This window comes from Kryptolebias marmoratus, linkage group LG14 (genome assembly GCF_001649575.2).
Source record: "Kryptolebias marmoratus isolate JLee-2015 linkage group LG14, ASM164957v2, whole genome shotgun sequence".
Lineage (NCBI taxonomy): Eukaryota > Metazoa > Chordata > Actinopteri > Cyprinodontiformes > Rivulidae > Kryptolebias > Kryptolebias marmoratus.
The window spans coordinates 432,532-502,885 of record NC_051443.1 but is presented as its reverse complement, the minus strand read 5'-3'; the positions used below and the strand labels follow the sequence as shown (position 1 = coordinate 502,885).

The 70,354-nt window shown below is 40.8% G+C and overlaps 4 protein-coding genes, 2 long non-coding RNA genes and 1 pseudogene across 11 annotated transcripts in view; 6 read left to right on the top strand and 1 right to left on the bottom strand.

The window, feature by feature from the left end:
- lin54 (lin-54 DREAM MuvB core complex component) overlaps positions 1-9,407 on the top strand; it is a 28,413-nt gene extending 19,006 nt beyond the window's left edge. Inside the window, exons 9-14 of the mRNA XM_017439499.3 lie at positions 1-16; positions 3,537-3,608; positions 3,772-3,874; positions 3,965-4,102; positions 4,210-4,412; positions 7,223-9,407. The exon at positions 1-16 is cut by the window's left edge and continues 76 nt beyond it. Of these exons, the coding sequence (XP_017294988.1) occupies positions 1-16; positions 3,537-3,608; positions 3,772-3,874; positions 3,965-4,102; positions 4,210-4,412; positions 7,223-7,424 (734 nt within the window). The 3' untranslated portion in view covers positions 7,425-9,407. The remainder of the gene's footprint in view (positions 17-3,536; positions 3,609-3,771; positions 3,875-3,964; positions 4,103-4,209; positions 4,413-7,222) is intronic.
- Positions 9,408-11,732: 2,325 nt separating this feature from the next.
- LOC112449825 lies at positions 11,733-12,629 on the top strand. Its single transcript, XR_003038366.1, has 3 exons — positions 11,733-11,822; positions 11,930-12,153; positions 12,232-12,629. It is a non-coding gene; the product is annotated as an uncharacterized LOC112449825 (long non-coding RNA).
- Positions 12,630-14,219: 1,590 nt separating this feature from the next.
- Positions 14,220-14,951, top strand: LOC108249871. The gene is made up of 3 exons (XR_001809243.2): positions 14,220-14,334; positions 14,620-14,662; positions 14,858-14,951. It is a non-coding gene; the product is annotated as an uncharacterized LOC108249871 (long non-coding RNA).
- Positions 14,952-15,777: 826 nt separating this feature from the next.
- On the top strand, positions 15,778-47,373 carry sec31a (SEC31 homolog A, COPII coat complex component). 5 transcript variants are annotated; one of them, XM_017439508.3, is made up of 29 exons: positions 15,778-15,992; positions 16,152-16,244; positions 17,307-17,386; positions 18,209-18,332; positions 20,072-20,270; positions 20,343-20,438; positions 22,515-22,655; positions 22,740-22,882; positions 23,269-23,368; positions 23,453-23,614; positions 26,163-26,315; positions 26,399-26,614; positions 26,694-26,768; positions 26,851-26,892; positions 28,366-28,602; positions 30,137-30,236; positions 32,086-32,264; positions 32,345-32,471; positions 32,549-32,694; positions 34,386-34,559; positions 34,765-34,935; positions 36,445-36,549; positions 37,133-37,235; positions 37,699-38,034; positions 40,082-40,137; positions 41,426-41,671; positions 41,754-41,873; positions 43,180-43,251; positions 45,946-47,373. In XM_017439508.3, the coding sequence occupies exons 3-29, from the start codon at positions 17,308-17,310 to the stop codon at positions 46,123-46,125; spliced, it is 3,882 nt and encodes a 1,293-aa protein (XP_017294997.1). In that variant the 5' UTR covers positions 15,778-15,992; positions 16,152-16,244; position 17,307; the 3' UTR covers positions 46,126-47,373. The 5 variants fall into 5 exon arrangements, with proteins under 5 accessions (XP_017294997.1, XP_017294996.1, XP_017294998.1 ...); XM_017439507.3 differs by lacking the exon at positions 16,152-16,244; XM_017439509.3 differs by lacking the exons at positions 16,152-16,244; positions 36,445-36,549.
- A 1,910-nt stretch (positions 47,374-49,283) lies between these two features.
- Positions 49,284-51,346, top strand: tmem150c (transmembrane protein 150C). The gene is made up of 3 exons (XM_017439505.2): positions 49,284-49,671; positions 49,738-49,921; positions 50,812-51,346. Exons 1-3 carry the CDS (start codon positions 49,648-49,650, stop codon positions 51,006-51,008), a joined length of 405 nt encoding a protein of 134 aa, XP_017294994.1. The 5' UTR covers positions 49,284-49,647; the 3' UTR covers positions 51,009-51,346.
- A 2,465-nt stretch (positions 51,347-53,811) lies between these two features.
- On the bottom strand, positions 53,812-59,658 carry enoph1 (enolase-phosphatase 1). Its single transcript, XM_017439500.2, has 6 exons — positions 59,275-59,658; positions 58,902-59,003; positions 58,214-58,416; positions 55,652-55,784; positions 55,371-55,494; positions 53,812-54,590 (listed from the first exon to the last, which is right to left on the bottom strand). Exons 1-6 carry the CDS (start codon positions 59,356-59,358, stop codon positions 54,451-54,453), a joined length of 786 nt encoding a protein of 261 aa, XP_017294989.1. The 5' UTR covers positions 59,359-59,658; the 3' UTR covers positions 53,812-54,450.
- Positions 59,659-64,650: 4,992 nt separating this feature from the next.
- LOC108249874 lies at positions 64,651-69,883 on the top strand (annotated as a pseudogene). Its single transcript, XR_005234043.1, has 4 exons — positions 64,651-64,828; positions 65,906-68,408; positions 68,486-68,607; positions 68,683-69,883. The product of XR_005234043.1 is annotated as an acetylcholine receptor subunit delta-like (transcript).
- Positions 69,884-70,354: the final 471 nt, after the last annotated feature.

Sequence of the window (70,354 nt, the reverse complement as noted above, 5' to 3'; positions counted from 1 at the left end):
AACTGCCTCTCAATGGGTAAGAATGGATAAAAAGGAAAAAAAATCTGAAAGACCGAACAATTTTCTGTTTAGAACAGTCTTTTTTAATATTCTGTTTATTAAATAGTTAATGTGTTAAATCAACAATTATTAACAACAAACAACACCTCCCCTCCACCCAGGCACCTACCCCTGACAAACAAATAGAAGAACAAAATTAAAGACATTTCAAACAGTAATGAACTAAATAATGTAAGAAATAAAAGTTCTGTAAATACACACATGTCAGAACACTTTTGTGTCGTGCTCAGTTCAGAATAATCTGTACTTTTAACATAGGACAGAAAGGTTATTTTAAATGATACAGTCTGATTCCCCCCCTCTCTAATCCAGCTTCTATAGGTGGGTGTAGTTGTAGAATTCCAGTTTAGCAGTGTTGCTATTAAGTTGTTTTTAGGAGGAGAGATACCAAGTGAAGTAGGTCATACTCTTGACAAAGCAGTTAAGGCATTAGGAGTAATAATCTTTTCAGATTACATTAGACAATGTAAGAATTTCAGACCTGAATCTCTTCATGGAGGAACAGTTCCAAAACATGTGAGTAATTTGCTGTGGCCTGCTGGTATTGTTCACACAGATGAAATACTTGTATCATATATTTCTGTGAGCCTGACTTTCGTATAGTTAGCCTTCCATAGAATCTGACACTGCATGAAGTTGAGCCCAGCACAGATCCAAGGTCTGTGTACCCTCTGTTAAACCTCCCCACAATCATGTAAATTGAGCAATCTAATATCTCTCCCATGCAGTTTTTAAGACTGTTGAATTATTGAAAGGTTAAAATATTTAAATATACAGAAGAAATTGTCCCTCTCGTTGAGGGAAGAGGTTGTAGAAACACTTTAAAATCAGAGGGACGAAGGAGGACAGGGAATTCTGGGGATGAGCTATGGACATAATATCGAGCTTGAAGGTATCTGAAAAATTGTCTTTAGGGAGAGAAAGTTTATTTGCCAGCTGTTGAAAAGAAGCGTTTGTAGAATCAACATGCATATCTTTGCAGGTTTTTATACCCAACCTAACCCCATACTGGGAAAGTGGCATTAATTCAAGCAGCTATAGAAAGATTTAAAGAGACCATCGCTCAAAATCATATTTGATCTGTATAAAAAAAGAACGTTTTTCTTACAAAGATTAACCACCAGCTGTGTACATTCCAAGACAGTCAAAACTCAAATTAGATATCTCGATCAGTACATTATTGAGTGGGTACTCATTTGCCTCTCTGTTAACATCACTTTTGCCAAGATTAGATTTATATCCAGAAATGTACCAAATGCACCGAGGACTGAAAGGGCTGTGGGAATCTCTCCCATACAGTTTTTAACACTATTGAAAGATTTGAAAGGTTAAAAATGTTAAATATACATATTGAGGGGAGAGGTTGCAGAAACACTGAATATATCAGGAGGAAACAAAGAAATGGACAGAGGCTTCATTACAATGTAAAATAAAAGTTATCAATTAAAAACATTATTCAGGTGTTTCAGTACTTTGTAATGTGATGCTGTTGACTGTCCGCACATTCTCACCGCACACTAGCTCTAATAGCCTTGCTCAAAGACAACAAAAAACATTGTAGAATTGGCTGATCAAAGTCATTTTTTAGCATATAATGAATTTCAGCCTCTAATCACTCACATCAAATGTGCACAGAATGGAACATCTCCAAACAAGTTAGGATAAGAACCTAATAGCTGTCTCAGCTCAGACTGTTGTGATTCTTAAAAGTGACATAGTACACTAATGCCCCTTTTACACTGGCTCTACTTGAGCAGCTCCACTCTAGCTGAGGAGAGTGGAGCCGGGACCTTTAGAGCCGGTGGAAAAGGGGCATAAGTTTTCAAGAATTATTCCTAAGTTGACCACTCAATAAAGGATCTAAACTGGACAAACAGTCATCACGAAAATGTTTCCTAACAGATGCCAACATGTACTGGATGGACCACATCCAGTTTCTTCAGATGCACGTATATGATATGGTGTTAACAGGTTCACATGACATAACTGTTGCTGTTTGTAATGATCTGGAGTACCAGTCAGATAGTTTTGTTCTGACAGTTGTTTTAGAGCAGTGTATGGACTAAAGAAAAAAACACATGATATTTAATGTTTTCTTTGTTTTCGCCAGCTGTGTAGCTATATAAAGTCTTTGCCTTAAACCCCTTAGTGATAAGTAATAAGGTTTTGCGGTTACTTGGCTTTATTTGTTCCTTCTTATTAAATTTAAGCACCAAAAATAAATCATTTAAAATATTGAAAGATTTGCATTTAGACTCCACATTTCATCCAACTCCAGACAATTTACCTTCTTTTACTAAATGTAACCTCTGACTTTCTCAATTAATTTTAGCCATTTTAGTTTGATGTCTAAGTTTTTCCAGGGCTAAAGCTTTATCAAAGTCTGTTTGGTGACGCAAACACTCCAATGCCAATTCCTTCTCTTTTTCCAGTTCCATCTGTAACCATAACATTTCTTTTTGTCACTCCAATTTCAAAACTATGTCAGATGGTTCAAATTTTTTCAGATGGAAATTCATAAACTCTTCTACAGGCATGATTAACAAATTAGCCATGTACCAAAGTGTGGATTAAACAAGTTAAAGAACTAAAGCGTTGACAATATGGGCAGCTGTGGATCAGTGGTTAAAGCAGTCTTCCTCCAATGAGAGTTGGAGGTTCGATTCCTGGCAGTAGTCTCAGGTCAAAGTGTCCCTGGGCAAGACACTGAACACCTCACTGCCTCCGATGTGTGCCCCATTGATTACTGCCAGTCTCTCGGTAACAGGCAGATCTTAAATGGAACTCCACTGAAGATGCTGGCCAGCGCTTCCAGTTACCAATCCCCTTGAAACCTGACACACAAACAGGAACCTAGGGAACAGAGTTGTAACACCTGTAGATGCATTTGAACGCACACCTCAAAAACACTACTTCTTTGTGACATTTTGAGAAAATTAAAAGAAATCAGCCAAGATAGAAACAAAATTGTCTGCCTCAAAATCTCTGGATCATCCTTTCATACAATTTTCAGATTCCTAAAGGTACCACTTTCATCTGTTTAAACAATTACATGCAAGTGTAAACATATGCTTTCAAATACCAAGTAGTGAAAATTCTCTGTTGTTATTCCTGCATTTTACAAATATAAATAATGTTGGGAATGCTAACTGACGTAAAACAGCAAAGGTTTAGTTTAGTCAGACAGTGAGGAGAACAAAAAAGATTTTAATACTGTGAATGGAAACATCTGGTTTCAATTGTATTTATTAAGGTTTTTTTTATGTTGTTCTTTCTCAAATTATCACGAATAACTGACGTGTCATTTTGTGCCCTTGTCTCCATTGACATATACAAATACTGTGAATGAACTAACCGGCATAAGAACCACCAGGCCTAATGAATTTTAGGTGAAACATGTAATAACTGAGTGTGGCTTTTATTTATAGTTTATTTCCAGGTAATCCAAATATGTCATATGATTAATTGCTTCACAGTGTGTCAGCTGCAGAAACAACCTCAAGACCAAGAAAACCATGCAACTGCACCAAATCACAGTGTCTCAAACTGTAAGTATATTTGTCATTAAAGGCAGAAGATAACACTGGGCAGTCATTAAAGCAAAATGTTAACCTAACTATTATCGTAGGGAGATCATTTTTTCTTTGCTTTTTGTATTTGGAAAACCTGAAAGTCACAAAGCAATCCCTAAGTTGTACTGTTCTCCTTCAGATACTGTGACTGCTTTGCAAATGGAGAGTTTTGCAATAACTGTAACTGCAATAACTGCTTCAATAATCTGGAACATGAAACCGAGCGTCTCAAAGCCATCAAGGTGGGTTGGAGGTTCAGTTTGAGTTATGTGATCCCACGGAGCAGATCTTTTGTCTGACAGATTATTTAAGGTGAAAATGTGTTTCTGCAGACATGTCTGGACAGAAATCCAGAAGCCTTCAAACCTAAAATTGGAAAAGGCAAAGAAGGAGAGTCGGACCGCCGTCACAGCAAAGGCTGTAACTGCAAACGCTCAGGCTGCCTGAAGAACTACTGCGAGTGCTACGAGGTGGGTTAACGTTCTGCCAGGTGCTCCTTTTAAGAGTGACCATTCGGGGTTTTTTTTTGCTTATTTAGCTTTTTCATCTGTTCTTTTTTTCTCATTTTATCTTGAAGGCAAAGATCATGTGCTCGTCCATTTGTAAGTGCATCGGCTGCAAAAACTTTGAGGAGAGCCCTGAGAGGAAAACACTGATGCATCTGGCTGATGCAGCAGAAGTGAGGGTACAGCAACAGACCGCAGCCAAGACCAAACTGTCCTCCCAGATATCAGACCTACTAATGCGGACAACACCTGTTATTTCCAGTGGAGGCGGGAGGTACTGCAAACACTTCTACACAACATGCAGTCTTAATGGAAGTACATAAAGTGGATTTGGAAATAATTACAGTGAAATAAAATGGTGCATTTAATACACCCATGGCCAAAAGTTCTGAGAATGACACAGGACTCATGCCATGAGATCTCACAAGACTGAAAGGTGGTTTATAATTCATAAGACGTAAGACATCCAGTCTTGCTGATCTGGTTGTGAGACTTTCTTTTTGCAGGGAAGAAGTTCTGGGAAACCCCTACCTTCCCCCACCTTCTCCCACAGCACCGAACTGGATCTCTTTCTGCTGGTTTCTCCTCCTCTGTCCTTGTACAGATCTTTGCTTCACTTACCGCAACCAAACCGTTTTATTAAACGGCTTGAGACAGTAATAGTGTTTGGCGTTTGCAAATTTGTCACAAAGAGCCCCCCGTCATTTCCAACAGACTGTGCAGTATAATGAGTGAATGTAGGAACCATGTCTCTTCACTACCCTGGCGAGGTGATCTGCCTCCTGGTCAGCACTACAGCTATGGAGAGCTGTCTCCAGGCAGTCCCCTCCAAATGATTCTGCATAAGCAAACATGCCCAGAAAGTTCTGAACAATCACACGAGACTTGGTGCAACAGCGTGATGGTAGTTCGACCTGGTGGCGGAGCACAGAACCGGTTCCAACAGGGAGGATCGGATAAAAAAACAAGCAAACATTTAATGAAAACCAGCTTAAAACACAACAAGATTTTGTTTATTATTAGCAATAATAATAATAGACATTATTTGCAGAATATGCTTAAAAAGAAAACAACAATCCTGGTCCCTAAGCAATTCTGTTAGTGACCTTTGCTTTCCATAGTTAGAGCTTTAAAAACGCTAAAAACAGAGAGATTGTCTTTAATATATAAAGAAGCAGTAACAACTGGTCCGAACACATTGAAAAACTTTCTTAGTGTTGTTTCAGGCCACTGGCTTTTGTCAGACTATCTCCTAATAGAGAGTTGCCATCTTTAAATACAGATGCAGACACATTTGTTTGGACCCTTTCATTAAAGATAAAACCCCCGCAGTAGTCCCCGAAGTAACTTGAACCTGACAAAAGCTATAAAAAGAAAACAATTACCAAAAATCAACTAATGAAAATCATTCATTGATTTTCTATTTTGGTTCAACGGAATTATTTTAAGGAACAAACTAATAAAAAGGATGGTACCCTAAACTTAATATTCTTTCACAACATTTTGAGCCAATCACTGTAATCAAGAGATTTCTGTATTTCTCTCAGGTCTGAAGGCTTCCTCCTCCAGACTGCAGGTTTCAGCTCCTTCCACAGATTCAGCAGGATTTAGATCAGGGCTCAGAAAGCTACTTTAGAATGGTCCAATGTTTTGGGTGTTTTTAGCTGTGTGTTCTGGATCATTATCCTGATGGAGAACCATGACCTGCAACTGAGACCAAGCTTTCTGACACTGGGCAGCACATTTAGCTCCAGAATGCCTTGATAGTCTTGAGATTTTATTGTACTGTGAACAGACTCAAGACATCCTGTTCCAGATGCAGCAGCGCAGCCTCAGAACAGAACCGAGCCTCCTCCGTGTTTCACTGTAGGTACGGTGCTCTTTTCTTTGTAGGCTTCATTGTTAGGTCTGTGAACATGGAGCTGATGGGACTTGTTGCCACAAAGCTCCAGTTTTATCTCATCTGTCCAAAGGGCATTCTCCCAGAAGCTTTGTGGCTTGTCAGCATGCATTTCAGCAAATTCCAGTCTCATCTTTTTATGATTTGTCGTCCTCCACTTTGGCTCAAACAGTGACCGATGGTTTGAGCTGACACTTGAAGTTCATCTCTAATCTCTTTGGAAGTTATTCTGGGCGCTATGGTTATCGTTCGAGTTATCCGTCTCTTTAATTTGTCATCTTTTGCTTAAGGGCTCATCCAGGGAGGCTGTCTCCAGTCCTGTGGACAGGCTGCTTGGAGACGGTCTTATAGTCTTTACCTTAAATGTGCTGCTCAATCATTTTCTTTCTAAGCTCCTGAGACATCTCTGTCCTCAGCTTTCTGTGCTCCATGTTCAGTGTGTTACACACCATGATACCAAACAGCCCTGTGACTACTCTTCACCCTTTAAACAGACAGACTGACTGATTCCAGGACTGAAGACACCAGTGATGCTGATTACAGGACACACCTGAGTTTAACACGTCCCTGTGGGCAGATTAGTTTCAATCTTTTCTAAGGATAACATTGTTTTTGGAAAGGCCAGTTTCATTGGTTTCTTCTTTTAAAACATTTCTGTTGAACCAAAATTCAACAGCAATGACTGATTTTCATTAGTTGATTTTTAGTTGTTTCTTTCAAGTTCAGTGACTTTTGTGGGTTTTTCTTTCTTTACCAAAAGGAAATTTATCAACATCCTGAATGCACCCACAGTTAATCCCCATGACACCACCGGTTTAGAAATGTTTAAAAAGATGTTGGAAATATTCTAGCATAGAAAAAGTACATATAAAAAATGAAATTATTCACCAAGCTTAAACATGTAAAAGAAGAAATGCAGTGTATAACAGAATGTGTCTACCAGAGTGTCAGGCTATTAATAATCATTATAAAAAGTAGTGGGAAGATTTTGTCCATTCATACATGACATTGCTATAAAATACTGAGAAGCAATGGACAAAAACCAAAGGTAAATAAATAATTCTGCCCATCTTCATTTCTGAAGTGTACTCCAGCAGGGAGAGAAAAATACGCCCTGATGGTCCTGATGGCATAAGGATGACATTCTAAGGTCTTGTGTTGTTCTGTTTTTTCCTCCACTGCAGGCTGCCGTACACATTTGTTACGAAGGAGGTGCTTGAAGCAACCTGTGAGTGTTTGCTTGAACAGGCCAAAAAGGCCGAACAGACTCGTCAACCCCAGGCCGACGCAGAGAGGGTGATCCTGGAGGAGTTCGGACACTGCCTCATGAGTATAATCAGCTCTGCAGGGAAAGCTAAAGTAGACTGTGCTTCCATCAACTGCTAGTTGTCTCCAAACACAACCCCCCTCCCCAGCTCGGCTGCAGGGGCCTGAAAGACAGCACTCAGCCCCCCCTGGGTTGGTTCTGCTGGAAGAACGGTCTGAACATCTTGCACTTGAAGGAAGGTGTGTTCAGCTGGAGAAAGAAATGTGTGGAAGCTGAAATGGACCGAGCACACTGCCCTGAAGAACCTGCCTTCAAAAGTGTCGCCACAGTCGACCAACTTTCTGCTCTGCACAGAAATAAATGAGCAAGTTCGTGTGGAAGGTTTCCTTTAAAGGGATATGTTGTTGATCTTCAGAGGGATGTTCTATCAAAGAGTTATCAGTAGCTGGTACCTTATCAACCGTGACATCAGCCATCGAGTGTGGCACCTGGGCGAAGAGGCAGAAGTCTTTGTCCAGGCTAGGCTAATGGCTAATCAAACAAGGGCCTTTTTAGAAATCAACTCCTTCTCAAACCCAACATACCTCTGTGACAGAACACTACATTATCTCTTACAAAAACCACAACACCGTTTGTTGAGTTTGGAGCTGTTTTCTCAGCCAAACATCTGTGTTTTTATGCAAATGTTGGTTTCCTGAGGCTGCTCGATGTATCAGGAAACAAAACAAGGCAAACCTGGTTCAGCTGAGAAAACGGCTACGAGCTAAATAAACTGTGTTGTGAAAAGGTAGAATTTTATTATTAGCTAATGTAATGTTCTTTAATGCTGGAATGTAGTTTTGAGAAAAAGTTGGACTTTTTAAATTTATTTATTTATTAAAAGCCTGAAAAATTATTAAAGAAGACAGCCATTTTGTATAGCCATTAGCCTACCCTGGATTAAGACTTTTGCCCTTTTCTCCATACTGATGTCTGGGCTGATGATGTAACTACTGATAACTATCTGACAGAACAGCACTTCTATCCCTTTATCCTGTCAGATGTTTTCCTCTGTTTAACTTTATTTTTTCTATTCTTTGTCATATGAGGTTTTTAAAAAATGGCTGTAATTTTAATGTAATCAAATTATTTGTGCTTAAAGTAGACAAACAACATGTATCTTTTGATATTTATTTTGACAACTATTTGTAATCAGTGTGAGCTCTAATATTTTAAAGCTTCTAGCTCTACAATCTGGTAATTATTAACCAAGGCTAGGCTATCTTATTTAAATGAAAGTAAATTGATCTTTGGTTTTATACTAAAAATAAATGTAACATAAATGCACACACGCAGAGCACTCCACAGAACCACTGAACATTGGACATTTCTCCTGGTGCTGTTTTATGCTTATTTTCTTAACTGTACATTAAAAACAGCATGAACTGGAAAAAGAGCTGACCCGTTTCACTTGTTAGGTGATGTCCTCAACAATAGATAGCATTAAAATAAATCTCTAAATTAGATGTGCTCAGTGGGTGGATGTTCTGTTTGTCCCACAGAGTCAAAGAGTCGACGTGCACACTGAGTGGATCAGTGTTTTATTATGTCCATGTCTGCAAACCTGTTCAAAAATGTCTGAAGATTTGGTGTAGGAATGTGGAGAAGCTGAAAATCAGCACTTATTCTCTTTACATATTAGTTTATCATGTTGTGGAGCTTATTTGTTTCTGATTGGTGCATCTTTACTGTCCAGGTTCCCTTTCCAAGTTTAAAATGTCGGTAATTCACCCAAAACTTGTAACGTTTTTCAGTATGAGTTAATCTCTGCTGCTCTCCTCACTGAGGCTGAATCAAGCTTTCCTCTCTACTCTTCTCATGCTTCACTCTAACTTGTTTGTTGCTTCTCATTATGTTTGACATTTTCCACAGAAGTAGAAAATAAAGTCTGATACACGGCTCGTAACAACTAAAATCCACCACCTGCTCTAATTAAACAGTGGAGATAATGTTATACAATGTATGTCATACCTGGAGATCCTGAATGCAAATGCTACTTCACTTCAACTCAACTGCCTATTTTCACTTCCTCTTTAATGAAAATCCTCTTTCCACTTGTTTAACTTGATGTCTGAGTTTTTTTTCTGACAGTCATCTGTCATATATAATTTAAGTTTTAAAATGTAAGAATCCATCCTTCATTTTTGATGCAGTACATTATGTTAATAGAAAAACAGTAGGGCATTCTTGGATTTTTTTACCCTTAATGCTGATCAAATGATTGTCAGCATGCCTTGAATGTTGCCCACTGCCTTTCATAGCAGAGTTTTAGATTAAGATCATTTTATGATGAGAAATGATGGAGGTGGAGCTATTTTGCTCAGTGTATGTTTTAGTATTCACTCTCATCTACTAAGACACCAAATTTTAGCTAAATATTTGTAATATTGACTGAGGAATTGCTATTTAGTGTTTGCTAATTTGACTTAACTGTTGCTTAATTACAAATGTTAATCAGTTTAGATGTACATTCAGTAATTATTCCCTTAAAGTTTTGATGAATTTGTCTGAGACTTGTCTCCAAATAGTTGATTGGTTGAGGTGATTTGGGCATCTGGTAAGGATGCCTCCCTAGGAAGGGCATGGAAGACACCCTGGGGAAGACCCAGGACATGCTGGAGAGACCATGTCTCTCTGCTGGCCTGGGAACGCCTTGGAAGCCTCCCAGAAGAGCTGGAAGATGTGGAAAGACATGTCTGGGCTTCCCTGCTCAAGCTGCTGATGGATGGATGGATGGATGGATGGATGGATGGATGGATGGATGGATGGATGGATGGATGGACAGATGGATGGATGGATGGATGGGTGGGTGGATGGACGGATGGATGGATGGATGGGTGGATGGACTGGATGGATGGATGGATGGACGGATGGATGGATGGATGGATGGAAGGGTGGATGGATGGGTGGGTGGATGGATGGATGGATGGATGGGTGGATGGACGGATGGATGGATGGACGGATGGATGGATGGATGGATGGATGGATGGATGGATGGATGGATGGGATTTTTCTGAGGGCCTATGAACTGATGACAGTATACAGCACGCTCAAGATATGAACTTGCGACTTCCTCAAGTAAAATAACACTTCAAGATGGATCTTGCCAGCATCATCAGTAACCCTTCAGTGGATCTGCCATCCTGTAGCCTTAACATAAGACAGTTATTTCAAACGATCCACCCTTACCAGCCAAAGTCAGCAGGATTATGTTCAGTTTAAGAAAATAAAGGTCCTCTCTAATCCAGCTTGTATATGTAGGTGGACAAGGCCGGAGTAAGACCCTCAGGGGCCCCTGAGCACAATTACATTTTGATTTTCTGCTCAGTTCTTTTTGATGAAATATAACTGATCCAAGATCAGATAACAGAAGTTGCAGTTTTACGTTTTATTGGACTAAAAGTGAAACTGATCCTAAATAAATTAAAACAATTAACCTTTGCACACGCCCATCTTTATCATCAGTGAATCAGGATAAGACATTTTGTTTGATCACAAGTCAACACTTCATCGGCCAATGAGATTCACTGTTCCACGTGTTTAACAGCTTTTTATTTAACTATGACTGGACTATCTTTAAGATAGGGCTGCTTCATTATGGGAAAAAAAGATCATAATTGTTTTGGTCAATCCTGTAATCACAATTAATAAAAAAAATTACTTGTTGAGTCTGGAAACATTGCATTTTTTGCACTTAAAAACAGTAAACTGCCTTTAATGTGAAATTTGCCTTCATACCCTCTGTTCAATGTTCACTTAAAGTAACAAAATATTCATTTGAATGCTACTAGATAAAAAAAAATACTTTAAATAAAATTGGTAATATAACACTTCCATTATATTGTAGAATCCGGTGAAATTAGTTTTTATCTTATTTTATTTTAAATTTTGTGTTTTAGGATATAACTACATTTTGTCACTGTAATGGCAGAATTTATGATAAAGTAACACCTTTTGTTGATAAATCCTGATTATGTTATGACTTCTGTTCCAAGTCCCATGGGTTCTCACAGAATTAACTTGTTTATAGGAGTGATGTTGAATTTTCTCCTCATGGGAACCAGTCTGACTTGCTTTTCCCTAACTCCTCCTTCTGGTCCAGTATTTCAATATCTTTAATAAAAGCTCCTGTGTGGACTTGGGGGGCAGAGCTTTGATTCAGAGCTTCCCCATTCGGACCTGGGACTCTGATATTGATTGCTGATTGTCTTTAATGCTCTCTATAATTTGTGCACAACGTATCAATAAACCTGTTTGAGTGATTTCATCTAACAGTGTGGCAATCTGCCACCTGGTCTCTCCACCAATCACTCACAGCTTTTCCTGATTCTCATCACCCTCACCTGGTTACTTAAGGCAGTCTGGTGGAGCAACTCTTTGCTGTTTGCCAACCGCCAAAAAACCCGACAACAACAACAACAACAACAACAACAACAACAACAACAAGAACTCTTTGCTGGTGCATCGTTTGGCTACTGGTAAACTACCTGGCTCTGTATAAGTCTTTCTCCTGAGAAACCCGTTGTGCCTTGTTCTTTGTAAAATCTGATTGCTAAGAAACTCACCTTGATCTCCTCTCTTCAAGCTGGCTGCTCGACCTGGACCTGTTCACAGAAACCCGACTTACCCACTGTCGTCATCCTCCAAGTCCTGCGAGGCTGAGGCCCAACACGCCGCCTTCAACAGAGAGCCCTGAGACAGAAACCACGAATCTATCTGTTACCAGGAGGACTGGACACTGGGACCACACTTGTAAATACTCACCTGCACCCCAAAAGCTGGCTCAGGCGTCGGCTTCACTCACAGACTGTAAGCTAACCAGTAATTGCATTGAGTCTATCACCTCCAGCAGACCAACACTAACCTCGAACCTTCCCCCTCTTCCAGGTCCAGTCTTGTCACTGCACTTTTTGTAAAAAACCTCTTACCGTTACGCATCCGTGTCTGTCCGTTCCTGGTCTCCCTCCTTCTGGCAGTAAACCTTAGAATCGTGATAACCAGCGCCTGGAAATTCATTTATTGCTGCCACAACACTCACCTAAAGGTTTTATCATATGGTGGCTTAATGAAGTTTTATTAAACAAATGGGGAAAATAGCCCAAATTTCATGAATATTAACAATGACGACAAAAAACGTGTTCAACGTAACATTCAGAGATTTGTGAAATGCTTAACCTTCCCGTGGCCTTTGGGTGAAATTGACTCTAAGTTACAGTGCTCCTTTATCACTCTCTCTTTTAAAAATCTGTTTAAAATATCCCTGTATGTCATTTATGAATAAATCCTTCCAGTTTTTTCTAAAATAAAACTTTCTCACATGTTTGCTTCATATGAAAATAAGAAAACAGTCATTCCCTTTGTAAAATAATACTGGTTCACATATGAACCTAAAATTCAGTTTAGATTTCAATACTGCTAGCATCTGTATCCTGTTTGACTGTATTTAACTGTCTGATGAAGATGATGACCAAAGAAAAAGAAGCCACTGACATCAAGACATGAAAGCTCCTCACAATGAACAGAGGGTTTCACCCTGAGACTGCACACTAAGAGAAAGGAGGGAGGCTGAGGACTAGTGAGCATCAGAGCCACTACACAGGATGAAACAACCAAGAGATCCTGGAGTACATCAGGAAGAAAGACCCAATGACAATCTCCTAAGTGAATGTCTTAGGCAGCATAAAGCCAATGTGGAAGAGGAAAGACAAGCCCCTGCACAACATATACCACTGGCAGATTGAGGAAATTTCTGATATCAACAAATCCTACCAGTGCCTACAAAGGGCTGGACTAAAGGACAGCACAGAGACGCTAATCATAACAGCACAAGAACATGCCCTCAGCACAAGAGCAATAGAGCCCGAGGTCTATCATACCAGACAGGACCCAAGATGCAGGCTGTGTAAAGACAGTCCAGCTGGCAGTAAGAAGCAGGCAGGCAAAGCGTACATGGAACACCATAACCAAGTGGCTGTCCCGAGTATGGACAGGAAGTCCCACAGTCAAAGTGAGAGACTCCACCAAGGATGGTGGAAAATGGCAGGGCTAAGATCCTGTGGGACTTCTAGATACAGACTGACAGACAGGTGATGGCTGACCAACTGGACATCATGGTGATAGATAAGATACAGAAGAGAGCAGTGGTGATAGATGTAGCAGTCCTAAACAACTGTAACATCAGGAAGAAGGAGCACAAATAGCTGGAGAAATACCAAGGGCGGGGTTGCAAAACTGAATGAATGTTAAAACAGCAAAATAAAAATTGCAATACAGTTGTAACTACTATTCTACTATAAAGTAACTGTGACTTAATATTTTACTATATCAAAGCACACATGTAAAATACCGAGCATGTTAGGAGGCTCATAAAAGAATATTTATGCCTTGTTTTGACAATATGCATAAAATGTGTTTATTTAAGTAAAATAAGGACTTTTCTGAGCCATTATGGTGGTACAGCATGACGCAGCTGTGATACAAGATGTTAACAACCTGCAGCTTCTACATGTACATACAAAATTTAAAAAATGTCCTGGGTGACTGAGAAACTACACCAGCATTCCATATGTCCAGTAAACAGTACAGTGATTCACAAAGGTCTTCTCAAGATGGCTGCAAATTCTCGTCAAGCACTGTCAGTGCCCATTCCATTGTTTCTCTACTGCGGAGGTCGAAGCTCAAGGTCGAAGCTATTCTATCTATAATATCTAAATATAAAAATATAATATAAATATAATATTATTAATAAAACAATCTACATATATTCTATCTATATATACGTCATTGTCGACGATTCTATTTTTATGATGTAACCTACATTACCCACAATTCTGACTTAAAAACGCATGCGCAATCTCAACCAATCAAATAATTTGCTGGTCCTTCCCTGCAGCAGGGGGCAGTAGAGTGCCGACAGGGGAAAATTCAACTAAAAGACATTCAGCTACGTGTCTAGAGGATCCTAAATATTTCAAATGTTTATCAACACAGGTACAAAGTATTTTAACTATATGTTTTTTACATTTTGAATAAGTTCAGTCACCGTGCGAAGTTGTCTAGCTCTTTCTTTTAAGCGTACTTGAAGTTTTAGCGGTAATGTCTGAAATGTTTCAGCACGTGGAAGACCTTGTTCCTTGTCAGCTTTATTTCGTTTTTATTTTAAATTTTGGTCAGCCTATAACCATTTTATTGCATTTTTACCTTCCAAATCACCTAATTCTTTATGTAATTTAGAAGCATTTCTCTGAATTCTTATAATTTATTCGTGTTTTCCAGCGTACTGAAGACAAAGTGGTCCAGTCGAACAAATGAAGCTGATGTACGTATTTCTGTTTTTCTGTACAAACATTCACATTACTCCCAATGATTATACCAATCACTACCCATCTGACCCACTCATATGTCTGGGAAAGATTATCCATTAAGGTTATCTGAGGGTTTTTTTTACAGTCCGACTTCCTGTTTGTTAATCCCATCGGTTTATTTTTTATTAATCATATCTTTGTTGTTTCAGGCTGGCCTGATCCTGTGAACACAACTATAACATTCAACACTGGCTCAACTTGGTTTGGTTTCTGTTTGTTCGAATAAATAAACTGTGAAGCAAATCTGCTCTGTGGACTTTCTTTAATTCATTATTATTTTACATTAGTTGATTCTTTTTATGTTGTGTTTCTGCTTTAGGAAAAGTACTAAATCTGAAACCTAATTATTATTATTTTTATTCTGGTCAGAAATAACACGATTAAATGTAATAAAATATTTATACTTTAGAATAGATTTATATGTAATTAGTAGATACTTTTCAGATTTTACAATAAATATACTTTCAGGTCTTATTAGACCAGTGCTGCTCAACCCAGAATATTCAGGTTAGGAAATCCCATAAAATTTTAAATAAATGATCCTGTAATTTTTGATAATGGGGTGACTGCCTAAATTAAATTAGAACATTCTTTGTTGTCCTCATAGGGACACTTGGCTTGGACGACACAATGCATGATCCATAACATCTAACAAATAAGTGCACCCACAGGACTATGCAATCAAAATTTTAATTGATTAGGATTTTACCAGGTAGGTCAGCTGAGAACCACCTCTTATTTACAATGATGACCTGAGGCATCGGTACAGAAATAATCTGCTAAGTAGATATTTAGTAGTCAGACTGTAGCAGTAAAGTAACTTAAAATCAGGCAAAATTGATTATTTTTTTCACAGTAGAACTTGTGTTTCATTTTATTAAATTGAAATTAAATAAAACTTGCCCCCACCACTCTGGCAGTGATTGTGACCTCCAAGTTATCAGATTTGGTGAAGTCAGTGATGTTTAAGTCTCTCGGGCTGTCCTCAGGTGACGGGATTACGTTTTTCAGCACAACACTGGCAGGGAGCGCTCCGCCTACTTCCTTCCCCGGAAGTTGATGTTCTTCTTCGTGGGAGGAGACTGTTGCTTCGTGCCACGTTGATGGAGACCAGTGAGGACGTGGAAATCTGTTCTGGACCCGGTAGCCCGCTTCCTCTGTGTGTACACCCGGTAAATCCTCGAACAGAACCGAAAAGGCATCTCCCGCGGGCAGGCGGTGCGGCGTGTTCGTCTCCTCCCGGTTTATGTTTGCGTTCACGTGAGAAGCAGCGAAGAAGAGAAGGTAAGCGGATTTAGATGTGTGTGTAGGTCTCAGCTGGATGTGACTGCAGAAGAAGCTAGCAGCAGGGTCCTGTTTGTGGACCGTCCTGCCACGAAGCTCCTCCAGGCAGGGCCGGGGGCATTAAAGCTTTTCTCTCCCTGTACTTTAATCACACCACAGATTCTTCTCGCTGCAGCAGCTGTTAAAGTTGCAGGACCTGTGTGACACTTATGGGACCTTATTACTCACCAGCTTGAAGGCCTTGCATTCCCTGTAAGAATGCATGTCGCCCGCCGAGTTTCCAACTAAGATCAAATTATGTTGGGAAATGACAAGTTTAGCAGTTTTAGTCAGACTTTGAAAATGATGTTTAATCTCATGCAGTATCGCGAGATGTCCCCCTCAGTATGTGTAGGATGACTCTCAGCTACTACCACATCACGTTTCAGCTCTACAAACAGAGTTATAACCATTTCGGTGTTTGCTGACGTTGGTTAGCGATGGTGGCCATCTTTAATTGAGTTAATTAGTTGTAAATGTACATCCAATGATTAGTTTCTGAAAATGTCATTTAAAGTACATCTAGTGTTTCATGAGATATTTTGCTAACAAACAGAGCTGACTCCAGCAGTTATATTAAAGTTTTCTGCCAAGATGTCTGGCAGTGAGTAGCACTTACAGCAGGGGTGATCAACACACCTGATCTGAATCAGGTGAATTACAGCTGCTTCTGTGTTTGCTGAGGGTGCTTAGGTGTGGTAGCCATCTTGGACTGGGTTCCAAGCCTTAATCACTTGTAGATGTACATTCAGTATTTTCCTAAAGTTTCTTTTCATTTTTTTATTCATTCATTTTGCTAACATTACAGACACAGAAACATCATCGAGGATAATTGACAATCTGAAAAAAGAACATTAAGAACTTGTTCTCGTTAGAAGAATCCTATAATCCAATAAATCTGGTTTCTCTTTCCAGTGCAGAACACATCATATGTGTTTTATTGTTCAGATGGTGTGTCGTTGTTAAAAGCCTCTGCTCAGGACACAGACAGGATTTTGCTCTAAATATTAAAGATGGCCTAATATTACATCTACATGTGGAAGGGATCATTTCACTGCAGCTTCTGTTATCTTCAGCCTCTGCAGCTGCACCAGCCCCTCTGTAATGTGTAACCTGATAAGGTATCTTACAAAATTAGTTTTTTTACTTTTAAATGATATGTTATCTGGGATTATTCCTAAAGACAGAACAAGAGTTGAAAGAAAAAGGTGTTAAAAATCATCCTGAGTGTAGAACGTAGATGCTCTGTAATATTTACTGCACTTATTTTTCCAGAATGAAACTTAAAGAGATCAAGCGCACAGCCATCCAGAGCTGGAGTCCTGCACAGCACCACCCAATCTACCTGGCAACAGGTACGGACCTGCAGCACCAACCTGGTGCTGCTTCTGAGTGATTGGACAGGACATTACATTGTATTTGTGAAGTGCATCATTTACAGTGGAACCTGAACTGAATTTAACCCTGGAGCATCTGTTGCATCACTTATTGTGTTCAGTGAAAAGAAGACTAAGATCTAATGTAGACCGTCGTGTGTCAGCTCAACGCTGGCTCATCTCTTGAGTTCAGGAGCCTTTCTGCCTGAGTGATTCACACATTCTCTTAACAAACATTAAACATTCTTCTGACAAATAAAATAAATAAAGGAAGAAACAGCCAAAGAGTACCCCCCACACACACACACACACACACACACCAAAAACTTTTGAACTTTTGTTCAAGACCACTTTAAAAGATCACAAGAAAGTCTGTAGCTGAAATGAGCAAAACTGTATATAAAAATAAGCAAAACAGAAGCTAAAAGCAGGAAAATGATGGCTAGAAACTAACAGCAGCAGAGCAGTGGGTAAAAGCTAACATAGTGTAAGAACACAAAAATAGAGCAGATTTCTATGAGAACAATGTTTTTGAAGAGATCCCGATGCATTTCTATTTATTTTAAATCAAGTTTAACATTTTGAAAAGCATCAAAGTAACAAAAACAAAAGTCAAAGCACACTGTTCTCACTTGAGTTGAACGGTTTGATGAACAAAAGGTTAAAAAAGGACTAACTGTGCTGAAGTAGTTTGATTGCAAAAACAAACGTACAAAAGAAACTAAACAAGAAACCCTTGGTGTGAATGGTGACTCAGCATTCAGCTCTGTGGATGAACATCTCCTTTCCTGTAATCTGAAGGAACATCAGCCCAACAACTGGATGCCTCCTTCAGCACCAATGCCTCCCTGGAGTTTTTTGAGCTGGACTTGGCAGAGCCATCTTTGGACATGAAGTCATGTGGCAGCTTCTCGTCTGCTCACAGGTAAACAAGAGCTGAGGATGTTGTCTTCATGCTGCTGTCACTCTCTCACTCTCTCACTTACTCGCTCACTTACTCACTCACTCACTTACTCACACTCACTCACTCACTCACACCAACTCTCTCACTCACACTCACTCACTCGCTCGCTCACTTACTCACTCTCTCACACTCACTCACTCACACTCACTCACTCACTTTCTCTCGCTCGCTCTCACTCTCTCACTCACACTCTCTCGCTCACTCACACTCTCACTCTCACGCTCTCTCACTCTCTCACTCACTCACTCACTGTCTCACACTCACTCTCTCTCACACTCTCTGTCACTCACTCACTCACACTCTCTCTCACTCACTCACTCTCTCTCTCACTCACTCTCTCTCACACTCTGTCACTCACTCTCTCTCTCACTCACTCACACTCTCTCTCACTCACGCTCTATCTCGCTCTCACTCACTCTCACTCTCTCTCACTCACACTCTATCTCTCTCACTCACTCTCTCTCTCACACTCTGTCACTCACTCTCACTCACTCACTCACTCACTCTCACACTCTATCTCTCTCTCACTTTCTCTCTCACTCACACTCCATCTCTCTCACTCTCACTCACTCACTCTCTCACTCACTCACTCTCTGACACTCACTCACTCACTCACACTCGCTCTCGCTCACTCACACTCGCTCGCTCGCACTCACTCACTCTCTCACTCACACTCTATCTCTCTCACTCTCACTCACTCACTCATTCACTCTCTCACTCTCACTCTCTCTCTCACTCACACTGTATCTCTCTCACTCACACTCACTTACACACTCACTCACTCTCTGACACTCACTCACTCACTCACTTTCTCGCGCTCGCTCGCTCTCACTCACTCTCACTCACTCGCTCGCTCACTTACTCACTCACACTCGCTCACTCACACTCACTCGCTCGCTCGCTCTCACTCTCTCACTCACTCTCTCTCACTCACTCACTCTCGCTCACTCACTCGCTCACTCACACTCACTCACACTCGCTCGCTCACTCACTCACTTGCTCGCTCACTTACTCACTCACACTCGCTCGCTCACTCACTCACTCGCTCAGTTACTCACTCACACTCACTCACTCTCTCACACTCACTCACTCACTTTCTCGCGCTCGCTCGCTCACTTACTCACACTCACTCTCTCTCTCGCTCACTCACTCACTCACTGTCTCACACTCACTCTCTCTCTCACACTCTCTGTCACTCACTCACTCTCTCTCTCACTCACTCACTCTCACGCTCTCTCACTCTCTCTCTCACTCACTCTCTCACTCACTCACTGTCTCACACTCACTCTCTCTCTCTCTCTCACTAACTCACTCACACTCTCTCTCACTCACTCTCTCACACTCTATCTCTCTCTCACTCTCACTCACTCTCACTCTCTCTCTCACTCACTCACTCTCATTCACTCACTCTCTCTCACTCTCTGTCACTCACTCTCTCACTCTCTCTCTCACACGCTGTCACTCACTCACTCACTCACTCACTCACTCACTCTCTCTCACACTCTGTCACTCACTCTCTCTCTCTCTCACTCTCTCTCTCACTCACACTCTCTCTCTCACTCACTCACTCACTCACACTCTCTCTCTCTCTCACTCACACTCTATCTCTCACTCTCACTCACTCACTCACTCATTCACTCTCTTACTCTCACTCTCTCTCTCACTCACTCACTCACATTAGTTTACCTTTCTCCCCACAGGTACCACAAACTGGTCTGGGGTCCGTTCGACATGGACACCCAGGGTCGCCTGTCTGGTGTCCTGATCACCGGAGGTGAGAATGGTAACGTGATCCTGTACGACCCAGCGAAGATCATGGCTGGAGGGAGTGATGTCATCATCGCTGAGAGTGACAGACACACAGGGCCCGTCAGGGCTCTCGATGTGAACCCGTTTCAGGTATGACCCTCTCAGCCCTGGTTAATAGAGCTCTGTAAAGAATCTGCACTGATGCTGTTTGTGTTTCTTCAGGCTAACCTGGTTGCATCAGGTGGTAATGAGTCCGAAATTTATATCTGGGACATGAATAACTTTGCATCTCCGATGACACCAGGACCTAAAACACAGGTGCGTGTGCTCTGTTTACAATGTTTTATTATCTGTTACCTGACTTTAAAAGTGACTTAGCAAAGGAAACAATGCAGTGATTTAAGCTGTCAAAGAGTCTGTGTGTAACTATAGAAACAGTCTTTTCTCTGAAATGAAGCTGAAACTGAATTGTTAGTTAAAATTATAAGAACAACAGCTATAATTACCGAAGCAGTAGGTGAAAGTGAAGACCAGCAAAACAGTAACTAAAATTAGAAAGACCCATTTAATCAGATTAATTAGGCCCTGTTCACAGTTTTGTGAATACGCAAAGTTTTTTTAAATTTTTTTATTTTCAAGTTCAGCATGTCATCCACTTGGAAACAATGTTTCAGGAGCCCCTAAATGGTTTTCATTAAAACCAGGTTCCTGAGTAAGAAAATGTGTAAACATTACTGTTGTTCTCATGTGGACAGCCTAAACGCAACCTTTTACAAAACATATCATCGACCTTCTGCCCGACATTTAACCCCAATAATGACAGATTACATGCTTGTGTTTGTGTTGCAAATGTCAGTTTCTTAACTACAGTAAAACCTTCGTATGCGATAAAGCTTCAATAAACAGACAAGTCTGTTGAATAATAATATGAGCTGAACTAGAGCAGCGTTATTATTACACCAAATAATCCAAGGCCAACAAGGTTTTTTTCTTTATTCAACTGTCAATGATACAAAAGCAAACGTTGCAGAAAGAGATCAGCAATGTGCATCAAGTCAACATTGAAAATTTGGGAAATGGGAATAGTTAAAAAAAATCTAAACATGTTTATAATTAATTTACTCTGAACTCTTTGAACATGAGGAAAACTCTTGCGTTTGGACTGACAGGACACCCAGTCAGTCGGAGTTTATTGTGACACGAAGCAGAAGTTTCACTTCTTTGTCAGTCCTCAAAAAGGATTTGGGTTTTGCTTGTGAATTGGCCCTGTCAGAGCTGGCTTTCTCCTGAAGTTCCAACAAGTTCCTGAGAAAATCACCAACAAACTCAGTAGGTCATGGACCCTCTGAGCCCTCTGGCTCCACCTAGAGCATGTCTCCAAGTCTTTACATTTCTGGCTCTAAGCATTTACAGCAGCACAGCTGTGTAGTTTGTCCCTGGAGCTGCAGTAGCTCTGTGGTCCGTGCCGTGGTCCTGTAATCCTGACGCTGCAGATTCAAGCCTAGGTTGCACCAGGAAGGGCATCTGGCGTAAAACTGTTGCCAAACCCTTCATACACGTTTGGGGCGACTTGTGCAGAAGGCTGCAGCTGAAAGAAAAACAACTCACTGAGCTCCTTAGCCATGCTCTCAAAACCACAAATGGATCCATTTTGCTGAGCTTTGTTATTTTTTTTATTTTTTATTTTTCCAGCAGTTTTAGAGCAGTCGCCACTTCCTTCTTAACAGACTGAAGTTTGGTGATGATTTCAGCTCAGAGGTCATCTAACGTGACCTTAATGTGTCTCTTCATTAACATCTGACTTCTGGGGGACCTCGGGCTCTGAGGTCAGTCAGTCCGAGCAGATTTGGTTTTTCTTCAAAGACTCAACTTGATCCAGATGTGTAGCACTAAAGATGTAGTTTTTGATAACTACTTGAGCATGTAGCCATGGCAAGTTTTCATTAAATTATATTAAAATCACATTCCCAAAGAGCTCCCGCGCAACACGTCCTACTCCATGCACATTCCCTGGAATTCCTGATTTCCAGACTTTTCTAGTGTGAACATAGTCACCACGATGTCATCTAACACTATAAGTGGCAGCTTCTGGAAAATAAATAATTTTTATTGTGCGATACCTTGTCTACTATTTGTAACGTCTTGAATTAACACCCCCCCCATACTGATTTGAGTCATGTAATTACATTTTTAAAATTTGTAAAATTCTGATTAAAAATCTTCTGTTTAGCAAAAACATGTAGTAATATCTCAAAACTGAAGGATTGCATATTGCCCATCCCTTGTTAAAGTTTGAAACACCGATCATTCAGAGCAGCTACTTCCACCCCTGCTTGTAAATAAGTGGACCCGGTTTCTGAATTCTAACTCAGAAAGTTTGTTTTTGTGTTAAAGCCTCAGGAGGACATCAGCTATGTGTCATGGAACAGACAGGTCCAACACATCCTGGCCTCAGCCAGCTCCAGCGGCCGGGCTTCAGTGTGGGACCTGCGGAAAAATGACCTCATTATCAAAGTCAGCGACCACAGCAACAGAGTGAGTTCATGATCAGACACATGCAGCACATAAACCCTGAACTGCAAACCAAACAGGACATTCTCTGCGGTGTGTGTGTTTCAGATGCATTGTTCTGGACTGGCCTGGAACCCTGAGGTGGCCACTCAGCTGGTCCTGGCCTCGGAGGATGACCGGATGCCTGTCATCCAGATGTGGGACCTGCGGTTTGCTACTTCCCCTCTCAAGATTTTAGAGCAACACACACGGTAAACACACCTGGTAAACATGATGCATCATGTCATCACCTTTCTGTTAAGGATTTCTTTTTGTATAAGAATGATTCACATCTGCTTTGTTCCTACCGCTGGGTCTATACTACTGTTAGCAGGACTTTTGTTTTGTTTGTTTTAGATAGTCTTATTAGCATTTCTTTTTGCCAAATTTATAAGTAATTTAGTTTGGAGAATTTGAGAAAGTGTCAGTGTTTAAATCCCAGATTTTATTTAATTTTTTTCAAACAATTGAACATTTTAAATCTAAAGTGAGAAATGGTTTCTGCTCCTTTTATAGAAGTTAGTGATTGTAAACATCTAGAGTCTAATCTGTCTTTTCTGATCCGTCAAAATGCATGTGAGCTGTTCTGTCCACCCAGAGGTGTTCTGGCCATCGCCTGGAGTTTGGCTGATCCTGATCTGCTTCTGAGCTGTGGGAAGGACAGCAGGATCCTGTGCTGGAATCCAAACACAGCTGAGGTAGCCATTTTCCACCCGCATAAATGAAGCTGTTGCACATTTTCCACACTTGTCCTCAGATGGGAGCAAATGTTTCATCTCCAGGTGCTGTACGAGTTGCCCACCAGCAGCCAGTGGTGCTTCGACATCCAGTGGTGCCCTAGAAATCCTGCCGTGCTGTCAGCTGCAGGCTTTGACGGACACATCGACATCTACTCCATCATGGGGGGCAGCAGCCAGGCTCAGAGCCAGAGACATGCTGACCAGGTGAGCGTTAAAGCTAAAAAACAGACAAGTGGTTGAAGTAAACAGCAGAATGAGAAAAAGATGAGTAGGAGGAAAGAAGCCATCTGTGAATATATTAAAGTAGTTGTATGAAAAATTTAAAGACCTGGAGGTCCTTGAAGAAAAACATGTCACAGAAGTTTAAATCAAAATAATCTTAAATGACAAAGTAATATCTTTTGTTTTCCAAACCACTTAAATGACTTCTCATGCAATATTGTAAGATGTTAGTGCTCGTAGAATATTGGGAGATTACTTTCAGCTACAACCACACAAAATTCAGCTCAATGTCGACAAAAATGGCTGAGTTATCCGTCTCTTCAACTTGTCATCAAGTTTTCTGCTTAAGGTCACATCCAGGGAGGCTGTCTCCAGTCCTGTGGACCTTTAAACTTCTGAATAATCTGAGCAGCTGTAGTCAGAGGAACATCAGGCTGCTTGGAGATGGTCTTATAGTCTTTACCTTGAACGTGCTGCTCAATTATTTTCTTTCTAAGCTCCTGAGACATCTCTGTCCTCAGCTTTTTGTGCTCCATGTTCAGTGTGTTACACACCATGATACCAAACAGCCCTGTGACTACTCTTCACCCTTTAATCAGACAGACTGACTGATTCCAGGACTGAAGACACCAGTGATGCTGATTACAGGACACACCTGAGTTTAACACGTCCTTGTGGGCAGATTAGTTTCAATCTTTTCTACAGATACCATCCTTTTTGGAAAGGCCAGTTTCATTGGTTTCTTTTTTTAAAATATTTCTGTTGAACCAAAATTCAACAGCAATGACTGATTTTCATTAGTTGATTTTTAGTTGTTTCTTTCGAGTTCAGTGACTTTTGTGGGTTTTTCTTTCTTTACCAAAAGGAAATTTATCAACATCCTGAATGCACCCACAGTTAATCCCCATGACACCACCGGTTTAAAAATTTATTTTAAAAAAATTAAAAAGCATCGTTTGATTTTCGTTGATGTTTTTATTCATTTCTTATTACTTTTGTCAGTTTCAGGTTATTTCTGTGAGCATTGTGGGATTTTCCTTTTTGCTTAAAGGATAAAAAACTTTGCTTGCCTCTGTTAATACCGTGATTGTTTTCTGAAAGTTTTAGTAAAATCCATCCAGTGATTCGTGCAACATTTGCTCACAGAGTTAATTCCAGTAGTTGATGACAAAGTTTTAAAAACGGATCTCACTCCATCAATTAATTGTTGGGGGTGAGGCTCAGCTACCACCAATTTCAGCTCAGTATCTATAAAATTGGCTAAATTGCAGCTTTTTTATGTTTTTTATTAAAGTTGTTTAGCTGTGTCATGTGATTTTAAAAAGTCATTAGTTGTTGTTGTTCATCCAGAGATTACTTTCTGGGAGTTTCATTCAAAACTGGCCAATGTTTTTGTTTTTTTTCGCCAAAAGTCCAGACAAACAAACACAGACAAACACTTGATGGGCACTGCGCCTTCGGCAGCGGCCAATAATAATCTGCAGTGAAATGTAGACAGATTGGTTTTGAGATGAAGATGGATTGGTAGAAGAATATTTTATAAAAGTACAATGTGTGTTTAACCTGCTCCCCCTTCTGGCAGTGTCAGGTAATACACAAACATTGTCAACATACTTTTTTAATTTTCAATTTTTTTTTAATTTAGAAGGGATTGTGTATAAAACAAGTCAAATATAGTATGTCTCTCCTTTAGTAGCTTTTTACTCTTAATCTGTCCGTCCGTCTTTTTTAAATCTGAAGCATCACAATTAATTTTTTCTTCCACCTGCCACCGACTCATACTTCCTTTTTCTTCACTGACATCAAAATGGAGACAGAAACACCAGATAGAAGTTAAGATTAACTGTTTAAATATTCACAAGAATCATTTTATTCTTTTGTAACCCTCTAAATGAATGAAGTTCAAACACATTACTTAGAAATAAATCAGCTTTTAACTTAACAAGAAGTAAAACCGGGCCTAAATGGAGGTCTAGACTTAAAGCTAAAATACCATGTCATTTGTCTTTTTTACAATATAAATATATTTTTGCTTGTTACTTTACATTTTCTTGTTGTTTCTGTCATTTAGTCCTTAATTAAAATAACCTGCTGGTAAAAGGTGGCGGTGAACAGTAATATTCTGTATGTGTGTGTGGACAGATTTAAATTAAACTTTCAGAAATTAATCATTGAATTTACATCTCCAACTGATTACTTTCTGGAGTCAACTCAATTCAAGATGGCTGCCACAGCCAGCGCATGTTAAACACACAAATTGCAATGGCTGACATTTTTACAGACATTGAGCTGAACTCTGGTGTGTACGTAGCTGTGAGATCTCAAGGTGTTGCATAAATTTGCCCCTAAGCTCATTTACAAGGTTTGAGAACAACGAGTGAGACTTATTTTTCAGTAAAAGATTATCTTGGTCTAAAACTCTGACAGTAGCAGGTTCAAGGCCTTTAATTTGGACCAGGAACTAGTTTTTTGCCATCATGTTTCCTGAGCTGCACATGATCCGTCTTCTGTTACGTTACTTGTGTTTCAGATCAGTAACTCATTTGGGAACATGGATCCCTTTGGGACGGGACAAGTGTTGCCTCCGCTGCAGCTGCCTCAGACCGCTGCCCCTCCAGCTGTGGTCACCCCCCTGAAGAAACCTCCCAAGTGGATCCGTAGACCTGTGGGAGCCTCGTTCGCTGTGAGTTGTTCTTTTTCTTCTGATTTATGAGGGCTGTTAGGGTTTTAGTTCCTGAAGATTGTTTGTTTTTTCTTCTCCTGTAGTTTGGTGGGAAGCTGGTGTCTTTGGAGAACCCGACGCCTCAGCAGCCCACATCCCATCTTGTCCACATCAGTCAGGTTGTTACAGAAACCACCTTTCTGAGGCGCTCCGATCAGCTGCAGGCCACTCTGAGCTCAGGCAGATTTGTGGACTTCTGCCAGGAGAAGATCGATGCAGCTGAGAATGAGTTTGAAAAGACAGTTTGGTCCTTCCTGAAGGTATGAACCTCAGCAGGATTCTTCTGTGGGAAAGCTGCAAATACAAAGTGTTTACTTAAACTATTTCTTGTGTTTTCAGGCTAATTTTGAAAGTGATATCCGCAGTAAATACCTCGAACTTCTGGGCTACAACAGAGAGGAACTGGCCTCGAAGGTGATCCTCTGATTTGACGTTTTTCACTGAAGCTTCTAAATATTTTCCACACGTTCTTATTAATTTGTCAATTTGTTGCCAGATTTCAGCAGCTTTAGAAAAAAAACCTGCAGATGCTGAAGAGGTAAGTCAGAGCATTAATTCTTCAAGACAATTTAAAAAGAGCTGTTTATATGAAGACATTTACAAAACATACATCTTTTAGCTGCAATGGCTTTAAAGTCTTAAAACTATCTAAACTGTAGTAGATTTCAGAAATACAGCCTATTCTTTACAATCCAGTATAAAACCTCTCCTCAAACACATTTATAAACTGCAACAAATACAGAAAACGGTCAACCAGTCACACTGTAATCTTCATTTATCGCCGTTTTCTGCCTCAACTCTGTTCTTTCAAAATGTTTGCCTTTATTATTGCCACATTTTTATGCAATAAGGAAGTGTTGCAAGTAGATTTCCTTTTGACTTCTCGTTTTGAAGCCGCTCAGAGGAAGTTGAAAACGATTTTCTTTTTAAAAACAAAACAAAAATCATGACTTCAAGCTGCTCTGTTGATTTATAAACTAACTTTTTGCTAATGACTTCAGAATTATTAATTCTAATGTAAGCACATTTTAACAATGACCTTCTGTCTGATTTTTTTCTTCTTCTCAGAGCACAGCTTCAGCTTCTCATTAAAGCTGTGTGACCTTTGAACTCAGCAGGGACAGACTTCAAAACTTGATCAATGGCCATTTTTTTTTCAATATTGTCTTTAAAAAAGAAATGAATTTGCCATGTTTTGTTATCAGTCAGAACAAACAGTTCTTTAGAAATGTTTTAAATAAGATTTCATTTGTCTTTCTTTTAATCACTTTTTTTTTTACTGGTTTTTAATGAAAACATTTTATCACAGGAAGCCAAATCAGCTTAAAAACCCTCAATGAACATCCTAACAGCTGTCAACATTTCACCTTTAAACAGATTAAATACATTTGCACAGCCAGTAACTGATGTTCTCTGACAGACGGAGTCCTCTCAGGACTGAAAGGAGTGAACATTACTTTGTTTTGTTTGTATCACAGTTGAAAGCTGCTTAAACTGAACACAGAAAATAAAACATCTTGAGTGGAGAGGGGAGGAGGCTCTCAGGGAACGTTAGTCAGATTGGGTCACCTCCACTTCACCGTCAAGTTCCATCGACTTTTTCCCAGAGAGCTTTAAACTTTATTTCCTCCATGATGAAGACTCTTCCTGTCAGCTCACAGCTGCAGAGGCTGCAGGACGGCGGTGGAAGCTTCAGGGATGTCCTTGTGCTCATTCTCCCTGTTTGAATGGCTCCAACGCAGTGGAAGGACCAGAGGACGTCGTGCTGACTGCAGCTTGATAGTTTTCAACTCAAGAAATCTTGGGATGTTCTAGTCTTACAAGATCTCAACACACCCCTTTTTGACAGAATGGTGCTTGGCAAAAGGAAATAAAGAACATATAGGATTTCTTTTGACAGTACAGATCAGTTAAAACGCATCGTATCTCATTTGTCCTCACGTTGCATCCTGATCTCAGTTGTAAGTTTGATTAAGACAACATGTCTTGGCCTGCTCCCGCCTCTCTGCAGCATTTAGCCGACCTCAGCCTGGTGCCGCCTGTCGACACTCCAGAGGCAGCGTTCGACTTTATCACTGCTGCAAACCTGCAGCCTGAGCTGAACTCCACTCCGGAGGCAGGGGCAGAGGAGGCGTTGGAACCAGAAGATGCTCCTGACTGCAAACTGGATACAGATATGACCCGAGCTCTCTCAGAGGAAGATGCTGATGAGAAGCAGGAGGAAGAGGAGGAGATCTCACTGAATGAGGTACAAATTATTATAGATGACTCCTTCTACACAACTTAGTGAAATTTTGTCCATTTGTGGAAAAATTAAGACTAAATAAACTTACCTGTTATAGGTAGCTCTTTGAACAAGCCCAGCTTGGAAAAATACTTTAATTTTGACAGGACTGATGAGCAAACAGCTAGTCTGATGAGCTAACAGCAGCCAAAACCAAAGTGGATTGGTATCATCTAAAACAGCAGTTCTTGTAAATTCTACTTTTAAAACCTTTACGTTGTCATCACCATTGCATTTGTTATTTTGGCCAAAGTATGATATTCCTTTTGGACTTGACCTCAGGTTTCACTGAAAATGTTTCAGCTCACAGCTGCTTCTGTTTGCACCTGAAAATAACAGAAGTCTGTGTAAATATCCATATGGTTCAAAATTGACAATAATGGAGGATTATTAAATTGTGTTTACGTGAACCACTATGAAATTTTTTCAACTAAAGTTGTTTTATGACGGCAGCAGTCCACTTTGGACAGACTAGCTGTTAGCTCATCAGTCAGATGTAATCAGGTGTTGTTCAGCAGCAGGTAAGATAGTTATTGTTCATAGCCTTGCCACAGAAAACCAATTTAAGATGGGTTGTTAATATTCCTGTAAATGTAAACAGCTCTGCGGTGTACAAACTACAGGTGGAACAGACTAATTCTTCTTTTTCTAAGATGTATAAATTATATGACTGATTATCTCTCCTTTACTGTGGAACAGCATGAGGCTTTTCTTCATTTTCTCAACATTACACTTTACACCGGAAACTAAAACACTGCCAACATTCAGTGTGAATGCTGAGTGTTGAAAAGTTGTCAAAGAAACTAAAACTGAGTTGTTAAAGTTAGCTAAAAGTAGCTAAAAGCTAAATGTAGCAAAACTATACCTGAAACTAACAAAGCTGTAGCTAAAATGAGAAAAACTTTAGCTAAAAGCTAAAAGGAGCAGTATGGTAGCAAAAAGTAGCAAAATTATAGCTAAAAGCTAAGATGATCGAAACGTAGCTAAATCTAAGAGTAGCAGTAATGGGTAAAAGCTAAAAAAGGAGAAAAACAGCTACAGGTTTAAAAAGCAGAAGAGTAGATAAAAGCTAAACGGTAGCTAAAAAGATTAGCTCAAAGCTAAAATAAGCAGAACATTAGCTAACAGCTACAAGTAGCTGAACTGTTGGTAAAGGCCAACAAAGTTTTTGAATAATTTGAAGACATCTCAATGTTTTTTTATGTGAAATTTTATTTTGAATAAAGTTAAAATATTTTTAGAAGTATAAAAGTTACATCAAACAAAAGTCAAAGCACTCATCTCTGAATGAGCCGACTGCAAGAAGAAACTATAAACAGGAAATCAAATTAAAACAGGCGTTTTCTGCACAAGATAAATTATAATGTTGTAATAAAGTTTTGAATCTGCTCAGGGTTCAGGGCTGCACTGTGACTGAACAAACACCCAGAAATGAACAGTTTTATTTGTTTTGTTTGGTGAAACCTGGAGAGATCACGATGTTCCTCTTGTGTTTTAGGAAACTGCAGCCCCGGTGGAGGTGGAGGAGTCCAGTCCAGCAGAGATCCCAGTTCCAGCTTCACCTTCTGCAGGAAGAGTCAGCCTCAGCATCAGTCAGGGTAACTGCTGCAGATGGCCGCTAACATCACAGGGAAACTTGGTTTACTTCAAGTTGGAATAAATGTGGACATTTAGAAGAAGTTTCTTGTATCTGACAATAAAAACCAGTTCTTTGAGCTGCAACTTAGTTAAATTTGACTACATTTAAACAACTTGAAATTCTGTATGTATTGAATGCAAATAAGTATTGATTACCTACTAATGAATCTGCTTGTCTGACAGTCTTCTCAGTTTTAGTTTTATCATTAAAGCACCTAATACTAAGTTTCTATAGATAGATTAAATGAGATTAAATTAACACTTTAAAGATTTTTACACTCAAATCTAGTTAATTTTCACACCGATTTAAGTCTCTATATAGGTTTTAGATGTTATACTTATAAAGGCAACCCCATATCTGAGAAAGTTGGGACGTTGTGTAACATGTAAATACAACAAATCTCATAAACCCACATTTATTCACAATGTAACATTGTAAACACATCAAATGTTTAAACTACTAAATTGTACAATTTTTGAACAAAAAAAAAATCTTTTCTAAATAAGAGGCAACACATTTTAAAAAAGCTGGGCCAGGGGCAACAAAAAGCTGAAAAAGGAAGTGGTAAGGATAAGAGAGTTTTGCAACTAATTAGGTTAATTGGTCAGTAAGAGGACTGGGAATAAATGCAGCATTTTAGAGAGGCTGAATCTGTCAGACGTAAAGATGGGCAGAGGTTCACCAGTCTGCAAAAACTGTCTAAAAATAGTGGAACAATGTCAAAATAATGTTCCTCAACAGAACAATTGGGGAGGCTTTAAATATCTCCTCATCTACAGTTCATAATATCAAATGTTTTCAAGAATCTGGGCAAGTCTCTGAGCTCAAAGGTTAAAGTCAGTACTGGATGTCTGTGATCTTTGGGCCCTCAGGGGCCGCTGCATTAAATCAGGTCTGATTGTGTTCTGGACATCACTGATGGACTCAGGAACTCTTCCACAGATCAGTGTCTGTAGTTCATCATGTCATCCATAAAAGCTGCTTAAAGCTCTGTCATGTGAAGAAGAAGACAGATGTTAACACCATCCAGAACCATAGCAGTCTTCTCTGAGCCATGAGTCACTTAAATGGTGAGCTGTTCTGTGGTCAGACAAATTGAAATTTTGATTTTGTTTTGGAAACCACAGGTGGCATGTCCTCTGTAGTAAAGAGGAGAGGGACCATCCAATCTGTTATCAGCCTCTCTGCTGGTATGGGGGGGCATTAGTGTCTATGCTTACACATCTGGAAAGCTTTTAGAACATGCTCCCATCCAGACAATGGAAGGCCTTGCATATTTTAGTAAGACGATGCTGAACCTCATACTGCATCATTACAGCAGCATGGTTTCATAGAAGAAGAGTCCAGATTTCTGAAAGGATCTGCCAGCAGCTCACACCTCTCACATCTGATGCATCATGAAATAAAAAATCTGCCAAAGAAGTCCCAGGACTGTTGACCAGCTAGAATCCTCCATCAGACAAGAATGGGCCAAGATTCCCTCCAAACGTCCATCAGCTGCTGTCCTCAGGTCCTACCTGTCTACAGACTGGTGTTAAAGAAGACAGGATGCTTCATGGAGGGAAACGCAGCACAGCAACAACCTTTTTGAGATATGTTGCTAGAATATAATAGAAAATTGTGTTTTCCTTAAAATGGTACATTTTCTTGGTTATCTTTCATTGTGGGGGAAAAAAGTAACTAAGATTTACAAATCATTGCATGCTGTTTTTATTTACATTTTTCCAAACATTCCTACTTTTTCAGAGTTGGAATTGTAAATGCGTGTTTTTATTAGAAATATTTAATTGTTATTTTTTCCTCTTCAGATGTGGATGGACTAATCACGCAGGCTCTGCTATCTGGAGACTTTGAGGGAGCTGTGGAGCTCTGTCTCCATGACAACCGAATGGCAGACAGCATCATTTTGGCCTGTGCTGGAGGGGCTGAACTCTTAAAGAAAACCCAGAAGAAGTATTTCACAAGAACACACAGCAAGATAACTAAGGTAACACCTGGGGAGGTTCGGCCTTTTTGCGGAACTGTGACCTGAATGATATGATGATGGAAGTGCGATTTGTCCTGCAGCTGATCAGCGCCGTGGTCATGAAAGACTGGCACGACATCCTGAACACCTGCGAGCTGCAGAGCTGGAAGGAGGCCCTGGCTGCTGTCATGACTTACACTCAGCCTGAGGAGTTCTCGTCTCTCTGTGGTTGGTCCTTGTTCATGTTTGCCCTTCACCCGTCTGACTCTCAGCTCTGATTTAATGCTCTGTAACTCGTTCCTTAGACCTTCTCGGTGACAGACTGGAGGCAGCAGAGGATACACAGCTGAAGTCTCAAGCTTGTCTGTGTTACATCTGTGCTGGGAACATGGAGAAGCTGGTGTCCTGCTGGAGCAGAGCGCAGGACGGACATTGTCCTCGTTCTCTACAGGTCTGTATGCTGGGCAGAGGTTACTTCAGTATCCTCAAACTTGCATTTTCTGTGAAAAGTAGTGTGAATACTGTGCTGAATGACCCTGAATGATATTTACTGAAGCTAAAGCAGAGTTGTTAAAGTTCAGACAAGCAGAAGAGAAACTAAAAGTAGAAAAACTGATTCTAACATTAACAAAATGATGGCAAAAGTTAAAAGTAGCAAAACAATAGTTAAGTACCAAAATAATATCAAAATGGTAGCAAGAATTACAAAACTGAAATTAAATTAGCAACACTGTAGCTAAAATTACTAAAATGATAGCTAAACACTTAAAGTAGCTGAATAGAAGTAGAAATAGCAAAACAGCAGCTAAAACCTAAGGAAGCTAAAAGCAGAATGATAGCTACAAGTAGCAGACCTTTTTCTAGAAATAGCAGAACAGTAGCCAAAATAAAGTAGGAAGACAAAAATTAGACTGAAGCAGATTTTAGTGAGAATGTTTTTGTATTTTCTCCAATAAAGTTTTGAAAAATAAGGGAGAAAACAAGTTTTATAAACACTAAATGTGTCCTGCAGGCTTGTGCCTTGGGAGACCTCCGTCTTTGTAAGTATTGGTGTTCAGGAAGCACTTCTGCATTTATATTATTATATAATGTTGCTTCTGTTGTTTTAATTCATGTAAATACACTGGTGTGATACATTAGTATATGTTTTGGTATATGTGTATTTTGGACTTATAGCCCCCCCTGGAGAAAACTCCACCAGCCGCTACTGTTAAACAATTTCCATGCATCCATCTTCTACCACTTATCCATGATTTGGTTGCGGGGCAACAGTTTCAAAGGGAAACCCAGACCTTCCTCTCCCAAGCAACACACTTGGGTTATCCCAAGGTGTTCCCAGGCCAGAGAGAATATACAAGACCTCCTCGGGTCTCCTCCCAGTGGGACATGCCTGCAAACCTCTGAGAGAGAAACGGGAGACGTCCAGGAGACGTCCTAATCAGATACCTGACTCCTTGTAGGGGGGGCAGAGGCTCTACTCCAAGCTCCCCCCACATGACTGAGCTCCTTACCTCATACTTACTTTTTCAAAAGTATAAAAGTTACAAAAATCAGTAGTGATAGCTGATAACTCCCAATCGAGCCAAACTTTTTAATATATGAATGAATAAAATAACACACGGTATACAGAAGTAGTTTTGTTGCAAAAAGATGTACAGAAGAATTCACTGGTCGTCCGTCAGTCAGCAAGGCCCAACATCACCAAGAATCATCATAATTATGATAAAGGTTAATTTAATTTTTAATTTACTTTCCCTAGATATCTAAAAGTATTCATATTCTCTTCATGTCATATTATGCTCCTTCCAGTGTATTGTTACTGAAACACAACCAGCTGACCTTAAAACAACACTCACAATGTCTGTAACTCAGTTAATTTACTGTTATTGAGCTCAGGTGTGTGTGTGTGTGTGGTAGTAGCTGAGAGTATTACCTGTCATTTTGCTGTTTAATGCATTTTTAGGGAATGCTGAATAAAAACTCCAGTGATTGTCCCTGATTGATAGTATCATAAGCTACACAGAGTTCAGTATGTTTTTTTTTATTGTTGTGGGTTTAAAGCAGCATCTGCTTTAACTGGCTGGTGACCAGAGGCATTTAGCAGTGAAAACAAACATTACAAAGTGCTGTTTGTGTGTGCAGGACCTGGTGGAGAAGGTGGTGGTGTTGCGTCATGCAGTGGAGCAGACTCAGCGCTCTGGTCCTGTGTCTGTCGGCATCCTGCTGGCTGAGAAGATGAGCCAATACGCCAACCTGCTGGCCTCACAAGGCTGCCTGTCCACAGCCATCACCTACCTGCCCAGCAGCACCAACCAGGTATCAAACACAACCCAACGGTTGACAACTAGTCGGAGACTCACAATTGTGAGGAAACAGGTGAATCTGCGGTTGCATTGTTGTTGAGTTCTGAGTGACTCTGACCGAACGTCTTCAGTTTGTGTTTTCTACAAACCAGCCAGCTGTGAGCCAGTCTCTTCTGTATTTGCCTGATTGAAAGTTAAACATCTTTTCTTCAACCTAGGTTCCTATTCAGCAGCTTTGTGAGCGTCTCAGTCGGGCTCTGGGACAGCAGGCAGCTCAGGCAGCTCAGGCACCGACCCAGGACCGGAGGGTCCAGTCTCGGCTGGTCCCACCTGCTGCTCCTGCTCCCGGGCCTACATCTGCCCCGGCACAGCAGCAGTATTTCCAGCCGGTATGTTCCACCGTACCAGGAAACAGAGTTCATGTTGCTGGCATTCCTCCACATGGTGAAGTGGTCCCTGGAGTTTTTCTTGTAGTCGTTTCTGTTCTTGTCCAGACAGGGTTTAAATGACAATCTGCTGCTGGAAAATGAAACATAAGTTTCTAATCCTGTGATCGTATTGATGCAACCATGGATTGAAATGTTTTTCAGGTCTTGTGTTCTTGTGGTTTGAACCCTGGCTCTGTCATGTCCACAGGTTTTAAAGGGATAGTTCTGTTTTTTCAAAGTGAGTTTGTGGAGAGCAGGATAGATGCCTGAAACTTGCTGTTGCTCTGAATAGTTTTTAACATGACTCCCCCATGAAAGTTTCTGTTTGAATGCTGTCCACCGCAGGTAAGATTATAGGTTCATTCACAAAACAATTGTCCCTTTTTCTGCTGCCTCTGGCCGTTCATAAATCACGGATAGCTGCGAGCACGTTCCGTTCAGATGTGAGCTCTCAGAAATCAAAGAACCAAAGAAGTGAAGCAGAACCTGCCGACATGGAGCACAAGGCATTAAATGTGGGACAGACCTCTCCCTTATATTGTTTTCAACTTCTGACAAATTAACTCAGTTCAGCAATTCTTTTGGTTTTTTTACTAAATGCAAAGTTGTTGTGCATCCTCATCATTGGTCTTTCTTCTGTTTGTTGTTGAATTCCTGTAAGCAGGTGGTCACACAGGCCATATATCATCACTTTATCACATTACTGAGCCACAAAATAGTCTTTCCTTTTTGATGTCAACCGTTTTCAGCTCTGTTACTACCTCCTGTCACAGTACAGAGGCTCACCAGGGATGGGTTGGCTTTGACCTCCCTCAGAAATCACACCGAGGCGGTCCCCGGCCTGGTTTCTGTCTGAGCCCACTTCTCAGGAGTACTCAGGGTTCCTGTGCACTCCTGAAGTCTGCACTTTGCTTTTAGTATTTTCCAGGTACTAAAAGGTGTAGAAAAGATTCATTTTCAAGCTTTCTTAAAATTTTAAAGAAATCTTTTTTTTTTATTAAATATATAGATCAAACAAAATGCTTTTCAGATTTCTTATATAAAATACGGGCATGGGAGTGCTGTATAAAATGTTAAATCGGCCCTAATTTAGTAAAATTTTTCTATGCAAATGATTTCCCATCTGTTGCATATTCTGCAACTAGTGAGCCCCAACTCCACCTCTTTTTGTATTTTACCTTGAACCTGAGCATTGTTTCACAGAATGAAAACACTTTTAAACCAGACAAACAGCGGTGTCAGTTCCTGTTCTCCAGCTTTAATAAGACACTGAATGTTTTCACTTAGTTGAACATTGATGAAGAAATTAGAATCTTGATCCTGTAATCTTGAAATGGGAAAGGTGTAACCGTGACTACTCCACCCAACAGAATTAACAAAACAGAACTATCCTTTTCATCATGGCGTTATTGTGGTGATGGGTGTGTGTGTTCCCACCTCCCTGCAGCTGTGTGTCTCTGTTTGCTTCAGGTGAGGGCTGCCTCCACTGTCACCTCCTGGAGTAACCAAACTCCCACAGCCCTCCCCGCTGTCCCTCCTCCTCCTCTCCAAGTAGGCAGCCCTTCAGATCAGAAGGTACACCAAACTCAGCACACACTTTAGTGCCAAGGCTTCCATTTATTAGATCCATGCTTTGTGTCCCAAATGTGTCTCTGGCTGCAGTGTCATGTCTGCGGTAACCCCACCAGCTCCTGCCGTCTCCTGACTCTGTGATGCATTCACTGTCCTCATTCAGTCGTTTCTTTGCTTCTTGCATGTCTGGGTTGGCAAAGTGATTTTTATTGCATGACTTCATTACTTCCATTTATAATCAACATCCATCTGAATAAACCCAACTCCAAAAAATTGGGACATTGTGTAAAACAAAAATAAAAACAATGCAATGATTTGCTGCCATCAAATTTAAAATGACCTTATTTTTTCTTAAAATAAATCGGAGTAGAATTTCTCAGTTTTAACACTTGATATGTTTACTATCATGAATAAAATATAGCTGTGTGAGATTAGCAAATCATTGCATCCTGTTTTTATTTACATGTTTACACAAAAGAGCCAACTTTTTTAGAATTGGGGCTGTAGCACTTTAGCTGCTCCAAGCTTTTTTCTTCCAACTGAGAAAACACAGGATACTATCCTGTCTTTTTTCTTTATTTTCCAGGTGGAGCCTCCAAACCCCATGTACGGCCTGCCAGCATCCAGCTCTGCAGCAGCTCCGCAGGCCTCCTCCACTCCTGCATACATGTTCTCCCATCAGTACCAGCGTGAGTGTTGGAGCAGACAGCTCACATGCATCTCATGACAGATCTAGACTGGTTGTTTAAAAGAATCACAGAACAAAAGGGATTATAAACAGTTCATATGTAAATGTTGGTGAATTTGTTAGAAATCTGAAAAATGTAAGGGTATTTCTGTCACTGTTTCTAGACAGGCAGCAGGTGGCGCTGATGGTTCAGTCTCCACTGACTTTTCTGTTGTTTCCCATTCTCATCCAGAAAGGGCACATTTAGGAATAAGTCTATAAAGGTTTTCTAAAGGAGACAGGAGTGCTTCGAGAAGTGCAGTCAACATCTTTTAATAACCCGTTCAAACATTTCTCTGTGGAAATGTTTGATTCTGATATCTGAGCGATACTAACGTTGTTCTTTGTTTCTGTCAGTAGTTCTGAAGCATGCAGTGCATGATGCAGCAGATTCTCACTAACAGAGCATCCTGTGTGACTCTCAGCCTACCCCCAGGTCAATCAGTACCCACCTGGAGCTGGGGGGGCACCTATCTATCAGCCTCTTCAGTACCCCTCTGCTGCTGCTGCTCCTCACACTCCTCCTGCAGAGCCTTCCTCCCCTCCTCACCCTCCTGGTTTCCTCTATCAGTACACCCAGCCCATCCCATCTCAGCTGGGACAGCCTCCTGCCACCCAGTGCTCGTCCTCCCCTCCCTCCCATCCTCTCTTTCTCACCTCCTCCTCTCTTCCTGCTCCTCCATCCTCCGGAGTGTCTTTCCAGCATGGTGGTCCAGGATCTCCTGTGTCGTACATGCCTCCTCCACCGAGCGGAGTCTCAGGTACACATCGAAACCCTGACCCTGAGCTGACCACTGCCTCTAAGACAACAGGTCTGCATGGCTCTCTGTTCTTCTCACAAACTCACTCGGCATGAACTCAGCGGTTCAGGTTTCCATCCAGAAAATGTGAATAACTTCATTCAGCAGTAAAGGAGCGTCTTTAAATGTTTTACCAGCTGTGCTCTAAGGGCAGGAGAGTGCTGCAGGTAGTGTCTGGGCTGGGACTGGTTGGTGAAAGGTATTCACGAGGGAGTCTTCAGAATGTCTCACCACGTCTGCGGTGGTCCTCAACGTCCTTGCTTAAGTTTTGAATATGTTGAAAAAAAATGTGTGTGACAACTTTTCTCTTTGAATCGTTGTGAGCATCTCCAACTCATCTCAGGCACAGTCGAGCTGCACAAAACAAATCCAGATGTAAGAAACTGTGCATTAATCCAAGCACATTTCCTTTGTACATCCTGATCAATGTGGATTTGAGCAGGAAGGTCACAGGATTGCTTCTTACCTGGAGCCTTTCTGGGTGGAGTTTACATGTTCTCCCTGTGAACATGTGGGTTTACTCCAGGTACTCTGGTTTCCTCCCACAGACCAAAAACATGCATGGTAGGTTAACTGGTAACTCTAAAATTGTCCCTAGATGTGAGTGAGAGTGTGAATGGTTGTTTGTCTCTGTGTCCCTGTGATGGACTTGTGACCTGTCCAGGCTGTCCCCCGCCTCTCCCCCAGTGACTGCAGGGGACAGGCACCAGCTCCCTGTGACCCAGAATGGAGAAGCAGGTAAAGAAAATGGATGGATGGATGGATGTCCTGCATGTGTGGTTCTCCTCTCTGCACAATCCAAAAATCATGTCTGCTGGCAGGAAAAAGAGACACTTCACAGAATGAGAGTTGGAGACTCTTCTAAATCACGTAGTAGGGCCTAAAACTGTTTGGTTGGGTAAGCTGACTGGAAGAGGAGAGTCTGTGTTTGTGCTGCTGCAGTCAGAGCAGCACAAACAACTCTGTTAATCACCATCACTGCCCATTATTTGTTCTGCACAGCTTACATGAATTATTCACTCTGTTACTGTAGATGAATGCAGGAGTACCTCAGGTAAATCTGAGCCATTTGAGGGGCGCACTTCTGAGGCTGACAACACAAAAACACAAAGTCCCTTACCAACAGGCTGCTGCTGTTTAGGTTGGGACAGAAAGATCCTAAACTTTTACCTCTACAATTAGCTCTGACTTCAACACATAATGTGCAGATCACTTCATTGAGCAAATATGTTTTTAACATGTTTTTCTGTGATGCACAGCAATGAATTAATAACTGTTTAATTGGCATCTGAGCAAAATCTGAAACATACAGCCCATTTCTACATCAGCTGAATGCATCTGGTTCTGATGGGGTTCTGTTGCTCCTTCCTTCCTTCAGAAGTTACACCAACATGAGAGAACCTGAAGTCTCACCCCAGCCCCCCAGTCTGCACTCAGACTTATGTTGTTAAATGTTCAGCTTCAGAAATCTGGTTTTACTAACAGCTCCCTGATTGGCTGCGTGGAAAAGAGTCTGAATCGTTCACGGCTTTCTGTCGATCCGTGATTTCAACTAGCAGCACATTATTTCTGTTCTGCTAAATGATCATAATTTCAACAAAATGACAATAAATACTTGAACTGTTTAATTATCAGTCAGCCTGTTGAAGAAGTCAAGCTTTAGTTTTTGTGCCCCTAGTAGGTAAATCTTTATAAAAGTGTTTAAAACATTTATAGTCCAGGTTAATAATAAATAGTAATAATACCCAGATATAATTCTTAACCAGGTAAACCCTTCAACACTTTGTATCTAGTGAACTTTTGTCTTTAAATAAAAAAGTAATACAAGTAAAAGTAATAACTAGTATTTTAAAGATTTTGTGAAGCTTATTTAAAATGATGTTTTTTTTAAAAATCATATCTGTTTAATTTAGTTCTTGCTGGTCAGAAGTTAGTTTTCAGCAGCTGTAGCTCCTGTTGTCTAATTACATGATGAATTAGATCACATTAAAACCCTTTTTGTCTGTAGGGCCTCAGAACGGCTGGAACGACCCCCCCGCTCTGACCAGAGCACCGAAGAAGAAGGTAAGTCTGCGAACAGCTGAGTGTAACTTTTATACATTTTAATGTGATCTTTGTGTTGAAAGCAGAAAGGGGGGCTAAATTGAAACAAACAAATTAATATAAGAATATTACAAAACCTGTTACTATCTTCAAACAATTAAATTTCAGTCAGTTCATCCCTATTTATTGCTTTTATTCTGTCTTTAGTTTGCTAAACCTATTTATTTACTTTTTTCCTGCTTTACAATGTAATTTAAGTCTTTTTTAAAAAAAAAAAACGTTTTCCAAATATCCCTGTATGTTTTGTGTTACTTTACATTTATTTCTAAAAGATTCTGGTGTGTCGTGACAAAGTGCCCCTCAGATCATACGCAGACATTTATTAAAAAGCAGCTGATTGTTTTAAATGCTCTGTGCTTTGTCTTACTGCAGTCTTAGCTCCCGTTCTGCCAGTTTAACTTTTAGCTAGCTTCCTATTATTGGCTTTTAGTTTTTCCATGGTGTTCAGTTTCTTTCAGCTTCAAGTCATTTTCATTTTCAGCTTCTTGAACAGATTGTCAGAGCTGAGGGAAAGTCATTCAGCACACCGTTCACACTAGGGCTGCAACTAACGATAATTTCAATAATCGATTAATCGGGCGATTATTTTCTCGATTAATCGGTCATCTTGGAATTCATTCATTCATTCAGTCATTCATTTTGGCCCACATAAAAAAGTTATCTGTATGTAAAGGAGTAGGTTGATGTAAAACTTTTACTACTTTCTTATTTTTAAATAAATCAATATAAATTCAATTCAACATTCTCACTTTATATACTTAGCNTCTCAAGCATAAAATAACAATAGCTTATTTACCACCCGTGTTTCACATCTCTAAAAAACTTACAACTAAATCAATTAAACACACACACTACAAGTACCATTAAACACTTAATTACAAAAATAAGTAGATGTAAATTTAGTTAAATGTTGCCTCACTCTTCACTTGCATACAGTGATCGACCCATGACTAAACATTACTTTGTGATGACACCGGGTGGCGCTGAAAGCAGCGTGCAGTTTCCTGTATGCTAACTGCTGCTAACAGAGCTCACACTGCATTTCTTGTAAAAATACAATTTCTCTAGATCTACTATGTCACCCAGCTAAAATGCAGATCTTATACAACTGAAGGAAACCTTTTTTGTTTTGTAGCTTAATTTTTTGAAATGTCTTAACATATTTTGGACCACCAGAATCTACAACTTGCTCATATATGCAGTCATGTTGTGGACAGACATAAAACAAAACCTTTTTGTGTTTATCCAGCCGGTTCCAGAACACTACATGCCACCGGCTCCCATCACAGCTCCCATCATGAGCCCTCTGGGTGCTGACCCTCACACACAGCCGATGTCCTCTGGGGCGCCCCAGGCAATGGTGCAGGGTCCACACGTGGGTCCACACGTTGGCCAGGTCCCCTTCTCCAGCATGCAGCAGCTGCAGTTCCCCCCGGCAGGGCTCAACTCCAACATGGAGGGCGCACCCGGCGCTCCTACAGGAGACACCATTCATGTCTGTAAAGCTCAGATACTAAATCTGAAGAAGGAAAGATGAAGTTCTGTTTAACTGATGTGTCTGTGGCTTCTTATCTCAGCCTCTGCAGTCCATCCCTGCTGAGAAGATCATGAAAAAGCCCATCCCCCATGAGCACCTTGTTCTCAAGACCACATTCGAGGAGCTGATCCAGAAGTGCTTGGCTATAGCCACTGACCCTGTGAGTTCAAAATGACAGAGACAGCAGCGATCCATTTCTGTTTCCTACACGGGAACCAATCAGTGTCTTGTACTACGAAGCCGGCTTAGTGAGGTCGGTCAGGGGAGAGTCAGATAAGCCATTAGCTGCTTTGTGTTTTTACCTGGGACCATTACTGATGCTGGAAAATCCAAAAGGTTTTAAAAAACAAGTAGTTGAAGACGTTTCACTTCCTATCCAGGAAACGTTCTCAGAGTGTGAAGTTCCATGCTTTAAAGTGCATGAGGGGCAGGGAAGTCTCAGATTTCTGCTTTCTAAAACAGACAGTCTGGTACCCTCTGGTGGGAGGGGAGTGAGATTTATCTGCATGTGAATTTAGCTGCATCAATTATGAAGCATTGAACTCAAAGAATTCATTATTCAGACCATTAAGGGACCAACGTCTGGCAGAAATCCTGGGTTGTTGGAGTAAGTTGAAGTGGATGTTGAACTGAACCTGCTCTGTCAGGAGTGTAAGCACAGGACTCTCCTGACCCATGCTAGTGTGCTTCCCCCCCACTTCACTCAACAGCCACTGCTTCAAAGTTCTCCAAGTGGGACAGTGAAGGGAACTAGCAACTGTGGAGCTAAAATGCATCACAAAAAAGGTCTGGATACTCAAAGTAGGGCAAGATGTGGGAAGTGTCTCTTGATTGGAGGGATGGACCTTTATGAGCTTCAAAGAAGAGAAATGTTCACTGACTATTAATCACTACCTGCACTGACTTACCTAGACATGAATTACCCTATAACCAAGAAAAGTTCTTATACTTCTGAAGAACTTCAAGCCTTCAAGCAGTGACTGATATATGCTGTGAATGAGCATGGGATGTCATGAACCTAGAAGTTCATGAAAACATAATTATCACAGCTGAGCTGAGTGATACAAGCATTTTTGTGACACTCACTGGTTTTTGTGGCTGTAGTTCGGCTTAGAAAACACAGACAAGGTCTAAATAATGCGTCAGCTGAAAGGTAAACTTGTCTTACAGCCAACTTTGATACCAAACTATGCTAAGAGTAGTGGGAGAAGTGCAGTGGGAGATAATGTTCAGTAGGTCTGTGACAGTTCAGGCAGTTTAGAGATGTGCTAAAGAGTTGTTCAAAACCGCCATCAGTCTCAGGTCATATATTATATGATCTAGGCATGGTCCATGGAAATTATTTGCTATATATATATATATATATATATATATATATATATATATATATATATATTAAAATTGCTTCTGGGTTCAACATGTGCAGGACCCAAGTGTCTCATCTTGTGCTGATTTTCTGTTCCCAGCAAACCAAGAGGAAGCTGGACGATGCAAACAAACGCTTGGAAGCTCTCTATGACAAACTCAGAGAGGAGACGGTAAGTATTTGGACAACAACGAGCTTTGTGCAAAAGTCACTCAAACTAATAGATTATTTCTTCAGATGTAATATATATATATACACTGCTCAAAAAATAAAGGGAACACTTAAACAACAATATAACTACAAGTAAATCAAGCGTCTGTGAAAGCAAACTGTCCACTTAGGAAGCAACACTGATTGGCAATCAGTTTCACCTGCTGTTGTGCAAATGGAAGACAACAGATGGAAATTTTTGGCAATTAGCAAGACACACTCAATAAAGGAGTGGTTCTGCAGGTGGGAACCACAGACCACTTCTCAGTACCTACGCTTTCTGGCTGATGTTTTGGTCACTTTTGAATGTCGGTGGTGCTTTCACACTCGTGGTAGCATGAGACGGACTCTACAACCCACACAAGTGGTTCAGGTAGTGCAGCTCATCCAGGATGGCACATCAATGCAAGCTGTATCTGTCAGCGTCCAGAGGCTGGAGGCGCTACCAGGAGACGTGGAGGAGGTCGTAGGAGGGCAACAATCCAGCAGCAGGACCGTTCCCTCCACCTTTGTGCAAGGAGGAACAGGAGGAGCACTGCCAGAGCCCTGCAGAATGACCTCCAGCAGGCCACAAATGTGCATGTGTCTGCACAAACGGTTAGAAACTGACTCCATAAGGGATAGTATGAGGGCCCGATGTCCACAGATGGGGGTTGTGCTCACAGCCCAACACCGTGCAGGACGCTTGGCATGTGCCAGAGAACACCAGGATTGGCAGATTCATAACTGGCACCCTGTGCTCTTCACAGATGAAAGCAGGTTCACACTGAGCACATGAGACAGACGTGACAGAGTCTGGAGACGCCGTGGAGAGCCATCTGCTGCCTGCAACATCCTTCAACATGACCGGTTTGGCAGTGGGTCAGTAATGGTGTGTGGTGGCATTTCTTTGGAGGGCTGCACGGCCCTCCATGTGCTCGCCATGATTGCCATTAGGTACCAAGATGAGATCCTCAGACCCCTTGTGAGACCATATGCTGGTGCGGTTGGCCCTGGGTTCCTCCTCATGCAGGACAATGCTAGACCTCATGTGGCTGGAGTGTGTCAGCAGTTCCTGCAAGATGAAGGCATTGAAGCTTTGGACTGGCCCGCTCGTTCCCCAGATCTGAATCCGATTGAGCACATCTGGGACATCATGTCTCGCTCCATCCACCAACCTCACGTTGCACCACAGACTGTCCAGGAGTTGGCGGATGCTTTAGTCCAGGTCTGGGAGGAGATCCCTCAGGAGACCATCCTCCACCTCATCAGGAGCATGCCCAGGTGTTGTAGGGAGGTCATACAGGCAGGTGGAGGCCACACTCAGTACTGAGCCTTATTTTGATGCGTTTTAAGGACATTACATCAAAGTTGGAGCAGCCTGTAGTCTGTTTTTCACTTTGATTTTCTGCGTGACTCCAAATCCAGGCCTCCATTGGTTCATAAATTTAATTTCCATTGATGGTTTTTGTGTGATTTTGTTGTCAGCTCATTCAACTTTGTACAGAACAAATTATTCAATGAGAATATTTCATTCATTCAGATATAGGATGTGTTATTTGAGTGTTCCCTTTATTTTTTTAAGCAGTGTATATATCTGAATACTTGTCTGTACTCAGATATACATAAAAGAATATAAGTTTTACTTTGGGCTTCACATATTTTAATTATCAACTATAACAAAGCTCTGTTTGCCATAGTTCAATAGATTTGATCCAAATTCTCTGACAGCTTATGCCTAGTTCACACGGAAAGATTTTTATCCCAATTTTTGCCTTCCGGCAATCTTAGAACGCCCCGATTATCAGGATGACTCTTAACCAATATTTCTGCTGTGTGTGATGTAATAAGAGTGATCTGGTCCACTTGGAAGGACGTCATGACCGCGTTGATCTAAAGTCGAGGATATTTAACATGTTGGATTTTTTTTAGCCGATATCGTAGCGTGTGGTGTTCCCCCGAGGACGAATGGGAAAGCAGCCTGGTGAATGTGAGACCGGTAGCCAATCAGAAAGCATGGTTACGATTCCAAAAACCTAAGATTGTATCATCAAGCGTGTGGTCTCTTAGGTTTTGAAAATTGTCCAACAAATATAAAATCTTGCTGTATGAACCAGGCATTAGAGTAGTTTGGAAATAGGTTGAGTCCAGAAGTTAATCAGTTCTAGAGGTACATCCAAAGATTACTTTCTAAAAGTTTCATTGAAGTCCATCAGTGTTTCATGAGATATTTTGCTAACACAACATACACAGTTGGTTCTATCAGTTAAAGGCAAAGTTTTAAACAAAGAGCAGAGTCTGTCACTGAGTATGTCTCAGGGGTGACACATTTTAGCTTGACTTCTCTAAAACTGCACCAATGTTTGTGCTGCTAAGAGTACTTGGTTGTGGCAGCAGTAGTAGTCAGTTCTAGAAGTACATCCAGTGAAGACTTTCTGAGAGGTTCATTGAGATTTGTCTGTGGGTTCATGGAATATTTTGCTAACAGATGTCTGTTGGCAGTAGTCAATAATAATAATGCATCTGCTTTTCTCCTACAAACATTAAATTTCATTTAAAATGGTCTTATTAAACAGTTGTCAGCTAAGGAACACCGTGTGCCACGCAGAGCATCCAGTTCAACAGTTTCACCTGAAAATCCGATCAGCCAACATAACTCAGCTGTTTGTCTCTGCAGCTCTCCCCTGCCATCATTGGAGGACTGCATAACATTGTGAGGAGCATCGAGTCTCGCTCCTACACCGAGGGCCTCAACATCCACACTCACATCGTCAGCAGCAGCAACTTCAGTGAGACCTCCGCCTTCATGCCTGTGCTCAAGGTGGTGCTGACACAGGCCAACAAACTCGGGGTGTGATGTGTCTGACGGACAGTGTCCATCAGGGGACTCCGTTTGACCTGCAGTGCAAACGAGTCGTTCAACAGTAGTGTTCACTTCTTTAAGGTTTTAAGTTGCAACTCAAATACAAGCAATCGGTGGTGGAAGTAAATTGTGAGCTAAATAAAGGGCTGCTAAAATACCACCCAGGGGCCAACAAGCTGCTTAAAGTCAGGTTTCATTCAAAACATGGAATATGCAAAAGTCCTTTTGAAACATAAGTAAAACTTTCAAAGAAAGGGGCATTCTGTTGGGCAAAAGCACTCTTTAACTGTTCGACCGGGAATAGTGTGTTAAGACTTTTTAGTTTGGGCACATCGCACCACGTAGACGGTGTTAGAAGAAACCCAGGAATGAACTGGAGAACCCAGCCCAGGTCTGTAACTCAGACTTCATTCAGAGTTTAACAGGTCACAGGAAGTTGGACTTTACATGTCTGAACTGCCAGTTACAATCCCAGTGTCCACTTTATGGGTTTGACAGATGATGTTCCACACGAAATTTCTGAATTCTCTCAACTTTTTTGGTGCTTTATACAAATTATACGTGAAAATGTAGGAATTTTTGTCTTCCTTTCACAGCTGTAGGACAATTTATGTTGGATTTTGAACAGCAGCTGCATTTTGCTTTACTATCAGATTTCTGAAACTCATCATGCCACCTTTAAAAGAAAGAAACATCACTTTGTTCACCAATTGTCAAACTTGTGCACTACAGCAGTTCTTTGATGCCTTACGCTCCACAAATACATGACATGTTCTCATAGAAGTGCTTCATTTGTTCATTTGAAAGCAGACCTGCAGACAAAACTTGATGAACTTTTTGTTTTGACTTGAAAAGGTGAATTATTATGACTGGATGAAAAGAGTGTGTTTGTGCTGCTCTTCCTCTCAGCCCTGGTCTAACTGCAGCAGTGCAATCTCACATGTTGTAAAATGTTGTTTTATTTCACTTTTTTATTAGTTTTAATCTTTTTAGCAAAATAATCATGATTTTTAAAAGTGCAATGAACTTTACGAAAACAAGCTTTTATGTTATTTTGGAGTATGCGTGCCCGTTGGAGGTAATTATGTGATGATTAATCGGACCTCAGAGGGAAACTGGAAGGAGACTTGATTTTTCATTCCAACTAATACTGAGGGCTGCAGCCTGATGGTCAAACTCACCTTCTGTTTTTGACCGGCTACAGGCAATCTTTTCAATAAATAATATTTATTTACAAAATGACGGTGTGTTGTTTTTTATTGTATCTGTGGGGCAAAAAATATCCAACATCATTTTCAAGACATTTTTAGAAATTTGATTTGAACCCTTTAATAAGTAACTGATTTACAGGTAAGTTTAAAACATTTTTGTAATCAATGATTACTTGTGTGTTGGAAGATATTATCCGTAGGCTAAAAAAGCTGGGGATGTCTGTTTTTATAGACTTTTTGTTTGTTTTTCCTGCAGTTTATTTATTTCAGCAGCTGCTTGCTAAAGCAGATGATACCATTTTGTGTTATAATAAACTTAGAAAGTTAAATTAAAGGCCTAGCAGCCCTGCTGTATCGTCTACAGATCTTATTGCCAGAAATTTAGTTTGAGGACAAATGATGCACTTCTAGCCCTTTTGGTCAAAACTTGATATTGGTTTTGATGCCATGCAATGTCATGGTAATTACTCTCATCTACCACTACATCATATTTTAGTTTATTATCTGTAAGCTTGGCTGACTTGTAGCCAGTTTTTGGATTCAGAGCATTCAGCTTGTACAAAATGGCCCGACTCTCCCAGACATGACCACGTCAGCCCTGCTTTATTTTCAGTCCATTTTGGAATTAATTTTAAACTTTAGTTGTTCACTTTTAAATCTTAATGGTTTTGCTCCACCTTATTTAGCGTATCTAGTAGCTTTCTGTGAGTATGAGGGGACCTTAAGATCAACTAATACATCTTTACTGTTTGTCCCTAAATCTAAACACAAGCTGTAGTGACTATTTGTCCATGAAAACCAAAACTTCAGTGATCAAACTGTAATTGAATATAACTCAAATAATCACTTGATGCACATTGGTTTGTGGTTTATGAAGTACAAAAAGATCCAAAAGCGTTAAAAAATTGTAGTTCCATGATGGATTTATTCCAAGTGTTGCAGGCAAACAAAGTGATCCATATTCCCTGCCTCTTGTCTCTCTCCTGCTCTCTTTGCTGCTTTTCCTTCACTGATTGACTGACTGACTGGTAAAAAAAAACCATATGACCCCCAGTGTGCCCTCCTTACTGCCAAAGCCTACATGTTTATGTGAAATACCCATATCCCAAACAAAATAAATGTATAAACTAAACAAATGAATAAACTACAAATTTATTCTAAACAACTAAGATTAAACAACATATTAATTAGAAATTCACCCAAAAATAAACAAATGAATAAACTGAATTTAAAGAAGTACCAATAATACAGAAACAGCTCCTCCACGAGCGTTGGGGTGACCGGGCCTTCTGGGTCACCACAACCAGACTGGAACCAGCTACCTCAGATCTGACTCTTTTTAAATGAAAACTTAAAACCTTTTTTTTCAGGCAGGCTTTAAATAAATGGTGGCACTCTGGCCTTTTTGTATTGTTTTATTGATTGTTTTTCACTTTTGTACTGTGAAGCACTTTGTGCACCACTCGGCTGCTGCAAAGGGCTCAATTAATAAATGTTGAAGAAAAAGACAAAACAAGTAAAACAGGACAATTTATGCAGGAAAAAAAAAACAAAGTGAGGATCTGTCTGCTTTTAAGATTAGACATAAGATCCTATAGTTAGGATTGGCTTTTAGCATGCTTTTATTTTGAAACATGCAACCAACTGCGCAGACTCGGTTGGCTCTAAAAGGATCTGCCTCCTTGCTGCTCGGGATGGGATATTGTGACAAAGAGAGATGGGAGATTATGATCTGCTTCCTTAGATATATAGTCTTTGCTAACTGGCATTTCATAATGTACTGTATATAAATATGTTGTAGTATAAAAGGAATGTGTTGCCTGTAATTGGATTTGAATCTTTATCTGTTTTAGACTGAATTGGATTTATGATTTGAACTTATGGGCAGCTGTGGATCAGTGGTTAAAGCAGTTGTCCTCCAATGAGAGTTGGAAGTTCGATTCCTGGCAGGAGTCACATGTCAAAGTGTCCCTGGGCAGGACACTGAACCCCTCACTGCCTCTGATGTGTCCCATCGATGTATGAATGGAGTTTAAAGCACTGATTAGTGTTCATACAATGATTAATTCAGATTAGCTCTGTAGAGATTCAGTGCTGTATGAGTGTGTGTGGATGGGTAAATGAGGGCAGATTGTGCTATATAAAGAAACAGAATCAAACTGAAATGAATTGAATTTGCTGTTGTTGGTCGTCTCTTTCAGGTTTTGTCATCGGCGTCTTGCGATTCCTTCAGCTGAAGAACAACATAGACAAACCGTGGCTGAACTACGTCAGCGCGACTGCTTTCTCTATAGGCTGCTTTGGAATGACATTAGTAGGAAACTTCCAGGTAAGTTCTGTTGAATAAATGCAGACTGTTATTATATGATATTGATAATAAGAACTTTTTTTCTAGTTATTTGAACAGAATTTGATTCATGAAGTGGGCACGCTGATGACGTTTGGACTGGGTACTGTGTACTTCTGGATGCAGTCTTATATCACCCTGAGAGTTAACCTGAAGAATGAGGGGAAGATTGTTTCTATCGCTCGCTTCCTGCTGTCGGCAGCCATCACTCTCTGCATCATACTCAAGCAATGTATCCTTTCACACTGAGGGATTACGATTCTGCTCCTACTCAATAAAAGGGTGGTAGGTATCAAATCAGAGCTGAAAAATACAACAAAACGTTCAGTACAGTAAAAAACTAAATAAACCTAAATTCTGAAAATTACTGACATTTTCTAAATGACGTCACTGATCAGCAACACTAATGTAAGATGATTAGAACTGGGAGGTCCTCTGAAACAGCTTTTACTGCGACAGGAAGTGGTTCGCTCCATTTCCTGAAACTGCCATGTTGTTTGAAAGGGAGATGGAGATCAGTTTTCAATATGGCTTATGATTAAAGAATAAAACCTTGGACACAAGTTGCTGAAATGAGCTCAAGTAGGGTGAGAAGGTACGTCGTTCAGTGTAGAGCCGCTGCTCCACCGTCAGCTAAGGTTGTTCAGACATCTGGTTGGGATGCCTCCCGGGTGCCAGGATCGTCCCACTGAGAGGAGACCCTGGGGCAGAACTGGACTTGGCTAGGATTATATAACCTATCTGGCCTGTGAAATAAGCATCAGAAACTGGATGGATGGGTAAAGGGGTTTACAGGGCATCACTTTAAAATGTAAATCTAATATCTCAGATATTAACATGGAAATAGATTCTCATATTTAGGCACATTTAAAACTGATGCTACTGACTACTTTATGTATTGATAGGTGATCTGAAAAAACATGGCAAAATACAGTAGCTGTGGAGTGACAGCATGTTTTTACACTTTTCTAGAGATATGATGTAGTCACTATTGATGTGGCATAGTCACATAGTTATCAGTAGTTCGTATTTTATGAGATGTGACATCAGTCATTAGCCGTGATGGCCATATTTTGTTTCCATGTTCTGTCACCTGCTTTTAACTTTAACATCCTGCTACAGTCCTGGTCGGGACCTCTTACATGCATGCAGCTCGATGCCAATGGGCTCTAGTCATGTTTTTCCTCATCTTCATCAGCACTTTCAGCATCGAGTTTCGTCACTGTGGCTTTGAGATGTCGTTTAAAGAACCTGTGGATGATCTCATGAGTGCGATGGAGACCTCTGATGTGTTCAGGCAGCAGCTGGAGCCACTGTAGGACTGTTACACAGGCACCCATCAGGAGATCCAGTCCACGTTTTAGGAAACCATAAGAACTCTTGTTCCAGTTAGTGATACTGGAGGGAAACAGTATCTTTTATTTGTTTGAAATATTGCACTGTAAACATCTGTATTTTAACTGCTGAAGATGCACCAAAATGATCATTTTAATGGCAATTTCTAGGTGATTTTGTTTATCATTTTGCTCAGAGGTCAATATATTAGTGATGTTATGCATATCTGCCAGGAAAAGCTGTCTTCAGGTAAAACTTGAACTTTTACTTACTGTCTTAATAATTACATGTACGTTTCATACAACCTAACAGAAAAAAACATTAAAATGTGTTTTTCTTATTGCTGCTTTGATGTGTTCATTCACCCCCCCCAAAATAAAAAAAAACATCTTACGTCTTATTTTGAAGCACTGATAAGTATAGTGTGTGTGTACAGTTGAATTTAGCTGTTTACATACGGTGACAATCCAAAAAGCACTGAAATGTATTGATCCAAAGCAGTCTTCTGGACCAGCCTGACAGTTTAATCTGTAAAGCTTCCTCTGTTCTTCTCCTGGTCAGATTTAAATAATTATCACCCTATATTTAAACTCTTGCCAAGAATCTAGGATGTGAAATCAGCACTCAATTAAAGCAAGATTTGTCTGACAATCACCTCAGTCTGGCTTTAGGTCAGTTCGTAGTACCATAACAGCAGTGATGTTAGTAACAAACGATGTTATTAATGCCTCAGACAGGATATGCTGCTCTCAGTAATATTGTGTGTTTTTGCTGATGGATACAAATCCAGTTTTTTAAGGATTTTAAAAGGAGTCCCCCAAAGCTCAGTTTTTGGTCCTGTTTTATTCTTCACTTATATTAATGTCATTGGGATGATTTTGTCTACAGCTAAAGTGCACCTGTACTCTGTTGACTAGACTTTGAGCTTTTGAGGAGATTCAAACTGCCTTTCAGCAGCAGTTTAAGGTTGGTGCCTCAAATAAAACTAAATTCATTTTGTTTTCCAGAAGTCTCTTTCAGAACCCAGTCATGGCTTTGGAAGCTTTTCATAGATTAGCTGATAACATTGAAGTTAACTGGAGGCACACCTGGTATGAAGCTACAGGCCCCTTCCGGCCTCTGCCGGCCCCTGCCTGCATCCACCAGCCTTGGAACTGTTGGGAAGGGCTGGCCTCTCCAACTTAATCGTTTATATTGAAAGAGTGGTGAAACTAATTTCATAGATGGCAAATGTCAAAATGACCTGATCACTACAGTGTAGGTAAGACAATGCATTGTCAAAAAATTATTTCTTGCTTAAGTGTTCATAATGTTTGATTGATGAATAAAAAGTATGTTGTGACATAATGGGAAAAATCAGAAACCATCCAAGATATCAGGAAGAGTTGTTGACCTCCACAGCCCTGATTCATCACTGGGTACAACTTACAGATTACTGAAGGAGCCAAGTTCATCTGTCCAAACAAGATGAATGTATCTTGTTTGGACAGATGAACCAAACAAGGTAAACTTGTGATTACCTTGTGTCAGAGGTAAACACAAGTATAAACACCATGGAAATGTCCTGCCAACATACTGCTCAGAAAGGATAGGTTCTGTGTTCCTGAGATGAACGTGTTTTAGTGCAGAATGTGTGTATAAACCCCAAAACAAAAGCCCTTGCAGCTAAAGCTAGTCAGACAGGGCCATAATCCAGCGTGAAACAGGTCTTCTCCCAACATGGGCTGAAAGCCATTACTCCAAAAGGAACAGATTACAGTTTGTAAATGCAAAGACCTTCATTTTTTGGAGACATGTCCTGTGGTTTGATAAAATTAAAAACAAACCTTTTGGCCACAACCACCACTGTTACATTTGGAAGAAAAGAGGAGAAGTTTGCAGGCCTGAGACCACCATCCCAGCTGTGAAGTACTGGATGGCAGCATCATGTTGTGGGTGACTGGTGTACTTTACAAAGTACTAGATGGAATCAGGACAAATATTAAAGCAACAGCTGAAGACATCAGCCAGAAAGTTAAAGCTTGAGCACAAATGGGTCTTCAAATGGACAAGGACTCTAAGGATGCTGCCAGGTTCGTTACAATACGATTTAAGGTCAACAAAGCCAAAGTTGTGGAGCTCCATCCCATAGAGAATCTGTAGGGAGAGGTAAAAAGGCCTACGAACCTGATTCAGTTCTGTCAGGAGGAACGGGACAGAATCCCAGCAAATTATTGTTGAAGGATATCCAAAATGTTTGATCCAAGTCATACAGTTTAAGGGCAACGGGACCAAATACTAATAAAATGCATGTACACACGTGACTTTCAAGAAAGTAATTTTTTTTATTCTGGCATTTAACAAATGGATATCATTTTGGGAATCTTAACTGACCTGAAAAAGTAAGGTTTAGTCTGACTTAATGTCAATGAGTTCTGTCTTTGTAGACAGTGTATGTAAACATCTGGTTTTGTCTTACCTGCCACGTGCATCCTGTGTGAAAGTTTGGTCTCCCACAGTCTGGAAATCTTATCAAGACAAAAAGACCATACTTTTGCCTGTTTGCTTGCATTGAAAAACTGTGTGGGATATTGTATGTCCCAGAGTTTTTGGGAATACAAATGTTCCGGCGTGGATCCAGAGCTCAGAAAGGTCGATAAACGGGACAAATCTAAATGGCTTCCAGTCTGTGTGAGACCTGATGTATTTTAACTTCTAAGAGAAATCAGATATACATTATGACAAAACCAATGTATTTTAAATTTGTTTTCAACAATAAAACTTGAACTTGGCTTAAGAGCCACAGAAGTGTTTTTGTGGTTTTATTTTTATAGTGACAGTTTTCATTTTAAACATCTGGCCTGAGGGAAACAGGCTCATGTGAAACAAGCATTGGTTAAAAGTTTGTGAATTAAAACATCTTTGCTTCACACATTTGATTTTCAGTTTGGCAATGTTTATAATTGTTTTTGTTTAACATCCACATTAAAGACTGATGGCACATTTGAACACACCTTTCACCTGTGAGGAGATTAATTAGGACATCCCAACAAGTCAGGAGCACCACGGCTGAGAGCTTCTCTACTTCTAAAACTAACAGGTCTGAGTTTACAGAACTAGTGACAAATACAGCATTCACACACACACACAGCTGGAGAGCAGCAACCAAATACACAATTCATCTAGAAGTGAAAGGGTAGAGTTTGTTCACGTTGCACCAGCTCCTCACTCATTCATGGTGCAATGACAGTGACCTGCAAGCTACCAGGGTGCTTCGTACATGAAAGGCATCCTGAACTCGTCAGAGGTTGGACTTAGTTAGCCCTACAGTAATCAACAATAGTCCTGCTACCTCCAACTAGCAACACAGAACAAAAAACAAAGTTGTAAAAAAGGTAAGAAAAGGATGAAGTCAGACATCATCTCTGCCTCTCCCTACGATCGGTGCTAAGTATGCCCTGTCAGCTGAAGGTGACTGAAGGAGGTAATGAGGTTATAGTGGGCTCTCTCCTCATCTGTCAGCTCCATGTTTCCTGGCCTGACCACCAGCAGCACGTTCATGCCGGCGTCTTCTGCTGCCTTAGCCTCTGCAATGACAGAACTACCAGTGAGTACTCCAAAACCAGAAGATGGACAGCATTCTTTATTATTCTTGCTGGATGAATGAGAGCAAACAGTGTTTCTGCCTAGATCACCAGTAAGAACACGTTTGTTTCCAAATTTATTCACAGATACTGAAGCCACAGAACTGGTTCTACAGTTAAACCTGATGCTGCACAAGTAAAACACCCATTTAATCCTTAGTGTTTGGCTCTTAAGCTGGATTTATACTCAGGTCTGATTCTGTCACTCATGTAGCTGTGGGACTACATGAGTGACAGCAGATGGGTGAACCTCTAACTCAGGAGGAACAATGTGGGTGGAACACTGGACCTGTTCTTTGTTCAGCTAAAATGTGGTGTGGTGGTAGTGGAGTCATTCTCAACACAAACTCCAAGAACTAACAGATCGCTATTTTCAAAGTTTGACTAAAACGGCTATAACTCTTGTCATTTCTCAAAATAAAACTGATCTTAGTTTAAAACTCTGGAATAAAAGGTGGTGGGGGACAGAAATACTAAGCCTTTAATTTAGCTATCTACATGTATACTTAGCCAACACACAGACAAGATTTTTACTGAGATTTGAACTGATTGATTTTAACAAGACGTCAGCATAAGAAAGCAAAACAAATAATTGGTTTTAAATTAAAAAACAGCTTTGATACACATGACAAACACTTGTTACAATCATAGATGTCTTTTAAGAATAACTGGGCCAGCTGCCAGCAGATGGAAGGACAAACGTGCTGCAGGTAACATGTTTACCTCTGGTAACATCTGTCAGGAAGGTGATTTCCTCAGGTTGGCAGCCAGTCCTCTCTGCAATCCTCTCATAGCTTTTAGCATCAACTTTAGCACCTATTGTCGTGTCGAAGTGACCGTCAAATAACTGAAACAATCCAAAAAATACATGACAAAACACTTGAATCAAACAAACAAAATGTTCTTACAAAACCTCTTCAGAGAGCACAATAGATATAAATTTAGTAAACAAAGAAAGTTAAAGTAATGTCAGTGTTTTTGTATTGAAATAAGGATGTACTTACATCTAAAAGGTCTCCTTCGACAGAGTATCCAAACAGGAGTTTCTGAGCCTCCACACTTCCAGAAGAGTAAATGTACACTTTCAGGCCGTACTCTCGCCACGTTTTGATGGATGGAACCACATCAGGATAGATCCTGTTTGCAAAAATGCAATATTTTTAAGATCTTGTGGTCATGGTCTCAAATTTATTGTTATATCTTTAGACTGGACCTTCTCATTTGCAGAAGCAGAAAACAAATGACAATTTTAGATTAGAAATAGGGCTCTGTTTTCAGCTTCCTGTGTGCGTTTCACATGGTCCACAAGTCCATCGATCATTACCTGCTTGTTCCTGATCAGGGTTGGGGAGAGAGGCAGGGTACACCCATGACAGGTGACCAGGCACCATTTTTACTTCACCTACATTCTGCTTTCCAATGTGTTTCTCACTCCCTCATTCAGTGCTTTCTATTATTTATTAGCACTCTCTGTACAGAACTTTATTTCCTGCAGGGTATGGAGATCAGACCCTCCATCTTTCATCTGATGGAAGACAACCTATCCCAGTGGTGGGATACCTTCCAGGTATGAAGACATTTTTACCAGATGGCAAAACCACCACAACTAGTTTCTCTTTGAGTAGAACTACTCTACTCTGAGCTCCTCTCAGGTAGTTTTTCTAATAATATCCTAGTCCCACTTTGAGTGTCTAAGACATAGGAGCAGATTTAAAATCCTGCCAATGATCTCCCCATTTGTCCCCTCTCCTCAGAATGGTGTAGATTGATTGCTGCTGCTGGAAGGCTTTCTGGCTCAGCTTTCTGGCTCGATAATTCCTACTCATGATACCACTCATGATTTTCATTAATGACCTTTTTCCCCTCAACGATGATGTTGGATGCCTTTGTTCTCTTGCCAGGAGTGAGAAGTGAGTTGGGAAACTGACTCACATTCATATATACTGAACAAAAATATAAAAGCAACACTTAGGCCTTTTTTTGCTCCCATTTTACACTCAAAGATCTTTTTCTCTCAAATATTGTTCACAAATTTGAGGAAATCTGTGTCAGTGAGCACTTCTCCTTTGCCGAGATAATCCATCCACCTCACAGGTGTGGCATACTAAGATGCTGATTAGACATCAGGTGTGCATTAGGCTGGCCACAATAAAATGTGCAGTTGTATCACATAGTACCATGCCACAGATGTTGGACGTTTTGAGAGAGCATGCAATTGGCATGCTGACTGCAGTTATGTCCAGCAGAACTGTTATCCGTGAATTGATGGTTATACATTTCTTGTATTTATAGTCTTATGGTATCCATGATGAGATCCAAAGGCGTTTCAGAGAATTTGGCAGTTCATCCAACTGCCCTCACTACCACAGACCACGTGTAACCACATCAGCCCAGGACCACCACATCCAGCATCTTCACCTCCGACATCGTCTGTTACCAGCAACCCAGACAGCTGATGCAACACAGGGTTTCCCCCAGAAAAGGTGGCTGATCGCCGGCCGACCATGATTTGGTAAAAAAAAAAAAATTAGGAAAGTTGAAAATATGGCGATTGATTATGTGATATTGTAAGATATTTGTGCCAAATATTTACAAAAAGGCCTTTCTGAAATACTTTTTAAACAAAAATACAATTAAAATAAATAAATAAATAATAATAAATAATTGTTTGCACCTAATTTGAATCCTAATTTAAGTCACATTTACAAATAAATTAAATTAACATAAATGAAAAAGTGCAAACAAAGCACCAACACACGTCTCACTTCCAGGCCAATGAATAACAACAGAGAACTGACAGACAGACAGATGCTGTACTGTACTGTGCTTTTTGTGGCACAGGCTGCATGTTGGATCACTACATGGAACAACAAAACATCTAATGCTGAATTTAATAGCATCATTTTACTGGTAAACAAGGGGGAATTAGAACATGACATATTAATATTTTCACCAAGTTCAAAACATGCTTACCATATTCAGTCTTGTAAAGCCACCCGCTGAATTTCAGCTCAACTAACCATTGTTGGTTAAACCCGCTCGTTCCATGTTTATTCCTGTGGCTCTGACAACATGCTAACTCCAGGTAGCTGAAGGAGGCTCGGCCTCAGGGCTCATTAGAGTCCTGCAGGGCTCCGTGAACAGCACTCGGACCTGAGTGCTGTCACCAGACATGTCACCCATTGATCATGTTTGGGATGCTCTAGATTGACTCATATGACAACGTGTTTCAGTTCCTGGCAATATCCAGCAACTTCACACAGCCATTGAAGAGGAGCGGACCAACCAAACCACAATCAACAACCTGATCAACTCTATGCAAAGGAGATGTGTTGCTCTGTGTGAGGCAAAGGTGGTCACAGCAGAACCTGACTGGTTTTCAAGACAGTAACCTCAAATAAATAAAAATCTACCTCCATAAAGCTGACATTGCTCCTGCTTTACTACCTGAGAGGTGAACGTCACGCTGCCTTAAAGTGCTATTGGTAATTTAGTATTGGAACATTTTTTGAGTGCGGTTTACAAATGTGACTGTTGAAAGTGAGCAAAATGATCAGCGTACTTACTCGCCTTTGATTCTCCCAGAGGCATAAGCTGACCTCCACATGTGACCCTGCAGCTGTTTGAGTGCTGTGGACTTCCTGTCTGCGGCCATCTGCCACAGCACGTTCTCCATCACCTCCCTGATGGCCTTCTCCTCATCTGTGTGAACTGTCTGGTCCACAGTGTGGACAGGACACGCCCGGTTCTGCTTTAGGTCCTCTTCAATCTGCAGCGACAGGCAGGCTTTCTTACAAAGGATTCAGTGTGATTGATGCAGCCATTAAAACATTTAGGAAGTTAAAATAAAACAAAGATTTCAAAGTTGACTAAATTCCCCCCCATTCTTATTCTGGGTGCTAACAAACTGCTCAAGATCCTTGTTTAAAATTTACCAATAACTATATGAAGTCAACTCTTGTCTGCAAAATATCTCATAAATCCCTGGACAGATGTTAATGAAACTTTCAGGAATTAGATGTACAACTAATAGATTTTGAGAGACAACCTAATTTAAGATGACCATCACAGCCAACTGACCTTAGAAAACACAAGAAATGGCTGAACTTCAGTCAGTTTGACAGTCAGTGACACCACATGTTCTCACTGAGCGAGATCATTGCTAAAGGCTTCAGCATTACATGATTTAGTCTGTGTGTCTGTTAGCTAAATATTTTATGATGATTTGAACACGAAAACCCATTCTATTCCAACCTGTTTCTTCAGCAGATGAACATCTTGTTTGCACTCATCTTCTTCCCAGTGAGTGGACAGGTGATCCTCCAGATGCTCTTTGATGTAGGGAAACAAGACATCCTGAAAAACGCGATAAATATGCAGATTTTACTTGTTTTATTGATTTTTAAAAATCTGACTGAAAGGATGCCTTTATCCCACCATGAGAGATAGTGAAATGGATACTTCTATTTTCACTACAGAAGACTAAAATGAGCGGCTTGTAATGAGAGAAGCAAACATGCAAACATGGGTGAATGTAATGACAGTGAGACAGCGAAATACCTTTTCGTCATGAAGATCTGCGTCAGTATCGCCGAACATTTTCACAGTCTGAACGACCAAAACTCACCTTAACAAATGTGATCGGTGTGGTGGTTCCCTCGATGTCTAACAAGACCGCAGTTGTGCACGCAGGAATAGAAACAGTGGCCATTTTTGTCACATAAAGCGAAGAGTCCGCGCTTGGTGGCGATCCTTAGTTGGTGTTAGCTTAGCTTTGAGTAGAAGCAACGCGGGATGTTACATCCAGAGCCGGTTCCTCCCGGCTCCTCCAGGCCGCACGGGTCAGACACAGCATAGGTTAGTAGGAAGCTGGAAATGTGGCTAGTTGTTCGCTAACTGTCCGCGCCATTCCATGACAGACAGCGACTCCGCTCCTAGCTACCAAACAAAGCACGGAGCAGCTCACATGTTCCGCTCTGTCAGCTCGTCCTCCAGCCCAGTAGGTGGCGCTACTGTCTTCTTCTTCTTCTAGTTGAGTTTTAATGGCGGTTGGCAAGAAACTTTAGGTAAGCATTACCGCCACCAACTGGTAAGGAGTGTGGACCACATGACAAAAAAAACAAAACAAAAAAAACTATATCCTATTATACAACTTACACTGCTTTAAAAAATAAAACAAGGCCTCATATCCTCTACTTCCTGAATCTTTTTGTAATAAATCAACAATATCAAATTCCATTTTCATGCTACTAAGTTTCTAATTAACTTATTTCTTTGCATCAAATAATTCCTACAACTCAAAATAACATGTTCTACTGTTTCATCTTCCCCGCGGTCACATTTCCCTGTCTGATGTTTCCCTATCAGAAATAATGACCTATTTAGTCCAGTATGTCCGATTCTAAACCGTGAAATAATGATCTCTTCTCTCCTTATTCTTTCTGTTCTTCTCATTTGACCAATATTCTTTTGAATTTTATATAACCACCTTCCTTTCTTTTCTTCTTCCCATAACTTTTGCCACCTCTCTCTTGTTTTTTGTTTAATTATACCCTATATTTCTGTTATACTAAAACTAATTAATTCAGGTGCTCCTTCTTCTTTGAGTTTTGTTTTACTGCTTGGCGAACCAACTTAAACATGTAATACCGCCACCTGCTGGACTGGAGGATGGAACAGCAAAATAAACAACAACAACAAAAAGAATATGACGTACTCAAGTAAAAGTACTCTTTTGAAATTGTACTCAACTACAAGTATAGTTACCTATGTAAAAATCTACTCAAGTAAAAGTAAAAAGTGAGTCATTTAAAACTGACTGAGTAAACATTACCTAGTTACTTTTCTACAGCAGGAGGGTGTCTCTCATGAGATGCACAAAGTACAATTTTAAATAAAAAGCCTCATAATTTAATATGCAGTTACAAAATAAAAGCAACTGAAGTCCAGTTCTGTAGCTGAAGTCTTTAAACTGCATGATTTTGGTATCAATTGTATCAACATTTGGATCGGTCCACATACCCCTACTTCAAAGACGTGAAAATGGGATGAAATGCAACATGACTGTTCAGGCTGCGGTCAGATTGAAAAACATTTTGTAGCTGATTTAGTACCGCATATGAAAGTGACCCTGGTTAGATTCGAAAAAAAAAAAAAAAAGCAAAACATCGGATTTAATCCACTTAGTCTGCAGTGTGAATGTAGCCTTAGAGAGAAAACCACAAACCACAAAGTAGCTGCTACAAAAACTCTTAAATGACATGCCCTGTTCTAGATTTTGATTACAGTTCATTTTTGTGGCTACAATGAGACAATTCATGCTCAAGGAGGTATTAAGAATATATAACTATGACTTTTAAAACAGTAGAAGGAATGAATACATGTCATACTTCTACTAAAAAGCAGCTCAGGTGTCATGAGGTGCTGATATCTGGTCAGCGGATTACCAGAGGGCTGGACTACAAAGTGAGGTTAACTGTTTAGCTGCTACGATGAGCTCAAAGTCTGAGTTTTCCTTGAACCTGGTGAGGTCACCATGGTAACAGAAACTGAACTCATCACCTGCTGCTCTAGAGCTGGTGAAGAGTTCAGTTTCAGTAAGAAGCTCTGTCTGTAAACTGATTCTTTTCTTAATGAGATCCCAGATACAAAAATCAGACTGACACAGCATTTATATGTCATTATACTTATACTTGCTGCTGTAAAATTTTAAACAAACACATTGTCAAATAACACAAATCTACAAATTCCACTGTCATTTTAAAAGTCAGCCAGTGCTCCACATTTAGACGGTGTTCAAATGTTGGTGTTTTCACTTTCAAATTTAACCACAATACAATGTCACCTCTCTTGAACCTCCCTTTGGTTCCAGATGTGAATCAAGTCAATTTTTATTTTCTCAAGGAGACAAACACAAACAGCTTGGGTGTTTTTGTTTTTGACAAACTACAGCCAGGCAGCCGCTCTCTAAGTGAAGCTTTAAAAGCCCTAAGGGCGTATTTAAACAGACATAATGCATTGGTGTGTATTGCATACTTCTGACCAGTTTGTGATTGGTCAGAAGTTTACATAACTCCTAAGAAGAAAAATACAAACAAACAAAAATGAAACTCCTTTTGGGTTCTAACTCTGAAACTGGAGCTCTTTTATTATCGAATGTAACGTAATTTAATGTAGAAATGAATGTTTTTCATTTAATGTAACGTGTTGATGTTTAAATCTCTGAAATAGGTTTTGTGTTTGGTTCAAACTGGGCCGTGTGTTGTCGTCCTGCAGAGTAGAGAAAACAGCTAATCTTCTGTACAGCTGAGGACATTTTATAACTCAAATAAAGTTTGATATAAAATCATCATGATGGGTTTTTGTGTTTTGTTTTAAAACGTAGTGTCATATTTTTTTTAATTGGCTCATGTTTTTTCTTTCCAAAATAGGTTTAACCTTCAATTTTTGTGCTTAAATCCTGCTGAACAAACAGCCTGTAAAGTTTATTTCCATACTTTAGAACTACTCTCAGACACCTGAAGAGAGAACGGGACAAAATACCTGAAACTCTTCACCACTTGGTTTCCTCCTCCTTCTCATCAGGTCTGTAGGTGTCGGGAGAAGGATCAGAAACGTCACAAAGTGGGAACAACTGAAACTGAAGATGTTTTTTTACTCCACTGGTGTAGATTCTCAGTCATCCAGGACGTGGTAAATCCAAAACAGGTTGAAAAACAAAAACAACTGGACTTCTGTTCTGTAGCTGAAGACGTTTGGCTTCTCATCCGAGGAGCTTTTTGGATTTACCATGTCCTGGATGACTGAGAATCTACACCAGCATATTGCCATGCACTTTGGGCAAGACACCCTCAGTCCTGGGGAGGCTGTTTTCATGAATTCATCTATATTATAGATGAATACATGAAAATAGTTACCCCCACTAGAACTACTGCTTGTGTCCATGTTGCTGTAATATAGGTTTGACCAGCAGAGGGCACTCAGGACCTTCATGTCAGCAGCTGACGCATCGGCAGAAGAAGTCTAGTCAGTACGTGATGAAGCAGTAAACCAGTGACGTATTAATGTTGACTAGTTTCACCAGGTGGATGTGTCTTATTAGTCCAGTTTAATAAAACATTCATTTTTCTTCACCTGGTCTAAAGACATGGAAGCTATTAACAAAAAAACGCTTAAATTTTCATGAAAATATATATAAAATGCTTTAAAAATCAGATAAATGAGGCGGGTCTTGTTTGTCCAGTTTAATAAAACAATTCAACGTTAACTCTTGGTCAGAAGTTTACATGACATGGAGGTTATTTAATTGTTCTTTTTTTAAGCATCATTGGTTCAATAATTTGTTGACGGTCCCTAAGTGAACCATCATGTTCAGGAGGAGGGAGACACGGAGGTGGTCTGACCCACATCTCACTGCCAGCACCGGGTCAAACGGCAGGAAGACACCGCTGAGTCCAACCTGGAGTCCCCCTGCTGGTCGGGGGCACTTCTCTTCTGTTTAGGGAGTTTGCAGCTTTTCTTACTGGCTGCTGGTTTTGGTTTTTGCAGCATTGTTCCTTTTTGTATTTGTGTTTTGTAGTTTGCATCCTTCATGTGTTTGCAGCGTGTTCAGCTGTTTGCTGTGGCCTGGCATGGCAGCTACAGCTGGTTGATGTGTTTGTAGAGAAACACTGAAGGAGGATGGAGCTGGGCTCTCTTCTTTCTCCACACTGAGACATGACGTGGTGGACAAGACTAGAAGTGTTAGAACGGATCATTATATTTGCTACCTTTGTGTTGTCAATAAAACTTGTGTTAACAGATCTTTAAAGTAGTGTAGGAATATATTTCTGATCAGTTTGGTGCCAGAACTGTCAGGATTTGGGTTTTCTTTGTGTTTCTTTTTTTAAGGGTTGGATTTGGGGGGTTAGCTCACCAAATGATTCCCGAGCGCGGCACCGCTGCTGCTCACTGCTCCCTCAGGGGATGGGTCAAATGCGGAGAACAAATTTCGCACACTCAGGTGTGTGACAAACAGTGGATCTTTCCTTTCCTTTTTGTATTTAGGGTTCTTGTTTTTTCGTGTTTCTGGTTATCCTGTGTTCAGTTTGGGTTTATTGTTTCTTTTATTTTGTCATTTGGTTGTCCTCATGTTTAGTTTTGTCTCTGTATAGTTTCTGCTCCTTGTGTTCCTGTCATCTTTCAGTTGTCCTCAGCCAATCTCTCGTTTGCCTGCCACGCCCACCTTCACCTGCTCCAAGTTAGTAATCACTCACCTGTGCCCACTTCTCCTAATTACCTGCAGCCTTTAAAATCTGCTCATTTCCCTCATCTGTGAATTTGGATTTTGTCCAGACCCGACACGGAGGAGCTGGTGCAGCACAACGCCAGGCTGCAGAGAGACTCGGAGGAGTGCCAGGCCCTGAAGGGAGCCTCAGCAGGTCAGAACCTTCAGGACATCACAGCAGATTTCCAACCAGGATTCCTCACCTGCTTTGACTAACGGAGGTTCTTTTTTTTCTGCAGGTTTAATGAAAGCGAGCGGCTGCTCGAAGACCTGCAGGCGGCTCACACTCCTCTCAGCAAACAGATGGAGATGCTGAGGAGGAACCACGAGGCTCTGCAGCAGCTGCAGGACAGGTAAAAGACTGTGTCCCTGTCCTCTGCATGTTTGAAGCTAACCGGACTAATCTCTCCTTCAGGACGGCTTCGGCGCTGGAGGACAGAGCAGCTGATCAAATCACTCCAGTCTGACGTACAGAAGAAAAACTGCGACATCACAGGTCGCTGTGTTAATAAAATACTACTTAGAGACGTGTTTTAAACCAGTCAGTTATTTGTAATTTTTATTCTTTTGTTTTCTACCAATAAAAACAAGTGAATTTTCCTCATGCAATGAGCCGTGAGGACTGAAAACGAAGCCACGTCCACAAAGACAGCAAAGTGCTGAACTTGTTCTTCTGGCAGGTCTGAGCTGGAGGAGGAGCAGCTGGAGGAGGAGCAGCTGGAGGAGGAGCAGCTGGAGGAGGAGCAGCTGGAGGAGGAGCAGCTGGAGGAGGAGCAGCTGGAGGAGGAGCAGCTGGAGGAGGAGCAGCTGGAGGAGGAGCAGCTGGAGGAGGAGCAGCTGGAGGAGGAGCAGCTGGAGGATTTTAAGGAAAGAGCTGAACAAAACCGAGCAGGCCAGGAAGGACGCCAGCATCAAGGTAAAAATGAGGATTTCTGCGTTTTCCTTTAAAGGGCAGGTCGGAGGTTGAGGAAAAAGATTCAGAGCTAAAAAAACTTTGCAGTTTTGGATTATTTTCTGCATTTTGTCTTAAAGATAAAAACAAGGATCTCTAGCAGCCAGCTGGACACATAGATAATAAAAAGACAGTCTCTGTCACCTCTTATCATTATCATTTTTAATTTTAAAACCTGAAGTTTTTTACATGAAGTCATAATTTAGCCCAGTCTTAAAGCTGCTTTGTTATCAGTTTTTTTTCTCAAAATAAACTCTGCGTTAGATTGAAGGGGAGTGTTTCTTTAAGGTACCTTATATCAGAGGTCAAGGGTCATCAGGACCATCCAGCATGATGCAGATCATCAGTTTTACAGGTATGGAGCTAAAGTTTGGTGTGGTAGTAGCTGAGTCATCCTCAACACATGCTCCAAACGCATAACGTTTGTTTTAAAGTTTGACCAAAATGACGACTATCCCCTCATTTTTCAACAAAAGATCTTTGTTTAAAACTGGCATGAAAGGCAGCGGGCAACATGCATTCCTCTAAATAACTGAACCAGATTCTCTGTTGGAAATGCTAATAAATGAAGAACTCAGCCTGAAGCATGTCTGCAGTCCGTTCAGTGACGATCCTGGAGCTGCAGACGAGTCAGCTGGAGGTCTGGCTGGAGGAGCTTAAAAACACTCTGCCATGATCCACAGCCTGATCAGCGGCAAGATGGAGAGCGACGTCAACCTGTCGCTCTGAGCCTCCGCGGCGAAAAGGAGGATTTACAAACACTTAATGATCTGTTAAGTCATGAAATGTTTGTTTGTTTTTTTTTGCAAGTTTTGTTTGTCTAACATTTGTGTCAAGAATCTCAATAAAAAATAAAGAAAATCAGAAACTAATCATTGGATCTGATCAACCTTTGGACTCAACTCAAGATGGCCGCCTTATCCAACACAACTAGTTTTACAGATATTGAGCTAAAATTAGGTGTGGTAGTAGCTGAGTCCTCCCCAAAACAGACTCTGACCCTTTTCATCTTGAGCCGTTTCTGCTCCTTTTTCCTTCGAGGCCCACTCTGAGGTTCTGGACCGAGTCACGGGCTTCAGCTGATCCCGCAGGTCTGGATTGTAGCACCACCAAAGGCTCACCTGATGCGTGGCGCTCTCCTCAACGTCTCCAACATGGCTGAACGGCTCTGAGGTCCACCGGTCCCTCGTCCAGCCTAGATGCTCCCTGGCCTGAAGGACATCCACGTCTTCCAACCTGCTGCTGACCTGCGTCTGAGAACATCCTGTTTGAAGCCTCGTCTCATGATGTCAAAGTGTGGACGACATGAAGCAGGAACATTATTGGATGAAAGTCATGCAAGTTGTTTAAAAAGCACTGAGACCCTGAACAGCTGGATGTGAGCGTTCAAAGGGTGACAGAAGATCTCATTAAGGTCACAAAAAGCCAAATAACTTTTTGTGAGTTGTGTATATGTTTTTCTCCCTCAGCAGCTGACTGTAAATGTGATAAAACTTTAAATTTCATGACAGATTTCAGACAGAAACCACACTTTCTTATTATTCTGTTATGAAAGTTTTCTTCACATGTTGCAGAAAACGTTTCTTGTCGTGGTTCTGAAATTAAAGATGTTTGTTTAGGAGCCACGGGTTTCGGAGCCTGTCTTGGGTGAAAACTCTGGCATTAAAAGCTGGCGGGTGATATGCATTCCTTCACTGAACCGGTGCAGGTTTTCCCCCACAGGTAGCTGTGTCCTGTTTCAGTGGATTCAGTGTCCGCTCACGGCTGAAGTCCTGTTTACTTCCTGTCCCGAGGCGAGCAGCTGTGCTCGGTTTTCTATTTTCTGCTAGAGTTTCTGCAGCTGCTGCCCGTCACTCAAGGATCCGACAGAAGGTCAGGTCGAACCAACGTTCAGACATGGAGGTAAAGGTTCTGGTCTCTGTGTTCCTGCTCGCTCTGCTCTCCAGCGGTGAGTTTAGCTCTGATGTTGTTTCAGTGTTTCCAGGCTGTTCACTGTCTACAAACTTGGGTAATTCTGTGCGTCTGTCAGGAAACAAATGCGGATTGTTTTGTTCGTTTCGTGCCTCAGTGTCTCTGCAGGAACGAGGAGGAGCATCTCATCAACTACCTGTTCAAAGAGAAAGGCTACAACAAGGAGCTGCGGCCCGTCGAACGGTAGCAGGATGTCGTTGAAGTTTATCTCGCCCTAACTCCGTCCTACCTCATCTCCCTGGTAAAAACACAATGACATGTTTCTGTTTTCACATCCTACAAATGAGTCTGAATGAGGCCAGGCTGCAGTGAGGGAAAAGGGAAAATATTGGTTTCTGCTGTAAATGAGTCCTTAAAGACAGTGTAGTGATCCGGGCATAAAATAGTTTTAATCTACTTTTCAATCAAAAACTTCTAACAAGTACATCTTCAGAAATAATCCCTTAAATTTCCTTTAGAACTGACTATTTTTCTCCTCTTTAGATATATGGCTGGAATACCCAAACCGGTGCTCTCGTGAACAAAACTTTAAAAAATGTCAACAATCTACAGATCATTTTGAAGCTTTAGAGACGGAGATTTTAAAAATATTAACTGTTTTAAAAAAAAAACACCGCATTTCTGTCTCTGAATTCATGACCCTTTACCATAGAAATGTCAAACTGCACAGCAGGACACCTCATAAATCGAGGATAATCCCTTTTGATTTCAAGATCATTGGGTCAAAGGTCAACGTCACAGGTGACTCCTTTGTGAACACCTTGTCTGTGCTGAGTACCACAGAAATATCTTGAGAATGTTCCTACCGATGGAAGCATCGTGTCCTGTTGGCGGTTCTCGTGTTTCAGTCTAATCTGCGGTTCTTTGACGGACTCTGCTGTCCTGGTGGTAAAGTGACTGTTTGTGTTCAGGTGGTGAGAAGATGACGTTGTCCATCTCTGTGCTTCTGGCTCAGTCTGTCTTCCTGCTGCTGATCTCTCAAAGGCTGCCGTCCCGCTCATAGTAGAGTAGGTTTTCTTTACTCTACTTTTAGCTTCGAAGTTTCCTTCAAGTCTGGAAGCACACACAATGCTAAAACCCATCTGTCTGAAGATCCGGTGGAAGGAAACAGGTTCTGTTCTGAATTAGTGACACATTTCTTTTAAAGAAATATCCAGAAACTGTTCAAAGGTTCCTCAGACTTCACTTCACTTCTCAGGTATTTGGTGTTCATCATGGTTCTGGTTACGGTGGTCGTGTTGAACTGCGTCGTTGTCCTCAACCTGCACTTTCGGGCCCTGAGTACACACATCATGACTGACTGGTAACACAAAGACTGTAACCAAAGTTGATCCTAGAATGTCTTCACCTCAAGCTGTTTGTGTTTTGGTCCAGTTTTTCTTGGAGCGGCTGCCCGAGATCCTGCGGATGTCCCGTCCCGCGGAGGATGAGCCCATGTGGGATGGAGCGTTGCCACGGCGAGCCAGTTCTGTGGGGTACATCACGGCTGCGGAGGAGTACTACAGTATCAAGTCCTGCAGCGAGCTGATGTCGGAGAGGCATGGCTTCACCAAATGGCCCACGCACACCGCAGGTACCCGGCTCCGGCTCGGGTTTATTCCCGTACGACAGGGACTGTAGCTCAGACTGATCAGGCTTCTCTGTGCTCAGTGGTGAAGCCACAGGAGGAAGATGGTGTGACAGAGCAGCTGTACGGAGAGATCAAACCGGCCGTGGTCGAAGCCAACTACATCATCATCAATCACATGCACAACAAGAATGACTACAACGAGGTGAGTGGGGCGCACTCTGGAGGACATTTTAAAACAATGACGGGTCGATGAAGGAAATAAACCCTGTCTTCACAGAAGAAGGACAACTGGAGCGGGATTGTGTGGACTGCCTCTGCCTCTTCCTCATCACTCTGATTATGACTCTCGACACCATCATCATCTTCCTCACGGGAATCTGCAACTACCCGCCTCGTCTGCCCTTCAAAGGAGACCCACACGACTATACAAATAACAGCGCACGGCTGTTGAGGAATTACTGAAGAGTCCATCGACTTCTCTTCCCACGACACTTTTTCTTTTTATACAAGTTGCCAGTCAGGAAGTTTCTGTCAGCCGGGCTTTTATACAACAAGTTGCCAGTTACCAGTCTTTTGGTTTTATCGATCAGAGATCAAACCGTAGGTACGTTTTGCTGACCCTGATCATTCCTTTAACTTCTTTATTCTGGATGAAGTCAGTAACTCGCTCTCAGATGAGTTACTCAGACCCACGAACACAGAGAAACTGTTAAACTTGATTCAAGATGGCCACCACGGCTGATCCACCTTAACAAACACAGAAATGGCTTCAACTCAGCCAGTTTACAGACATTGAACTAGAATTTGAAAGTCACTTTTTTAAGGCTGACGTTGTCTGTCGTAAACAACTCTGATATCTGCCCTTCGGGCCCAGTCCTGGTCTGAGTCGGGCCCAGTCCGGGTCTGAGTGTAAACTCAAAGCGTTTTGGGGTTCAGAGAAAATGAATGGTAATCACTGGATGATCATCCAGCTGATTCAAGATGGCTGTCACAGCTTTTTTTTTGTCATTTATTTATTTTATTATTAATAACAACTTACAGAACATATAAAATATTAACAACAACCATTTCACATTCTTTCCAGATAAAATATTTTGAATATTTTTACCTAATTTGACAATTATTTTAAATCCGAACCTCAGCAATGCCACAGGCTGATTGCCCCCATGCCACGCTGCATTGATGCAGTAATCTGTGCAAAAGGATTCCCAACCAAGTACTGAGTGCATTAATGGACATTTTCAAATGTTTGATTTTGTTTTGCTGTTATAATTTTTTTTTTTTTACTTGGTCTGAGGAAATATTCTAATATTTTGAGATAGGATTTTTGAGTTTTCTTAAGCTGTACGCCATAATCAGCTATATTAAAACAATAAAAGGCTTGCAATATTTCAGTTGATTTGTAATGAATCCAGAATGTATGACATTTCATGTTTTTTAATTGCATTACAGAAAATAAAAAACTTTATCACAGTGTTCTAATTTTCTGAGACAATCCTGTATAACCGAGCTGATTTTAGCCTGACAACTGTTGTAACATTGTAATTCATTGATTAAAATGTAAACTTAAAAGAAACTGTTTTTAGTTAAAATCATATTAGATAACATAAGTTCAATTGTGCAAACATAAATTACAGAACAATTCACAATTCATCCACATCTGCTGAGCTGAAAACAAGAAACACTTCAGTTTATTCTCTTTATTCCAGCATCGACGCGTCCCTTCAGTGCTGCAGTCTGGGTGCTGTTTGGAACTATTCACAGCTTTTAAAAATATTCATCTTTACTGACAAACACAATACAGAACCGAACTGTTGGCAGCTGCATGACCCACGTGACTTCTGCTTTCCATTCTTCCTATAGAAGCCTGTGGGCGTTTCTACAGCTTTTGTACCTAATTACAAAAATAAAAGGCGAAGAAAAGGTGTTTATATCCTATCAATTAAACG

What these genes read in the sequence shown, in the direction of transcription:
- sec31a (XM_017439507.3), top strand. Translation starts at nt 17,308, where the DNA reads ATGAAACTTAAAGAGATCAAGCGCACAGCCATCCAGAGCTGGAGTCCT. An exon ending in AGGAGATCTCACTGAATGAG is followed by an intron (nt 28,603 to 30,136) that starts GTACAAATTATT and finishes CTTGTGTTTTAG; the next exon opens with GAAACTGCAGCCCCGGTGGA. An exon ending in CAGCCTCAGCATCAGTCAGG is followed by an intron (nt 30,237 to 32,085) that starts GTAACTGCTGCA and finishes TTTCCTCTTCAG; the next exon opens with ATGTGGATGGACTAATCACG.
- enoph1 (XM_017439500.2), bottom strand. Translation starts at nt 59,358, where the DNA reads ATGGCCACTGTTTCTATTCCTGCGTGCACAACTGCGGTCTTGTTAGAC. An exon ending in TCTGGGAGAATCAAAGGCGA is followed by an intron (nt 55,785 to 58,213) that starts GTAAGTACGCTG and finishes TTTTGCAAACAG; the next exon opens with GATCTATCCTGATGTGGTTC. An exon ending in TCGAAGGAGACCTTTTAGAT is followed by an intron (nt 55,495 to 55,651) that starts GTAAGTACATCC and finishes GGATTGTTTCAG; the next exon opens with TTATTTGACGGTCACTTCGA.
- tmem150c (XM_017439505.2), top strand. Translation starts at nt 49,648, where the DNA reads ATGACATTAGTAGGAAACTTCCAG. An exon ending in CATTAGTAGGAAACTTCCAG is followed by an intron (nt 49,672 to 49,737) that starts GTAAGTTCTGTT and finishes CTTTTTTTCTAG; the next exon opens with TTATTTGAACAGAATTTGAT. An exon ending in CTGCATCATACTCAAGCAAT is followed by an intron (nt 49,922 to 50,811) that starts GTATCCTTTCAC and finishes ATCCTGCTACAG; the next exon opens with TCCTGGTCGGGACCTCTTAC.